Source organism: Oncorhynchus keta, unplaced genomic scaffold, assembly GCF_023373465.1.
Source record: "Oncorhynchus keta strain PuntledgeMale-10-30-2019 unplaced genomic scaffold, Oket_V2 Un_contig_15408_pilon_pilon, whole genome shotgun sequence".
NCBI classification, from domain to species: Eukaryota; Metazoa; Chordata; class Actinopteri; order Salmoniformes; family Salmonidae; genus Oncorhynchus; species Oncorhynchus keta.
In genome coordinates, this window is record NW_026279299.1 from 3967 (window position 1) to 76055 (window position 72089).

General features: G+C 45.6%; 2 protein-coding genes and 1 long non-coding RNA gene across 3 annotated transcripts; 2 read left to right on the plus strand and 1 right to left on the minus strand.

Moving 5' to 3' along the window:
- Positions 1 to 3516: 3516 nt before the first annotated feature.
- Positions 3517 to 30005, minus strand: LOC118380625 (SWI/SNF-related matrix-associated actin-dependent regulator of chromatin subfamily A-like protein 1). The gene is given in 19 exon segments (XM_052502277.1): positions 3517 to 3621; positions 7143 to 7186; positions 7189 to 7238; positions 7373 to 7473; positions 8573 to 8755; positions 9911 to 9975; positions 9978 to 10012; positions 10085 to 10149; positions 10317 to 10541; positions 12178 to 12318; positions 12800 to 13027; positions 20002 to 20152; positions 22818 to 23001; positions 25400 to 25450; positions 28066 to 28176; positions 28179 to 28319; positions 28507 to 28557; positions 28712 to 29288; positions 29399 to 30005. Coding segments are annotated over 19 exon segments (2847 nt in total). The 5' UTR covers positions 29738 to 30005.
- LOC127918969 (uncharacterized) lies at positions 10599 to 11515 on the plus strand. The gene is made up of 3 exons (XR_008101600.1): positions 10599 to 10746; positions 10869 to 10987; positions 11412 to 11515. It is a non-coding gene; the product is annotated as an uncharacterized LOC127918969 (long non-coding RNA).
- Positions 30006 to 32127: 2122 nt separating the features above from the next.
- On the plus strand, positions 32128 to 56234 carry LOC118383660 (E3 ubiquitin-protein ligase MARCHF4-like). The gene is made up of 4 exons (XM_052502279.1): positions 32128 to 32685; positions 41277 to 41432; positions 42932 to 43124; positions 55716 to 56234. The coding sequence occupies exons 1-4, from the start codon at positions 32257 to 32259 to the stop codon at positions 56150 to 56152; spliced, it is 1215 nt and encodes a 404-aa protein (XP_052358239.1). The 5' UTR covers positions 32128 to 32256; the 3' UTR covers positions 56153 to 56234.
- The last annotated feature ends 15855 nt before the right edge of the window (positions 56235 to 72089 follow it).

A 72089-nucleotide genomic window follows, 5' to 3' on the forward strand; every position in this document is an offset into this window, starting at 1 on the left:
ACATAGAGCCATGACTACATGGAACTCTATTCCACAGTACTACATAGAGCCATGACTACATGGAACTCTATTCCACAGTACTACATAGAGCCATGACTACATGGAACTCTATTCCACAGTACTACATAGAGCCATGACTACATGGAACTCTATTCCACAGTACTACATAGAGCCATGACTACATGGAACTCTATTCCACAGTACTACATAGAGCCATGACCACATGGAACTCTATTCCACAGTACTACATAGAGCCATGACTACATGGAACTCTATTCCACAGTACTACATAGAGCCATGACTACATGGAACTCTATTCCACAGTACATGACACATGGAACTCTATTCCACAGTAATACTACCATGACTACATGGAACTCTATTCCACAGTACTACATAGAGCCATGACTACATGGAACTCTATTCCACAGTACTACATAGAGCCATGACTACATGGAACTCTATTCCACAGTACTACATAGAGCCATGACTACATGGAACTCTATTCCACAGTACTACATAGAGCCATGACTACATGGAACTCTATTCACAGTACTACATAGAGCCATGACTACATGGAACTCTATTCCACAGTACTACATAGAGCCATGACTACATGGAACTCTATTCCACAGTACTACATAGAGCCATGACTACATGGAACTCTATTCCACAGTACTACATAGAGCCATGACTACATGGAACTCTATTCCACAGTACTACATAGAGCCATGACTACATGGAACTCTATTCCACAGTACTACATAGAGCCATGACTACATGGAACTCTATTCCACAGTACTACATAGAGCCATGACTACATGGAACTCTATTCCACATTACTACATAGAGCCATGACTACATGGAACTCTATTCACAGAGAGCCATGACTACATGGAACTCTATTTCCACAGTACTACATAGAGACAGCCATGACTACATGGAACTCTATTCCACAGAACTACATAGAGCCATGACTACATGGAACTCTCTTCCACAGAACTACATAGAGCCATGACTACATGGAACTCTATTAGAGACCACAGTACTACATAGAGCCATGACTACATGGAACTCTATTCCACAGTACTACATAGAGCCATGACTACATGGAACTCTATTCCACAGTACTACATAGAACCATGACTACATGGAACTCTATTCCACATCAGGTAACTGATGCAGCAGTAGAATCAGATTTAAAAAGCAGGTAAAAATACACCTCATGGAACAGTGGGGACTGTGAAGAGACAAACATGCACACTATACACACACATGGATTTAGTACTGTAAATATGTGGTAGTAGTGGCCTGAGGGCACACACTTAGTGTGTTGTGAATTCTGTAAAGAATGTATTGTAAATGTTTTTAAAATTGTACAAATCAAATGTATTTATATAGCCCTTCGTACATCAGCTGATGTCACAAAGTGCTGTACAGAAACCCAGCCTAAAACCCCAAACAGCAGCAATGCAGGTGTAGAAGCACGGTTGCTAGGAAAAACTCCCTAGAAAGGCCAAAACCTAGGAAGAAACCTAGAGAGGAACCAGGCTATGTGGGGTGGCCAGTCCTCTTCTGGCTGTGCCAGGTGGAGATTATAACAGAACATGGCCAAGATGACTGCCTTCATTTTGCCGGACCCCAGGAAGAGTATCTGCTGCCTTATAATAAATACAGAAATACAGGGACATTCCTGGGAATTATAAAACAGCAGGCGTACCCATCGTTTAGATGTAACAAGGCAATGAAACATCAATGTTCAGAGACATGACTTCTAATCATTTTTCCAACTTTTTAAATTTCACACGTTTGAGATATTTATTCATATTGAAACAAGTTTAATGAAAAAAAAACCCTACAAAACAAGGAAGTTCCCCATTTACATTTGTGAATATAATATTTGGCCAAGAGAATAATAATGTTAATAAAATAGTTATGATCGGAATAACAAGGATAAACATAGGTAAATGTTTAATATTTTACACACAACCATTCATTAATTTCAATCCTTCTGTAGCTCAGTTGGTAGAGCATGGCGCTTGTAACGCCAGGGTAGTGGGTTCGATTCCCGGGACCACCCATACGTAGAATGTATGCACACATGACTGTAAGTCGCTTTGGATAAAAGCGTCTGCTAAATGGCATATTATTATTATTATTTAATCCATAGTTTACTAGAATGGCAGCATAAAAAAGCAGAGGAACAAAAAACCGAAGGCATTTTGTCATGTTTCCTTTTTGTGCAAGAAATCATTAACAGGGTAAAATATAATTAGTCTCTTTAACTTTTGGGATAACTGGACAATTAAGGTAAAAGGTATTCGCTTTTGACCATATCATGGGTTGGTCACTTCCAGTATATTGTATTATAAATCACCAAAAAATGACTTCATTAACAGCCAATCGTATCTACTTATTGTCCAAAAGGTTCAAGTCATTAATTTGTCAACTTGGAAAAGAGAGAACAACCTCATAATATAACAAAGTGTTTTTAATAAGTCCAAGTAAAGGAGGTGGAAGAACCGAAGGAGAACTCCAAGGTGAAGGAACGTCAGTTTCTGATCGCACCATCCGTCGCTTTTGAGCGGCTCCACAGAAGAGAAGGTCTCCACTTTTGAAATAAAAAATAAATAGAAAAGCCAGACTGGAATTTGATAAAATGCATATTGACACAATCCTTCTGGGAGAAATGTCCTTTGGACAGAGGAGTCAAAACTGGAGCTTTTTAACAAGTCACATCAGATCTATGTTCACAGATGAAGAAATTAAGTTTTCAAAGGAAAGACCACCACTCCTACAGTGAAACATGGAGAGGGGGCTGGGGGCCGCTGTGCTGCGCCTGGCACAGGGTGCCTTGAATCTGTGCAAGGAAGAATGAAATGACAAGACTATCATGGCATTCTGGAGCGAAACATACTGCCCAGTGTCAGAAAGCTCTGTCTCAGGTCATGGGTCCTCCAACAGGATAATGACCCAAAACACACAGATAAAAGCACCCACAGTTAAGAAAACATTGGACTATTCTGAAGTGTCATTCTAAGAGTCCTGATCTGAATCCTACTGAACAACTATGGAAAGAGCATCTATGCTTAAGCAAAAAATAAATATATTTATATTCTACGGCGCCATTTACTTTGTGTGTGTATTCTTATCTTTGAATATTTCTTATCGCTGTTGCCTTGTTGAGAAGGAGCCTGCAAGCATTTCGTTAAGACGCTTCACATACTACTAATACCACTTGAAACAGTAATTTCCAAAAATTCCATTTATTTTACTTTGGTTGCAAAGAAAAAGTTTGTTGAGAGCAATATTTACAAAGATGAAAAATAATACCCAGAAACAGCTGATCCAACAAAGTACACTACTCATGATAATTAGTTTCATTATGATAGTAGACCATAGGTATACATGGGACTTCACTTGATTTTCTCCAGCAATTATCTGTCAAAGTAGTCCTCTATGCGTCTCTTTTTGCTGGGGCTCTCTTCTACATCACATCCTGTTTGGTTGCTAGGGTCATCCCAGGCCCCACAGCCTCCAATAGGAGAGCTTCATCCATATCATCCTCCCCTCGGTGAACGACCTCTGGAACATCTCTGTGATCCTCCTCTGCTGGGAGTCCTGAAATACATCATAAACACTCACACTTCATAACACACTCACACTTCATAAACACACACTTCATAACACACTCTTCATAACACACTCACACTTCATAACACACACTTCATAACACACACACACACACTTCATAACACACACTCACTCTTCATAACACACACACACTCTTCATAACACACACACACTCTTCATAACACACACTCACACTTCATAACACACTCACACTTCATAACACACTCACACTTCATAACACACTCACACTTCATAACACACTCACACTTCATAACACACACACACTCCATAACACACACACACTTCATAACACACACACACTTCATAACACACACACACTTCATAACACACACACACTTCATAACACACACACACTTCATAACACACACACACACACACACACACACACACACTTCATAACACACGCACACCATCAACACACACACACACTTCATAACACACACACTTCATAACACACACACACGCACACCATAACACACACTCACACTTCATAACACACGCACACACATCACACTTCATAACACACACACATAACACACACACACACACACACACACACACACACACACACACACACACACACACTTCATAACACACACACACACTTCATACACACACACACACACACATACACACTTCATACACACACTTCATACACACACTTCATAACACACACTTCATAACACACACTTCATAACACACACTTCATAACACACACTTCATAACACACACACACACACTTCATAACACACACACACACACACACACACTTCATAACACACACACACACTTCATAACACACACACACACACTCACTTCATAACACACTCACACTTCATAACGCACTCACACTTCATAACGCACTCACACTTCATAACGCACTCACACTTCATAACGCACTCACACTTCATAACGCACTCACACTTCATAACGCACTCACACTTCATAACGCACTCACACTTCATAACGCACTCACACTTCATAACGCACTCACACTTCATAACGCACTCACACTTCATAACGCACTCACACTTCATAACGCACTCACACTTCATAACGCACTCACACTTCATAACGCACTCACACTTCATAACGCACTCACACTTCACAACACACACACACACTTTGTCTGCCTCTCAAATGGCACCCTATTCTCTATAAAAGTGGTTCTCAACCGGGGCACCAGTACGTCTGGGGGTACTCAACCAGGGCACCAGTACGTCTGGGGGTCTCAACCAGGGCACCAGTACGTCTGGGGGTACTCAACCAGGGCACCAGTACGTCTGGGGTACTCAACCAGGGCACCAGTACGTCTGGGGTTCTCAACCAGGGCACCAGTACGTCTGGGGTACTCAACCAGGGCACCAGTACGTCTGGGGGTACTCAACCAGGGCACCAGTACGTCTGGGGGTACTCAACCACGGCACCAGTACGTCTGGGGGTACTCAACCTGGGCACCAGTACGTCTGGGGGTACTCAACCAGGGCACCAGGGGTTCTCAACCGGGGCACCAGTACGCCTGGGGGTTCTCAACCGGGGCACCAGTACGCCTGGGGGTTCTCAACCGGGGCACCAGTACGCCTGGGGGTTCTCAACCGGGGCACCAGTACGCCTGGGGGTTCTCAACCGGGGCACCAGTACACCTGGGGGTTCTCAACCGGGGCACCAGTACGTCTGGGGGTTCTCAACCGGGGCACCAGTACGCCTGTGGGTTCTCAACCGGGGCACCAGTACGTCGGGGGTACTCAACCAGGGCACCAGTACGTCGGGGGTACTCAACCAGGGCACCAGTACGGGGGGGTACTCAACCGGGGCACCAGTACGTCGGGGGTTCTCAACCGGGGCACCAGTACGCCTGGGGTTCTCAACCAGGGCACCAGTACGCCTGGGGGTACTCAACCAGGGCACCAGTACGCCTGGGGGTACTCAACCAGGGCACCAGTACGCCTGGGGGTACTCAACCAGGGCACCAGTACGTCTGGGGGTACTCAACCAGGGCACCAGTACGTCTGGGGGTTCTCAACCAGGGCACCAGTACGTCTGGGGGTACTCAACCGGGGCACCAGTACGTCTGGGGGTACTCAACCCGGGCACCAGTACGTCTGGGGGTACTCAACCGGGGCACCAGTACGTCTGGGGGTACTCAACCGGGGTACCAGTACGTCTGGGGTTCTCAACCGGGGCACCAGTACGTCTGGGGGGTACTCAACCAGGGCACCAGTACGTCTGGGGGTACTCAACCAGGGCACCAGTACGTCTGGGGGTACTCAACCAGGGCACCAGTACGTCTGGGGGTACTCAACCAGGGCACCAGTACGTCTGGGGGTTCTCAACCAGGGCACCAGTTCGTCTGGGGTACTCAACCGGGGCACCAGTACGTCTGGGGTACTCAACCAGGGCACCAGTACGTCTGGGGGTTCTCAACCGGGGCACCAGTACGTCTGGGGGTACTCAACCGGGGTACCAGTACGTCTGGGGGTTCTCAACCGGGGCACCAGTACGTCTGGGGGTACTCAACCAGGGCACCAGTACGTCTGGGGGTACTCAACCGGGGCACCAGTACGTCTGGGGGTACTCAACCGGGGCACCAGTACGTCTGGGGGTACTCAACCGGGGCACCAGTACGTCTGGGGGTACTCAACCGGGGCACCAGTACGTCTGGGGGTACTCAACCGGGGCACCAGTACGTCTGGGGGTTCTCAACCGGGGCACCAGTATGTCTGGGGGTACTTGGTATAGAATTAGGAGTGAGAATAATAGAATGCAAACACTTCCTGTAGTTGTTGACCAGTCTCTCACATCACTGTGGTTTGGTTCTTCCATGCAGAACTACTTCAGCAACATGTGAGGGTTTTCCAGCATGAACTGGTCATTTCAAGTCCTGCCACAACATCTCAGTTGGGATTAGATCTGGACTTTGACAAGGCCATTCCAAAACTTCAAATGTGTTGCTTTTTAACCATTTTCATGTAGACTTGATTGTGTGTTTTGGATCATTGTCTTACTGCATTACCCAGCTCTGCTTCAGCTCACAGACGGTTGGCCTGACATTCTCCTGTACAATTCTCTGATACAGAGCAGAATTCATGGTTCCTTCTATTAAGGCAAGTCGTCCAGGTCCTGAGGCAGCAAAGCCTCCCTAAACCATCACACTACCACTACCGTGCTGGACCGTTGGTTTGAGGTTCTTACTGTACAGGTTCATAATGCAGTGCTTGGTTTTCCTCAGACATAAATGGGACCCATCTCATCCAAAAGAATTGACTCAATTGACCCCTGTTGATGGGGGGCATTGTCATCTTGGAAGAGACCAATAGAAATGATTCACCATAGGTTGAAGGTTTATTGGTGTTTACTTTGTCCTCTAAGGGGTTGAGAGGACCTAAACCATGCCAGTGATGTAGTGTAGGAGCCTGACAGGTCAACAGCCAACCTGACTATTCCATGACTAGAGTAGCTGTGTACCAAACACCAACAGTGCCCCTCACCTTGGAGTGGAAGCTGGCAGACTCCGCCTTCTCTGACAGGTTGATTCTGATAGGCCCACCTGCTCCAGAACATGCATCTTCTCCTGGATCATGGGCCTACAGAGATACAAAAATCAATCAATATCTGTATTGTCCCATTTGGACAAATGGTTCCTTCAGAACTATCAACCGAATAGATATTAGAGTATAGAGGTTAGTTCAGACTGATTAAAGAGGAGGAGCCGGCGTACCACAGGTAGTCATCTGCGGTTCCCTTGGCGACCAGGTAGTGAATGTCCACATTGCTGGTCTGACCGATACGGTGCACTCTGTCCTCAGCCTGGATCATTATCTGATAAGATTCCAGAGGGCATCATTAGGAGGATGGTAGACAGTATAGGAGGATATATGAACACAGAGCAGCTGTAGCATGCTGGAGGTTTCACTAGTATTCACAACTTTTCTGTCAACCAAGACCCTGATACTCTGTTTGGTGACACCACTGGGTAAGGGGTTAGAGGTCAGGAACCTTCCCCCAGAGCCGGGGTTAGAGGTTAGACAGGTCATTACCCTAAGACTACTAAGAACAGCCGATCTGCCAACTTCTGTCTGTCGGGTCCCAACGGTTCAGGCTACACACTAATATGACCCCTCTGTGGAAAGGTGAGACTCTCACGTCCCAACAGTTCAGGCTACACACTAATATGACCCCTCTGTGGAAAGGTGAGACTCTCACGTCCCAACAGTTCAGGCTACACACTAATAGGACCCCTCTGTAGAAAGGTGAGACTCTCACGAACACGTTGGTTGTTTCACCACAGGAAGTGTTACATAGTGGATGCAGTCTGTTGTTTCACCACAGGAAGTGTTACATAGCGGATGCAGTCTGTTTCACCACAGGAAGTGTTACATAGCGGATGCAGTCTGTTGTTTCACCACAGGAAGTGTTACATAGCGGATGCAGTCTGTTGTTTCACCACAGGAAGTGTTACATAGCGGATGCAGTCTGTTTCACCACAGGAAGTGTTACATAGCGGATGCATTCTGTTGTTTCACCACAGGAAGTGTTACATAGCGGATGCAGTCTGTCGTTTCACCACAGGAAGTGTTACATAGCGGATGCAGTCTGTTGTTTCACCACAGGAAGTGTTACATAGCGGATGCAGTCTGTTGTTTCACCACAGGAAGTGTTACATAGCAGATGCAGTCTTTTGTTTCACCACAGGAAGTGTTACATAGCGGATGCAGTCTGTCGTTTCACCACAGGAAGTGTTACATAGCGGATGCAGTCTGTCGTTTCACCACAGGAAGTGTTACATAGCGGATGCAGTTGATTGAGACGCAGACGACCATCGTAAACTGACCGATTTTGAAGGGGATTTTCATATTATGCTAATTACATTTCGGCGAAGGCCGACTCTAGGGGGTTAAACGGTTGGTCAAGACCTTACCCCAGGGTTCCAGAATAGCTCAGCAAACACCACCAAAGCAGCGGAGTGCAGGGTGATGCCCATGTTAGCTGCAGTGATAGAGAGCACCGCTACACAGCTCTCGTCAGTGAGCTGGAACCGGTCACACAGTTGCTGCCGCTCTAACGACGGCGTGGAGCCGTCTATACGGATGTAGTCGATACCCTGAAATGACATGAGCAACAGAAACACACAAGACAGTCATGTTTCATCTTTTTATTGAATATTAAAATATACATTCTGCCTGCAGTGAAGCCGCTCAACATTCACATTCAGTCATCTAACAGATTTCCATACAGAGCGACCCACAGGACAGGCCAGGGTCAACCTCCCTGCTCAAGGGCACTTGGACAGATCCCCCACAAGATCCAAAACAGGGACCTGAATCAGCCACCAGCCCTCCAAGACCCCCCTTCACAGTTCTCCAAGAGCTACCTCTCAACCATCCTTGTCCTCACCCACCCCTCCCAAAAAAATAACCTCTCCCTCCATTCCCCACACCCAAGACACCCCCAAGTCCACATCCCACAATGCACCAACAAACAACAAAATAGAAAAAAGATAAAGACAAAAGAAAACAACGTAAATAACTTAATGATTTGTTTTCTTTTAACTTTGCTGTGATGTTTAACGTACAATTTCAATCTATCGAATCGAACAGAATCCGCAGATTGGGAGTTGAAGATAAATACTTTTACTAAGAGTATTAGTATATTAGTAATTGACTGACCCGGTCTCTCCAGATCTCCTAACAGTACTATTTCTAGGGTCAAATTTTAGATCAATGCTGTTCATTTTCAGCCATTCCTGAACATGAGACCAGAAACAGGCTGCCTGAGGGCAATACCAAAATAAATGGTCTATTGATTCTGTATCTTCACAACACAATATGCAGAGCTGCGATGACTGTATGCCCCAAATATTCAAAATTTTGTTGGTGGCAAGAATTCTGTACAATAATTTTAGCTTGAAGTTATGAATCTCACGTTGTTTTACATATCAACTCATACACCCTTTGCCATAGAATCGATGCATCAAAAATCTATTTTCAGCTATTTTTCAATCTGTATGGCACAGCTGTAAACATCCTGGTCCTCAACTGAAACGGGTACACTTTCCTATTTATGCTATTTTTGTTCATGTTTAAAATATTTAGAAGAAAAGCAAGTAATCTACCTAAAGATAAACTAAAACCTCTCGTGGCATAAGGCATAAATATGTACGGATTTCAATATTTACTAGAAAAGTGAGTCATCTAAACCAAAGTCTTTCTCTCGTGTGGATAAACTTTAAGTCTGTTTAGCATCCTGTTCTTCTCACCTTCTCTCCCAACTCCTTGGTGATAAAGTCCAGGACCAGCTTGTGATGAGCAAACACCAGGAACTCTCTCTTCCGCACTCTAGCATGTCCATGATGTACTCCCTGAGTAACAAAAACAGAACTGGTTTAAAACAGCTCTCAGCAGTCAATGTGGGGTAAACACTTTCAACTCACATGATGGCTTTAATCTTGGCCTCAGCAGTGTGGTTAAAGAACACCAGAAGAGCCTGCTTCATCTTCTGGAACAGAACAAAAAACCCAACAGGAGACGAATGAGTTTAACAAGACAAGGTGAAACTAGATGAACGTTAACTATGGAATGCTCTCTAGAAACACGCCTCATCTAGCGTCAAAATTAGCTGTAAGAGTATCGTTTTTAGTAATAATCCCCTTCCCCTGGACTCACGTTGTTGTTGTGTTGTCCCTTGGTCAGATCATTGGCTGCGGCAGACAGAGCTGCCTTGATGCGGGTGTTGATACCGTCTGTGGTCACGGTGACAACCTTGCGTTGCTTGGCAGGAAGCTGAGAGAGGACCTCTGACTTGAGACGGCGTAGCATTAGACTCTCCTCTAACATCAGCTTCAGTTCTCCTAGGTTACTGGAGCCAGAGTAGTCCCAACCCCACGGCAGCTAGCAGGAGAACAAGTCCTAGGTTACTGGAGCCAGAGTAGTCCCAACCCCACGGCAGCTAGCAGGAGAACAACAGGTCCTAGGTTACTGGAGCCAGAGTAGTCCCAACCCCACGCCAGCTAGCAGGAGAACAACAAGTCCTAGGTTACTGGAGCCAGAGTAGTCCCAACCCCACGGCAGCTAGCAGGAGAACAACAGGTCCTAGGTTACTGGAGCCAGAGTAGTCCCAAACCCACGCCAGCTAGCAGGAGAACAACAGGTCCTAGGTTACTGGAGCCAGAGTAGTCCCAACCCCACGGCAGCTAGCAGGAGAACAACAAGTCCTAGGTTACTGGAGCCAGAGTAGTCCCAACCCCACGGCAGCTAGCAGGAGAACAAGTCCTAGGTTACTGGAGCCAGAGTAGTCCCAACCCCACGCCAGCTAGCAGGAGAACAACAAGTCCTAGGTTACTGGAGCCAGAGTAGTCCCAACCCCACGGCAGCTAGCAGGAGGACAACAAGTCCTAGGTTACTGGAGCCAGAGTAGTCCCAACCCCACGGCAGCTAGCAGGAGAACAAGTCCTAGGTTACTGGAGCCAGAGTAGTCCCAACCCCACGCCAGCTAGCAGGAGAACAACAAGTCCTAGGTTACTGGAGCCAGAGTAGTCCCAACCCCACGCCAGCTAGCAGGAGAACAACAAGTCCTAGGTTACTGGAGCCAGAGTAGTCCCAACCCCACGCCAGCTAGCAGGAGAACAACAAGTCCTAGGTTACTGGAGCCAGAGTAGTCCCAACCCCACGGCAGCTAGCAGGAGAACAACAAGTCCTAGGTTACTGGAGCCAGAGTAGTCCCAACCCCACGGCAGCTAGCAGGAGAACAACAAGTCCTAGGTTACTGGAGCCAGAGTAGTCCCAACCCCACGGCAGCTAGCAGGAGAACAACAGGTCCTAGGTTACTGGAGCCAGAGTAGTCCCAACCCCACGGCAGCTAGCAGGAGGACAACAAGTCCTAGGTTACTGGAGCCAGAGTAGTCCCAACCCCACGCCAGCTAGCAGGAGAACAACAAGTCCTAGGTTACTGAGCCAGAGTAGTCCCAACCCCACGGCAGCTAGCAGGAGGACAACAAGTCCTAGGTTACTGGAGCCAGAGTAGTCCCAACCCCACGCCAGCTAGCAGGAGAACAAGTCCTAGGTTACTGGAGCCAGAGTAGTCCCAACCCCACGCCAGCTAGCAGGAGAACTAGTCCTAGGTTACTGGAGCCAGAGTAGTCCCAACCCCACGGCAGCTAGCAGGAGAACAACAAGTCCTAGGTTACTGAGCCAGAGTAGTCCCAACCCCACGCCAGCTAGCAGGAGAACAACAAGTCCTAGGTTACTGAGCCAGAGTAGTCCCAACCCCACGCCAGCTAGCAGGAGAACAGGCGGGTCTAGGATACTGTAGAGCAACAGGCGGGTCTAGGATACTGTAGAGCAACAGGCGGGTCTAGGATACTGTAGAGCAACAGGCGGGTCTAGGATACTGTAGAGCAACAGGCGGGTCTAGGATACTGTAGAGCAACAGCAACAGGTCTAGGATACTGTAGAGCAACAGGCGGGTCTAGGATACTGTAGAGCAACAGCAACAGGTCTAGGATACTGTACTGGAGGCTAAACTTACCTGTCGGGCATTGCAGTACCTGGTCCCAAAGTCACGGAAGTGGGGGAACAGGGAGGGCTTGACAGCCAGGATCTGACTGTAGAGCTCTGAGGGTCTGGACATGGCAGGAGTCCCCGACAGCAGGATCACACGCTTAGCTACCTGAGATTGAGAACATAGTAGAAACTGAAGACAACACTAACTAACTAATCACAGTCTGAGCTACCTGAGATTGAGAACATAGTAGAAACTGAAGACAACACTAACTAACTAATCACAGTCTGAGCTACCTGAGATTGAGAACATAGTAGAAACTGAAGACAACACTAACTAACTAATCACAGTCTGAGCTACCTGAGAATGAGAACATAGTAGAAACTGAAGACAACACTAACTAACTAATCACAGTCTGAGCTACCTGAGATTGAGAACATAGTAGAAACTGAAGACAACACTAACTAACTAATCACAGTCTGAGCTACCTGAAAACAGTGACAACACACTAATAATAACACAGTCCAACCCAACAGTCTTAAGAGATCAAATGAAAACTTCACTATTACCTTTGTTAAATCGTTACATAGAATATATAAATTGTTGCCTAAATACCAAGGATCCTGAGAGTAAAGAGAATCTTCCACACCTTGAGCAGTGGCAAGGCAGCCTTAAAGCGGGCAGTCTTCATGTTCTTCAGAAAGTGGGACTCGTCCATTATGAGAACATTGAAGGGGTTAGCGGCCTGCTGCTTGTCCATCCTGCTCAGTAGATCATAGCTGATGATGTTGACCAGACCACCCCTCAGGTTGTCTTTCCCCTTGACAATCACATTGATACGGTCAGGCTGCACAGAGGGCAGCCACTGCCTGAAGGCCTAGAGAGGAGGGGAGATAGTGCTGTGAACAATGGCATACTGTAGAGTTGACAACTGTGGTCACTGGATGCTGAGCAAACTGTCACTGACTACAGTTACTGCTCCAGTCCTACACATTCTAGAGCACGTCTGGGAGGAGCAGTAGAGTTAATAAGAGTCCTACACATTCTAGAGCACGTCTGGGAGGAACAGTCAAGTTAACAAGAGTCCTACACATTCTAGAGCACGTCTGGGGGGAACAGTCGAGTTAATAAGAGTCCTACACATTCTAGAGCACGTCTGGGAGGAACAGTCGAGTTAACAAGAGTCCTACACATTCTAGAGCACGTCTGGGAGGAACAGTCGAGTTAACAAGAGTCCTACACATTCTAGAGCACGTCTGGGAGGAACAGTCGAGTTAACAAGTCCTACACATTCTAGAGCACGTCTGGGAGGAACAGTCGAGTTAACAAGAGTCCTACACATTCTAGAGCACGTCTGGGAGGAACAGTCGAGTTAACAAGAGTCCTACACATTCTAGAGCACGTCTGGGAGGAACAGTCGAGTTAACAAGAGTCCTACACATTCTAGAGCACGTCTGAGAGGAACAGTCGAGTTAACAAGAGTCCTACACATTCTAGAGCACGTCTGAGAGGAACAGTCGAGTTAACAAGAGTCCTACACATTCTAGAGCACGTCTGAGAGGAACAGTCGAGTTAACAAGAGTCCTACACATTCTAGAGCACGTCTGGGAGGAACAGTCGAGTTAACAAGAGTCCTACACATTCTAGAGCACGTCTGAGAGGAACAGTCGAGTTAACAAGAGTCCTACACATTCTAGAGCACGTCTGGGAGGAACAGTCGAGTTAACAAGAGTCCTACACATTCTAGAGCACGTCTGAGAGGAACAGTCGAGTTAACAAGTCCTACACATTCTAGAGCACGTCTGGGAGGAACAGTCGAGTTAACAAGAGTCCTACACATTCTAGAGCACGTCTGGGAGGAACAGTCGAGTTAACAAGAGTCCTACACATTCTAGAGCACGTCTGGGAGGAACAGTCGAGTTAACAAGAGTCCTACACATTCTAGAGCACGTCTGGGAGGAACAGTCGAGTTAACAAGTCCTACACATTCTAGAGCACGTCTGGGAGGAACAGTCGAGTTAACAAGAGTCCTACACATTCTAGAGCACGTCTGAGAGGAACAGTCGAGTTAATAAGAGTCCTACACATTCTAGAGCACGTCTGGGAGGACCAGTCGAGTTAACAAGAGTCCTACACATTCTAGAGCACGTCTGAGAGGAACAATCGAGTTAACAAGTCCTACACATTCTAGAGCACGTCTGGGAGGACCAGTCGAGTTAACAAGAGTCCTACACATTCTAGAGCACGTCTGAGAGGAACAGTCAAGTTAACAAGAGTCCTGAACACATTCTAAGAGCACGTCTGGGAGGACCAGTCGAGTTAACAAGAGTCCTACACATTCTAGAGCACGTCTGAGAGGAACAGTCGAGTTAACAAGAGTCCTACACATTCTAGAGCACGTCTGGGAGGAACAGTCGAGTTAACAAGAGTCCTACACATTCTAGAGCACGTCTGAGAGGAACAGTCGAGTTAACAAGTCCTACACATTCTAGAGCACGCCTGGGAGGAACAGTCGAGTTAACAAGAGTCCTACACATTCTAGAACACGTCTGGGAGGAACAGTCAAGTTAACAAGAGTCCTACACATTCTAGAGCACGTCTGAGAGGAACAGTCGAGTTAACAAGAGTCCTACACATTCTAGAGCACGTCTGAGAGGAACAGTCGAGTTAACAAGAGTCCTACACATTCTAGAGCACGCCTGGGAGGAACAGTCGAGTTAACAAGTCCTACACATTCTAGAGCACGTCTGGGAGGAACAGTCGAGTTAACAAGTCCTACACATTCTAGAGCACGTCTGAGAGGAACAGTCGAGTTAACAAGAGTCCTACACATTCTAGAGCACGTCTGGGAGGAACAGTCGAGTTAACAAGTCCTACACATTCTAGAGCACGTCTGAGAGGAACAGTCGAGTTAACAAGAGTCCTACACATTCTAGAGCACGTCTGGGAGGAACAGTCGAGTTAACAAGTCCTACACATTCTAGAGCACGTCTGGGAGGAACAGTCGAGTTAACAAGTCCTACACATTCTAGAGCACGTCTGAGAGGAACAGTCGAGTTAACAAGAGTCCTACACATTCTAGAGCACGCCTGAGAGGAACAGTCGAGTTAACAAGAGTCCTACACATTCTAGAGCACGTCTGAGAGGAACAGTCGAGTTAACAAGTCCTACACATTCTAGAGCACGTCTGGGAGGAACAGTCGAGTTAACAAGAGTCCTACACATTCTAGAACACGTCTGGGAGGAACAGTCAAGTTAACAAGAGTCCTACACATTCTAGAGCACGTCTGAGAGGAACAGTCGAGTTAACAAGTCCTACACATTCTAGAGCACGTCTGGGAGGAACAGTCGAGTTAACAAGAGTCCTACACATTCTAGAGCACGTCTGGGTGGAACAGTCGAGTTAACAAGAGTCCTACACATTCTAGAGCACGTCTGGGAGGACCAGTCGAGTTAACAAGAGTCCTACACATTCTAGAGCACGTCTGAGAGGAACAATCGAGTTAACAAGTCCTACACATTCTAGAGCACGTCTGGGAGGACCAGTCGAGTTAACAAGAGTCCTACACATTCTAGAGCACGTCTGAGAGGAACAGTCAAGTTAACAAGAGTCCTGAACACATTCTAAGAGCACGTCTGGGAGGACCAGTCGAGTTAACAAGAGTCCTACACATTCTAGAGCACGTCTGAGAGGAACAGTCGAGTTAACAAGTCCTACACATTCTAGAGCACGTCTGGGAGGAACAGTCGAGTTAACAAGAGTCCTACACATTCTAGAGCACGTCTGGGAGGAACAGTCGAGTTAACAAGAGTCCTACACATTCTAGAGCACGTCTGGGAGGAACAGTCGAGTTAACAAGAGTCCTACACATTCTAGAGCACGTCTGAGAGGAACAGTCGAGTTAACAAGTCCTACACATTCTAGAGCACGTCTGGGAGGAACAGTCGAGTTAACAAGAGTCCTACACATTCTAGAGCACGTCTGAGAGGAACAGTCGAGTTAACAAGAGTCCTACACATTCTAGAGCACGTCTGAGAGGAACAGTCGAGTTAACAAGAGTCCTACACATTCTAGAGCACGTCTGAGAGGAACAGTCGAGTTAACAAGAGTCCTGAACACATTCTAGAGCACGTCTGGGAGGACCAGTCGAGTTAACAAGAGTCCTACACATTCTAGAACACGTCTGAGAGGAACAGTCGAGTTGACAAGTCCTACACATTCTAGAGCACGTCTGGGAGGAACAGTCGAGTTAACAAGAGTCCTACACATTCTAGAACACGTCTGGGAGGAACAGTCGAGTTAACAAGAGTCCTACACATTCTAGAGCACGTCTGAGAGGAACAGTCGAGTTAACAAGTCCTACACATTCTAGAGCACGTCTGGGAGGAACAGTCGAGTTAACAAGAGTCCTACACATTCTAGAGCACGCCTGGGTGGAACAGTCGAGTTAACAAGAGTCCTACACATTCTAGAGCACGCCTGGGAGGACCAGTCGAGTTAACAAGAGTCCTACACATTCTAGAGCACGTCTGAGAGGAACAATCGAGTTAACAAGTCCTACACATTCTAGAGCACGTCTGGGAGGACCAGTCGAGTTAACAAGAGTCCTACACATTCTAGAGCACGTCTGAGAGGAACAGTCAAGTTAACAAGAGTCCTGAACACATTCTAGAGCACGTCTGGGAGGACCAGTCGAGTTAACAAGAGTCCTACACATTCTAGAACACGTCTGAGAGGAACAGTCGAGTTGACAAGTCCTACACATTCTAGAGCACGTCTGGGAGGAACAGTCGAGTTAACAAGAGTCCTACACATTCTAGAGCACGTCTGGGAGGAACAGTCGAGTTAACAAGAGTCCTACACATTCTAGAGCACGTCTGGGAGGAACAGTCGAGTTAACAAGAGTCCTACACATTCTAGAGCACGTCTGGGAGGAACAGTTGAGTTAACAAGAGTCCTACACATTCTAGAGCACGTCTGGGAGGAACAGTCGAGTTAACAAGAGTCCTACACATTCTAGAGCACGCCTGGGAGGAACAGTCGAGTTAACAAGAGTCCTACACATTCTAGAGCACGCCTGGGAGGAACAGTCAAGTTAACAAGTCCTACACATTCTAGAGCACGCCTGGGAGGAACAGTCGAGTTAACAAGAGTCCTACACATTCTAGAGCACGTCTGAGAGGAACAGTCGAGTTAACAAGAGTCCTACACATTCTAGAGCACGTCTGGGAGGAACAGTCGAGTTAACAAGTCCTACACATTCTAGAGCACGTCTGGGAGGAACAGTCGAGTTAACAAGAGTCCTACACATTCTAGAGCACGTCTGAGAGGAACAGTCGAGTTAACAAGAGTCCTACACATTCTAGAGCACGTCTGAGAGGAACAGTCGAGTTAACAAGTCCTACACATTCTAGAGCACGTCTGGGAGGAACAGTCAAGTTAACAAGAGTCCTACACATTCTAGAGCACGTCTGGGTGGAACAGTCGAGTTAACAAGAGTCCTACACATTCTAGAGCACGTCTGAGAGGAACAGTCGAGTTAACAAGTCCTACACATTCTAGAGCACGTCTGGGAGGAACAGTCGAGTTAACAAGAGCCCTACACATTCTAGAGCACGTCTGAGAGGAACAGTCGAGTTAACAAGAGTCCTACACATTCTAGAGCACGTCTGGGAGGAACAGTCGAGTTAACAAGAGTCCTACACATTCTAGAGCACGTCTGGGAGGAACAGTCGAGTTAACAAGAGTCCTACACATTCTAGAGCACGTCTGGGAGGAACAGTCGAGTTAACAAGAGTCCTACACATTCTAGAGCACGTCTGGGAGGAACAGTCGAGTTAACAAGAGTCCTACACATTCTAGAGCACGTCTGGGAGGAACAGTCGAGTTAACAAGAGTCCTACACATTCTAGAGCACGTCTGGGAGGAACAGTCGAGTTAACAAGAGTCCTACACATTCTAGAGCACGTCTGAGAGGAACAGTCGAGTTAACAAGAGTCCTACACATTCTAGAGCACGTCTGAGAGGAACAGTCGAGTTAACAAGTCCTACACATTCTAGAGCACGTCTGGGAGGAACAGTCAAGTTAACAAGAGTCCTACACATTCTAGAGCACGTCTGGGTGGAACAGTCGAGTTAACAAGAGTCCTACACATTCTAGAGCACGCCTGGGAGGAACAGTCGAGTTAACAAGTCCTACACATTCTAGAGCACGTCTGGGAGGAACAGTCGAGTTAACAAGAGTCCTACACATTCTAGAGCACGTCTGAGAGGAACAGTCGAGTTAACAAGAGTCCTACACATTCTAGAACACGTCTGAGAGGAACAGTCGAGTTAACAAGTCCTACACATTCTAGAGCACGCCTGGGAGGAACAGTCGAGTTAACAAGAGTCCTACACATTCTAGAGCACGTCTGGGAGGAACAGTCGAGTTAACAAGTCCTACACATTCTAGAACACGCCTGGGAGGAACAGTCGAGTTAACAAGAGTCCTACACATTCTAGAACACGCCTGAGAGGAACAGTCGAGTTGACAAGTCCTACACATTCTAGAACACGTCTGGGAGGAACAGTCGAGTTAACAAGAGTCCTACACATTCTAGAGCACGTCTGAGAGGAACAGTCGAGTTAATAAGAGTCCTACACATTCTAGAGCACGCCTGGGAGGAACAGTCGAGTTAACAAGAGTCCTACACATTCTAGAGCACGTCTGGGAGGAACAGTCGAGTTAACAAGAGTCCTACACATTCTAGAGCACGTCTGGGAGGAACAGTCGAGTTAACAAGAGTCCTACACATTCTAGAGCACGTCTGGGGAGGAACAGTCAAGTTAACAAGAGTCCTACACATTCTAGAGCACGTCTGGGAGGAACAGTCGAGTTAACAAGAGTCCTACACATTCTAGAGCACGTCTGGGAGGAACAGTCGAGTTAACAAGAGTCCTACACATTCTAGAGCACGTCTGGGAGGAACAGTCGAGTTAACAAGAGTCCTACACATTCTAGAGCACGCCTGGGAGGTACAGTCGAGTTAACAAGAGCAAAATCTGGACATTTCTGGCATGCCCAAGACTAGACCTTCCTCTTGACTGCAAACCTGATGGGCCAATTAAAATGAGAACTAGCCCCCTGCTCCAGTTTGACAGCATCCTCTACACTTCAAGGATATATTTTAAAACCACTAACAGACACCCTGACGAAGCAGAACACACCAGAACCACGAGGAATAACAAGAAACCAGAGAGACCCATAGGACACGGTGACACATAGGACATGCAGTCAGAGTGGATGAATAGGACAAAGGACTGATGGAGACCAACTTTCATTGCATTGCAAACAAAATAATTCACAGACAAAACTCTATTCAATACAGTGATAAACAGAGCACAGTCCTTCACAGCGTCTGGGTGTGCCATGTCCACATAATGTACTGTTTAATTTACTGGGTGCTCGCGAGACAAAGAAAATGGTTCCTGGTTTCTTCTTTAAAATAAATGACCTAATGGAGCTACAGGACTAGTAGGGATTACAGTGCTTAGAAACAAAACACTTTGCTAATACCAATCCACGTAGTCCTCTTTACTCGAAACACCTCCAGATTCCACTAACACTAATGTGTAAAGAACAGCCTGACACGGTGTCTATCTAAACAGAAAGAACAGAACCGATTAATGAAGAACCATCAGGGCAAAAACAACACTAACTTTGCATTCCTCGATAACGTACCACTCCATGACTATTATTGAACACTGAGAAAAAAAACGCAATTTATAATTTTAATAAATGTCATAGTCTAGGCCTATAGCTAATAAGAAATGCCAAGGTCTATAGCTAATAATAGATGTGATTGTACCTCAGCCCAGGTGAATCTGACAGAAGAAGGGGCCACCACTAATAAAGGCCACTCTTTCCTGTAGTAGGCAGCTATGCAAATGGCCTGAACTGTCTTCCCCAGTCCCATGTCATCAGCCAGGAGGAGGCGGCCATCTTTGGACACCGCAAAGCTGGAGGAGACAACCAGGGTTTAATACAACTACAGTCAAAGTCGGGAAGTTTACATACACCTTAGCCTAATACATTTAAACTCAGTTTTTCACAATTCCTGACATTTAATCTTAGTTAAAAATTCCCTGTTTTAGGTCAGTTAGGATCACCACTTTATTTTAAGAATGTGAAATGTCAGAATAATAGTAGAGAGAATGATTTATTTCAGCTTTAATTTCTTTCATCACATTCCCAATGGATCAGAAGTTTACATAATCTCAATTAGTATTTGGTAGCATTGCCTTTAAATTGTTTAACTTGGGTCAAACGTTTCAGGTAGCCTTCCACAAGCTTCCCACAATAAGTTGGGTGAATTTTGGCCCATTCCTCCTGACAGTGCTGGTGTAACTGAGTCAGGTTTGTCGGCCTCCTTTCTCGCACATGCTTTTTCAGTTCTGCCCACAAATTTTCCAAAGGATTGAGGTCAGGGCTTTGTGATGGCCACTCCAATACCTCGACTTTGTTGTCGTTAAGCCATAACTTTGGAAGTATTCTTGGGGTCATTGTCCATTTGGAAGACCCATTTGGGACCAAGCTTTAACTTCCTGACTGATGTCTTGAGATATTGCTTCAATATATCCTCATCATTTTCCTTTCCTCATGAGGCCATTTATTTAGTGAAGTTCACCAGTCCCTCCTGCAGCAAAGCACCTCCACAACATGATGCTGCAATCCCAATTACACCTCCAATTGACTCAGATGATGTGAATTAGCCAATCAGAAGCTCCTAAAGCCATTACATAATTTTCTCGATTTGTCCAAGCTGTTTAAAGGAACAGTCAACTTAGTGTATGTAAACTTCAGACCCACTGGAATTGTGATGTAGTGTATTATAAGTGAAATAATCTGTCTGTAAACAATTGTTGGAAAAATTACTTGTGTCATGCAAAGTAGATGTCCTAACCGACTTGCCAAAACTATAGTTTGTTAACAAGACATTTGTGGAGTGGTTGAAAAACTAGTTTTAATGACTCCAACCTAAGTGTACATACTTCAACTGTACATACAAACAGACCATTAATCAAGAACCATCAGGCGAACAAAACAAACATTGTCTGGAGAAGAAGACAATCAAGGTGTCATACAAACAGACTGATTATCACAATATGAAACTATATAAGAACCAGATACATAATATTTGTATACATTAGGCACAAAACGAAGGGGGAAATATTGGAAATGTCCAATATGAAACACTAATTTCCGCTTTCCGTTGCTAAACATTTTTGCTATGGTGTGCCCTAACGAATACAACCCAGTACGCTGCTGCTACTGTTATTATCTATGCATTTTAACAACTCTACCTGCATGTACATATTACCTCAATTACTTCGACACCGGTACCCCCTGTATATAGCCTCCACATTGACTGTACTGGTACCCCCTGTATATAGCCTCCACATTGACTCTGTACTGGTACCCCCTGTATATAGCCTCCACATTGACTCTGTACTGGTACCCCCTGTATATAGCCTCCACATTGACTCTGTACCGGTACCCCCTGTATATAGCCTCCACATTGACTCTGTACTGGTACCCCTGTATATAGCCTCCACATTGACTCTGTACCGGTACCCCTGTATATAGCCTCCACATTGACTCTGTACCGGTACCCCTGTATATAGCCTCCACATTGTCTCTGTACCGGTACCCCTGTATATAGCCTCCACATTGACTCTGTACCGGTACCCCTGTACATAGCCTCCACATTGACTCTGTACCGGTACCCCTGTATATAGTCTCCACATTGACTCTGTACCGGTACCCCTGTATATAGTCTCCACATTGACTCTGTACCGGTACCCCCTGTATATAGCCTCCACATTGACTCTGTACCGGTACCCCCTGTATATAGCCTCCACATTGACTCTGTACCGGTACACCCTGTATATAGCCTCCACATTGACTCTGTACTGGTACCCCCTGTATATAGCCTCCACATTGACTCTGTACCGGTACCCCCTTTATATAGCCTCCACATTGTACCGGTACCCCCTGTATATAGCCTCCACATTGACTCTGTACCGTAATACCCTGTATATAGACTCCACATTGACTCTGTACCGGTACCCCTGTATATAGCCTCCACATTGACTCTGTACCGTAATACCCTGTATATAGCCTCCACATTGACTCTGTACCGGTACCCCCTGTATATAGCCTCCACATTGACTCTGTACCGTAATACCCTGTATATAGCCTCCACATTGACTCTGTACCGGTACCCCCTATATATAGCCTCCACATTGACTCTGTACCGTAATACCCTGTATATAGCCTCCACATTGACTCTGTACCGAAATACCCTGTATATAGCCTCCACATTGACTCTGTACCGAAATACCCTGTATATAGCCTCCACATTGACTCTGTACCGGTACCCCCTGTATATAGCCTCCACATTGACTCTGTACCGTAATACCCTGTATATAGCCTCCACATTGACTCTGTACCGTAATACCCTGTATATAGCCTCCACATTGACTCTGTACCGGTACCCCCTGTATATAGTCTCCACATTGACTCTGTACCGTAATACCCTGTATATAGCCCCACTGTTGTTATTTACTGTTGCTCTCTATTTATGAGTTGTATGGTCATGATAACAGTGAGACTAACACCTACTTGACACCGTCTCTCTGGAAGGGCATGAGACGACCTGTCAATGAGGGGTCAATGGAGGACAGGTCAGCTTCAGGAACCTCTGATGGCCATGTCTGGCTGCCTTGAAACAGGGCAGAGAACACCTGGATCACACCTCTAGGGAGAGGCTCAATCTCTACCGATGGAATGGCACCGAGAGCATCCACTGGGAAGTAGAACAGAGAACAGAGTCACACTGAATACAGAACACACACCATTCACTGAATACAGAACACACACACACACCATTCACTGAATACAGAACACACACACACCATTCACTGAATACAGAACACACACACACCATTCGCTGATTACAGAACACACACACACACCATTCGCTGATTACAGAACACACACACACCATTCACTGAATACAGAACACACACACACCATTCACTGAATACAGAACACACACACACCATTCACTGAATACAGAACACACACACACCATTCACTGAATACAGAACACACACACACCATTCACTGAATACAGAACACACACACACCATTCACTGAATACAGAACACACACACACCATTCACTGAATACAGAGCCCACACACACCATTCACTGAATACAGAACACAGACACGCCATTCACTGAATACAGAACACACACACACACATGCCATTCGCTGATTACAGAACACACACACCATTCGCTGATTACAGAATACACACACACCATTCACTGAATACAGAACACACACACACACCATTCACTGAATACAGAACACACACACACACCATTCACTGAATACAGAACACACACACACCATTCACTGAATACAGAACACACACACACACCATTCACTGAATACAGAACACACACACACACCATTCACTGAATACAGAACACACACACACACATCATTCACTGAATACAGAACACACACACACACATCATTCACTGAATACAGAACACACACACACACATCATTCACTGAATATAGAACACACACACACCATTCACTGAATATAGAACACACACACACCATTCACTGAATACAGAACACACACACACCATTCACTGAATATAGAACACACACCATTCACTGAATACAGAACACACACACACACACGCCATTCGCTGAATATAGAACACACGCCATTCACTGAATACACAGGGCCTTCGGAAAGTACTCAGTCTCCTTCGCTTCTTCCACATTTTGTTACGTTACAGCCTTATTCTAAAATGGATTAAACAAATCCTCATCAATCTACACACAACACCCCACAATGACAACGCAAAACAGATTTGTTGAAATTTGCAAATGTATTAATAATAAAAAACAGAAAAACCTAAATCATATCCAATCAATTGAATTTACAACAGGTGGACACCAATCAAGTTGTATAAATATTCAGGATGATCAATGGAAACAGGATGCACCTGAGCTCAATTTCAAGTCTCATAGCAAAGGATCTGGTGACTTATGTAAATAAGGTATCTGTTTTTTTATACAGTTGCAAACATTTCTAAAAAAAAAAAAAATGTTTTTCACGTCGTCATTCTGGGGTAGTGGGTGGAGATTGATGAGGAAAACATTTTAGAACAAGACATTTTCGGGAAAAGTCAAGGGGTCTGAATACTTTACTTAATGTATTTACCGAATGTAGAACACAGAACATTCATGAATATAGAACACAGAACGCTCACTGACTATAGAACACAGAACACTCACTGACTATAGAACACAGAACACTCACTGACTATAGAACACAGAACGCTCACTGACTATAGAACACAGAACGCTCACTGACTATAGAACACAGAACACTCACTGACTATAGAACACAGAACACTCACTGACTATAGAACACAGAACGCTCACTGACTATAGAACTATAGAACACAGAACGCTCACTGACTATAGAACACAGAACACTCACTGACTATAGAACACAGAACACTCACTGACTATAGAACACAGAACACTCACTGACTATAGAACACAGAACACTCACTGACTATAGAACACAGAACACTCACTGACTATAGAACACAGAACACTCACTGACTATAGAACACAGAACACTCACTGACTATAGAACACAGAACACTCACTGACTATAGAACACAGAACACTCACTGACTATAGAACACAGAACACTCACTGACTATAGAACACAGAACACTCACTGACTATAGAACACAGAACACTCACTGACTATAGAACACAGAACGCTCACTGACTATAGAACACAGAACGCTCACTGACTATAGAACACAGAACACTCACTGACTATAGAACACAGAACACTCACTGACTATAGAACACAGAACACTCACTGACTATAGAACACAGAACACTCACTGACTATAGAACACAGAACACTCACTGACTATAGAACACAGAACACTCACTGACTATAGAACACAGAACACTCACTGACTATAGAACACAGAACACTCACTGACTATAGAACACAGAACACTCACTGACTATAGAACACAGACTATAGAACACAGAACACTCACTGACTATAGAATGAGTCGCAGACAATTCAGCAGAGAAGAGAAGGCTAGCGGAAACATGGTCACAACAGGATAATACTTACTAAGTCTTTTATAATCCTCAAGCAAGAAACTCCACCTTCTTGTCTTCATATCTTAACAAAAGAGAGAACATATAATATCACACAGTACTATCTAAAACATGATACTGATGAATATATGAAAACGAAATAACACGCTTGAAAATAGTAGGAAAATGAACGAACTGTTGCTGTCATGAAATTGTCAGCCGGTTATTGTCATGCAAATGCCAGTCTCACGGTCATCGATCATTAATAACATATGTTTAACAGCTCTTATGTGCAATAGACTAGTTCATTTAGCAGACCAGATATGCTTATAAGTCTCGTACCATTATTTTATATTATTGTAAGAATAATATAATTGAACTTAGCTGAATAAAATAAAGGATATTTTTCCCATTCCAGAGCGAGTGTACATATGAAGTGTTGAGCGTAAAAGTAGATAGATTTAGATGTGAATGATACAAACCTTAGAAATCAAAACATACAGGCTGCATGATGCGACTACAGGCTACCATTTGAAAACCTCTGTTCCTTTCCTCAGGCTGCTGTTCTCTCATCAAGTGATCATATTCTCCATTTATAATCTCGTATTTGCTAATATGTAAAAAATGTGTTTGGATTTAGAATGGCCCGTTATCAGATGAGAAGGAACACAGGCAGGGGGAAAGGCATGTCATCCGTATGCTGCTTTCCTGCAGTTCACATCATGCTACTCCGGTTTTATAGAGGAACAGCTGGCAAAGAGCAGCAGCTCTGCTTTGGCATAAAGAAATGTCTGGGCTTATAAGAATACTTATTTCACGCCACACATCAACCACTAGTTGAGGAGCATACAGCCTCTCTCTGCATGACAGGTGATAGTCCACCCAAACTCTGTATGCCAACAGGATTGTGTCGAGGCACAGATCTGGGGAAGGGTACCAAAAACATTTCTGCAGCATTGAAGTTCCCTAAGAACACAGTGGCCTCTATCATTCTCCAATGGAAGAAGTTTGGAACCACCAAGACTCTCCCTAGAGCTGGCTGCCCGGCCAAACTGAACAATCAGGGGAGAAGGGCTTTGGTCAGCGAGGTGACCAAGAACCCGATGTTCACTCTGACAGAGCTCTAGAGTTCCTCTGTGGAGATGGGAGAACCTTCCAGAAGGACAACCATCTCTGCAGCACTCCATCAATCAGGCCTTTATGGAAGAGTGGCCAGACGGAAGCCAATCCTCAGTAAAAAGCATGACAGCCTGTTTCTCCGCGGCAGGTCCTGGGAGACTAGTCAGGATCGAGGCAAAGATGAACGGAGAAAGGTACAGAGAAATCCTTGATGAAAACAAGCTCGAGCGCTCAAGACCTCAGAATGGGGCGAAGGCTCACATTCCAACAGGACGTTTTCGTAATGTCCTTGAGTGGCCCAGCCAGAGACCGGACTTAAACCCGATTGAACATCTCTGGAGAGACCTGAAAATAGCTGTGCAGCAACGCTCCCCATCCAACCTGACAGAGCTTGAGAGGATCTGCAGAGAAGAATGGGAAAAACTCCCCAAATTTATTTTTTTTATTTTTTATTTCACCTTCATTTAACCAGGTAGGCAAGTTGAGAACAAGTTATTATTATTATTACAATTTACAAATACAGGTTTGCCAAGCTTGTAGCATCATACCCAAGAAGACTCGAGGCTGGAATCGCTGCCAAAGGTGCTTCAACAAGGTACTGAGGTCTGAATACTTATGTAAATGTTAATTTCTATTAGCAAAAATGGCTTTAAAAAATGTTTTCTTTGTCATTACGGGATATTGTGTGTAGATTAATGAGGGAAACAATTTAATCCATTTTAGAATAAGGCTGTAACTAGAGGACCTATCAACCCCCTATGACCTCAGAAGGCTGTAACTAGAGGACCTATCAACCCCCCTATGACCTCAGAAGGCTGTGACTAGAGGACCTATCAACCCCCTATGACCTCAGAAGGCTGTGACTAGAGGACCTATCAACCCCCCTATGACCTCAGAAGGCTGCTAGAGGACCTATCAACCCCCCACCTCAGAAATGCTTTGAATGAATCATCACCTCACACCGTCCCTTTCCTTGTGTTTGGATTTGAAACAACATCCACAACGACCAGGTTTTCCAGTATCAAACTATTGTTGAACTTCTTTCTTCAAACTGATCATCACAGGGCGGCAGCGTATAGCGGTTAGAGCGTTGGACTAGTAACCGGAAGGTTGTGAGTTCAAACCCCGAGCTGACAAGGTACAAATCTGTCGTTCTGCCCCTGAACAGGCAGTTAACCACTGTTCCCAGGCTGTCATTGAAAATAAGAATATGTTCTTAACTGACTTGCCTGGTTAAATAAAGGTTTAAAAAAAAAAAAAAAAAAAAAACTGTGAGGTTAATGCAGCCTAAAGCTGAGTTTTAAAAGCATTAACTGTTTTGATGATAAGTGTTTGATGTGATTTATGATTGCATTTGCATTGATGTCAGAGTGGTTAGAGGGACAATAGAGTCCTGAGTACCAGGCCATTAGTGACCTCATGGTCATTAGCGACTTGGGTAAGTCTACTACCAACACATGTCCAGAGTGCATAAGAGAATATTACCATGACTGAATGGTCACGTGGAATTTGACTGCGGCCATGACTGCCGGTGTGGTGGTAATACTGTCACCGCAACAGCCCAAAACAGGCTTCACTTACCATAGTTCTTGGAAGGCATCTGTTTGAAAGCAGCGATGACGTCAACATGGTACCCAACGTCGACCTCGAAGCGTGATCGTGACACCAGGGTGGCGTGGCCCTGTACGGTGGCCCTGGTCTCTGCCAGCCACTACACAGCTTCAGCAGGGCCCCAAGCGCAGCAGTGTCACGGGACCGGCTAGACGCCGGCGCCACGTCAATACCCCCCACCAGAGGTTTCAGACATATACAGGAGATGGAGCCAGACTCCTCCACTACAACAGGAAATACATGGGCCTTCTTAGAAGGTCCCAAATGGCACTCTATTCCATATACAGTGCACTACTTTGGAGCCCTATTGGGAAGAGAGTGTCTATTTGGACAAAGACAATACATCTTCACTTGACCAATACATGTGATTATCTTCTTAAAGTATATGATGTGTGTAGGCCTATCTCATACTCAGCTGACGATAGTCCTCAAGGCTGAAGTTCCACATCTTGGTAGCAGGGTCTGTTGGGATAAACAAGATAAACAACAAAACATAGTAAACAAGGGTATAGAATAGAAAATTAATATTAGTTATTGCTCTATATAGGGCTGTAATTCAACCTTTCAACCGGACAAATCACCAGGATGAATTTAAATACATCCATTTAAAACTCACCATAGTTCCGAGAAGGGATGTTTTTGAACACAGCAATCAGCTCAGCGTGGTAACCGACTTCCACTCTGAACCGCTCCTCTGAGTGAGAGACACATTTCCCTCTGACTGTGACGGCAGGGGTCTTCCCAGGTAGAGAGTTACTAACATCAGTACCGCTGGAGGGAGCAGCACTCTGGACGGATGGTGATGTGGCTCCATGTTTGGTTCCTCGTTTATAGAAACTACCAACGGCAGAATGGGAAGACAGCCCCGAGGAAGAGGTCTTTGGATGAGGTTTAGAAACAGAGAAACTGCCAGTTGCACTTGTAGAAGTAGGATACGGACCAGGTAATACTGCTTTATTCAGCTGTGGAGGTTTGAACACAGAGGAGACGTTCTGGCCTGATGATGATGATGATGACTTGGCTCCATATGAACTACCAGTACCAGTGGAACTTCCAGAAACAGAAGATGATGGGCAACCTGTTGTCTTTGGCTGAAGTGGTTTGAACACTGAGGGGCTTCCTCCTGTAGACACATCTAACCCTTTCAATGAATGTTGTCCCTTTGGGAGAGGTAGTGGGTCTATTACTTTAATCTGAGGAGACAAAGACAACAAAATACAGTACATTAGAAACAAAGGTCATTGACAACAGACAAACCAAACCCAAATATAACTGTACAAAACGTCAAAGTATCACTCCTCACCTGTTTAGTGGCAGTATTGGAGAATAGTGAATTCTGTCCAGACTTGTCCCTTGGGCTAGAAAACAACTGGTTAGGTCTCCTGTCTTGACCCCGTGGAACATCATTCTGAAGCACAGTATTAGGTGGATGATGAGTTAGTCCTGGTCGGGGAGTTGAGTTAGAAGGTGGACCAGGGTGAGTGTTAATGCCTTGCTGAGGAGCACTGGCAGGGTTGTTGAGCCCTGATACGGGCGTCTGGTTGTTAGACTGAGCAGCCTGTCTCTGTGCTCTAATCGCTAAAGCTCTCCGTCTGTTCTCCTCTATCTTCTGCTGCTGCTCTGCCGTCAAAGAGCTCGACATGGTTAATTATTAGCTCGCTATATTGCCTGCTTATTTGCTGGCATGTTAGGTTGTAGCTAGCTAGCTATCGTTAGCTTGCTAACATGTCGGAAAAGATCACAGCCCATATCCGTAAGCGAAATATGAATAAACAAGTAGCAGAGTTATCTAGCTATATCTAAATACGACATATTTTCGCTAAGGACCTACGCTAAAACAACAAAAGCAGAAGTTATTCGTAAGTATATTGAGCAGTTTCTTGTTTGGAACTCCTGCGGAGGAAGTGACGTGGGGCAAATGTTCGGCGCTTTTCTTTTAAGTTAAAAGTTTTTAATCCTTTCAATACTTTTTAAAAATGTTATTTTATTGTTTCAATACTTTTTTAAAATGTTTTTTTATTATTTAAATACCATTAGTTTTACAATAAGAAACAGGAATATGTGCAGTGATACTATATATAAATATAGTGACTGGTATAGTAGTGGTAGTGACTGGTTATAGTAGTGGTAGTGGTAGTGACTGGTTATAGTAGTGGTAGTGGTAGTGACTGGTTATAGTAGTGACTGGTTATAGTAGTGGTAGTGGTAGTGACTGGTTATAGTAGTGACTGGTTATAGTTATAGTAGTGGTAGTGACTGGTTATTGTAATAGTAGTGGTAGTGTCTGGTTATAGTAATAGTAGTGGTAGTGACTGGTTATAGTAGTGACTGGTTATAGTAGTAGTAGTGGTAGTGACTGGTTATAGTAGTGACTGGTTATAGTAGTGGTAGTGGTAGTGACTGGTTATAGTAGTGACTGGTTATAGTAGTGACTGGTTATAGTTATAGTAGTGGTAGTGACTGGTTATAGTAGTGACTGGTTATAGTAGTGACTGGTTATAGTAGTGACTGGTTATAGTTATAGTAGTGGTAGTGACTGGTTATAGTAGTGACTGGTTATAGTAGTGACTGGTTATTGTAGTGACTGGTTATAGTAGTGGTAGTGACTGGTTATAGTAGTGACTGGTTATAGTAGTGGTAGTGACTGGTTATAGTTATGGTAGTGACTGGTTATAGTAGTGACTGGTTATAGTAGTGACTGGTTATAGTAGTGGCTGGTTATAGTTATAGTAGTGGTAGTGACTGGTTATAGTAGTGACTGGTTATAGTAGTGACTGGTTATAGTAGTGACTGGTTATAGTAGTGACTGGTTATAGTTATAGTAGTGGTAGTGACTGGTTATAGTAGTGACTGGTTATTGTAGTGACTGGTTATAGTAGTGGTAGTGACTGGTTATAGTAGTGACTGGTTATAGTAGTGGTAGTGACTGGTTATAGTTATAGTAGTGGTAGTGACTGGTTATAGTAGTGACTGGTTATAGTAGTGACTGGTTATAGTAGTGGCTGGTTATAGTTATAGTAGTGGTAGTGACTGGTTATAGTAGTGACTGGTTATAGTAGTGACTGGTTATAGTAGTGACTGGTTATAGTTATAGTAGTGGTAGTGACTGGTTATAGTAGTGACTGGTTATAGTATACCTAACTTGAATGGTTGAAGAGTTACTGTTGGTGTGTTATTTTATGCTAATAATGCAATGTTATATTTTTATAGTTGATTAAAGAAATCTAGTTGTGCTTTGCCTTCAGCACGTTTAATTTGAATATTGTAGCGTCAGTTGTGTTATTAGTCGGCTCTGCTGGACATACGGACCCTACATTTACAGGCTATAAATAATATAAAGGCTTATTACGATGTCTAGCTTCCTCCTTTTGTTATTCTGAGCAGATTGTTCTCTGGCTCTACTCCTTGCTGTGGTGACGTGCTGTGCTTGGGAGCTGTCCCAGGAATCATGGCACTGAAACTGCAGCGTGAGCACAAAATCAACAGCCAATGATCACACAGACAGACACCTAGAAGGAATGCGTGCGACCAAACATTAGCACAGTCCGAAAGCTGGGATGAAATATAGTTTATGGGATACGCACGAACCATTGTGTTCTTTGAGTATTGAAATTCGGTGGTTACGAAAGCGACGGTGATGCATTGAAAACTAACGACAGCTCCCTGGAAGCTTTGAACAGCACGCCAACGACAGACAGAGTTTCGCTTTGATAGTTATCTATGAACAGATTCTTTGATTCACCATTTGTGATGAATGGCACATCTATGAGAAACCCATACAGATATTCTCAACCAGACTTCAACAATGAACCAATGGGATGATGCCTGTCTCTTGGACCACTCTGGAAGATACTGTGGGAGTAGATTCATCTTTGGGGATGAAAAAGCCTGTTTGAACTATTTATTGATGCTTTAGCCGAAACTACCCGAATATCCAATGTGTTCAGATACTTGTTTTCGCCAATGGAATATGTTATTAATGGGAAAAGGTGCCAAGGCAGTTTGGACTTTTTTTTAAGGGGTAACACTTCCTGTAAGTAGACATCACATTTTATTCAATGATTTGTAGAGGAGCTTTTTAGCCTTAGTGTCATCGCATGGTGCTGCTAATTCCTCAGTGATGCTGCGTGGTCCAGACATGGTGCTGCTAATTCCTCAGTGATGCTGCGTGGTCCAGACATGCTGAAGAGCCGCTGCTTCGTCCTATTTGGTGACCTGAAGGGGCTGTTACTCCGGCCCCCGTCTCCGGTATCGGTATTGATCCCCATGACCGGACACGGACCGGACAGCCATGGGGTCCCTTCAGACGTCAGTGGACCGGACAACAGCACGTTAACGGCCCATCGGGGTCCGGGGGACATACGGACTGCCCCGCCACCGGGGGGTGCCAGCGGGCCGGAGAGAGACAGACTGGCGGGGGGCTCAGGCTGGGTTGATGCGGCAGAGCCATCGGGGGTATTACACCGCAGCAGCTCCTCTGATAGCTGGGCTAAGGACAAGCTGGATCAGAGGTTCTCCTTGTGCAGTTATAGTGAGAGTGGCAGCCTCAGGACACCTGTCTGCAGGATCTGCTTCCAGGGACCTGAAACGGTGATATTGGATAGACCCTTAACACAACACTGGCTTTGTTTTGCTGTTATGATCTGAGTCCTCAGGTGGCATCACCCAAGAGCCACGGTAGGGTTGGTGTCAGAATCGTCAGCTGTCATGTGGCTGAGGAGCTTTTCATCTCAGTAAAGGCTACTTATTCTAGAAGGAGTGACATTTTGTCTGAATTAATGGCCCTTAGACGTTCCTTTGACACCACCGTTCCGGTACCCTCAGAGTGGCTCCGCTGCAACCCGCCTCCATCTGTAAGGCATGCCTGGAGAGAGCCCAAATAAGTGGGTGGTCTGTGGTCTCTGGGTAAACAGGGGTCACCATATCAGTGATCTCTGGGCAGATAAACCCTCTGTCTCTCTGGTTGATTAATTAGAGACAAACAGAACTACCAAAAACAGATTATAGACTGACATTGAGTGTGAACATAAAACATAGAAACAATTACCTGCAGGAGAAATCGAATAATGTTTCCCACTCATTCACACACCTCCCGAAACAGTACAGTAATATATGCCATTTAGCTGACGCTTTTATCCAAAGCGACTTACAAGCGCTACAAGCGCCATGCTCTACCAACTGAGCTACAGTACAGGACACTGGGAAGTCGGGAACTGTACCTAGGACTATATTCTCCCATCTTTAGTCATTGTGGTCCTTCTGTAGCTCAGTTGGTAGAGCATGGCGCTTGTAACGCCAGGGTAGTGGGTTCGATTCCCGGGACCACCCATACGTATAATGTATGCACACATGACTGTAAGTCGCTTTGGATAAAAGCGTCTGCTAAATGGCATATATTATGCTATTGTTTGTCTTGGAGACGATATTGATTCATATGTCTCACTACACTATTCAGGAGGAACATGAGGGACAATAATTTAAGGTTGAGAGAAATCGTCCAACTCATCATGTAATGCAAACTGGAACCCTTGTTTTTCACATCTTCCAACAAGTTCCAACTTCCATTCTTCACTTTAGTTATCAGGTTGTCCTCTCACCCAGTTGTTCTGTTCTTAGCTGGAGTGCTGATTAGTTATCAGGTTGTCCTCTTAACTCACCCAGTTGTTCTGTTCTTAGCTGGAGTGCTGATTAGTTATCAGGTTGTCCTCTTTAACTCACCCAGTTGTTCTGTTCTTAGCTGGAGTGCTGATTAGTTATCAGGTTGTCCTCTTTAACTCACCCAGTTGTTCTGTTCTTAGCTGGAGTGCTGATTAGTTATCAGGTTGTCCTCTTTAACTCACCCAGTTGTTCTGTTCTTAGCTGGAGTGCTGATTAGTTATCAGGTTGTCCTCTTTAACTCACCCAGTTGTTCTGTTCTTAGCTGGAGTGCTGACTAGTTATCAGGTTGTCCTCTTTAACTCACCCAGTTGTTCTGTTCTTAGCTGGAGTGCTGATTAGTTATCAGGTTGTCCTCTTTAACTCACCCAGTTGTTCTGTTCTTAGCTGGAGTGCTGACTAGTTATCAGGTTGTCCTCTTAACTCACCCAGTTGTTCTGTTCTTAGCTGGAGTGCTGACTAGTTATCAGGTTGTCCTCTTTAACTCACCCAGTTGTTCTGTTCTTAGCTGGAGTGCTGATTAGTTATCAGGTTGTCCTCTTTAACTCACCCAGTTGTTCTGTTCTTAGCTGGAGTGCTGACTAGTTATCAGGTTGTCCTCTCACCCAGTTGTTCTGTTCTTAGCTGGAGTGCTGATTAGTTATCAGGTTGTCCTCTTTAACTCACCCAGTTGTTCTGTTCTTAGCTGGAGTGCTGACTAGTTATCAGGTTGTCCTCTTAACTCACCCAGTTGTTCTGTTCTTAGCTGGAGTGCTGACTAGTTATCAGGTTGTCCTCTTTAACTCACCCAGTTGTTCTGTTCTTAGCTGGAGTGCTGACTAGTTATCAGGTTGTCCTCTTTAACTCACCCAGTTGTTCTGTTCTTAGCTGGAGTGCTGACTAGTTATCAGGTTGTCCTCTTTAACTCACCCAGTTGTTCTGTTCTTAGCTGGAGTGCTGACTAGTTATCAGGTTGTCCTCTTTAACTCACCCAGTTGTTCTGTTCTTAGCTGGAGTGCTGATTAGTTATCAGGTTGTCCTCTTTAACTCACCCAGTTGTTCTGTTCTTAGCTGGAGTGCTGACTAGTTATCAGGTTGTCCTCTTAACTCACCCAGTTGTTCTGTTCTTAGCTGGAGTGCTGATTAGTTATCAGGTTGTCCTCTTAACTCACCCAGTTGTTCTGTTCTTAGCTGGAGTGCTGCTCATTATTGGCATTTTTACAGCACTTGACACAGCTGGGTTTGCATCCCAATGGCACCCTAATACCTTTATAGTGGACTACTTTTGACCAGGGCCGATAGGGAATAGGGTGCTGTTTGGGACCCTTAGTGTAAAGAATGAGAGTACCCAGTAGTTGAGAGGCGATGTGACATGAAGTGAGCCTCTGAAATCCCTGGAGTTTAATAATAAATAACATGTTAAATTCACCCCCGACACTAGAAACCTTTTACACTGTTAAAGCTTTGAAGTTATTTTTCTCAGACAGGAAATTGATATTCAACACAAGCCAGAGAGGAAGCACGCATAGAGAGGAGGGATTCTTTCAAGGCCAAACTTCACTTAGAGTGATTCACACGGAGCTTGTTTTATTCAGTAGTGTTCTCTCAGGTTGTGTCCTAAATGGCAGCCTATTCCCTGTATAGTGCACAATTTTTGTCCAGTGTCAAAAGTACAGTGTCTCTGTATTTCTCTGTATTTCCTCTCTACTCTGTATTTCCTCTACTCTGTATTTCCTCTGTATTTCCTCTACTCTGTATTTCCTCTCTACTCTGTATTTCCTCTCTACTCTGTATTTCCTCTGTATTTCCTCTCTACTCTGTATTTCCTCTGTATTTCCTCTCTACTCTGTATTTCCTCTCTACTCTGTATTTCCTCTCTACTCTGTATTTCCTCTCTACTCTGTATTTCCTCTCTACTCTGTATTTCCTCTCTACTCTGTATTTCCTCTGTATTTCCTCTACTCTGTATTTCCTCTCTACTCTGTATTTCCTCTCTACTCTGTATTTCCTCTGTATTTCCTCTCTACTCTGTATTTCCTCTGTATTTCCTCTCTACTCTGTATTTCCTCTCTACTCTGTATTTTCTGTATTTCCTCTCTACTCTGTATTTCCCTGTATTTCCTCTCTACTCTGTATTTCCCTCTACTCTGTATTTCCTCTCTACTCTGTATTTCCTTTCTGTATTTCCTCTCTCCTCTGTATTTCCTCTCTACTCTGTATTTCCTTCCTCTGTATTTCCTCTGTATTTCCTCTCTACTCTGTATTTCCTCTCTACTCTGTATTTCCTCTCTACTCTGTATTTCCTCTCTGCTCTGTATTTCCTCTGTATTTCCTCTCTACTCTGTATTTCCTCTCTACTCTGTATTTCCTCTCTACTCTGTATTTCCTCTCTACTCTGTATTTCCTCTCTACTCTGTATTTCCTCTACTCTGTATTTCCTCTCTACTCTGTATTTCCTCTCTACTCTGTATTTCCTCTCTACTCTGTATTTCCTCTCTACTCTGTATTTCCTCTCTGCTCTGTATTTCCTCTGTATTTCCTCTCTACTCTGTATTTCCTCTCTACTCTGTATTTCCTCTCTACTCTGTATTTCCTCTCTACTCTGTATTTCCTCTCTACTCTGTATTTCCTCTCTACTCTGTATTTCCTCTCTGCTCTGTATTTCCTCTGTATTTCCTCTCTACTCTGTATTTCCTCTCTACTCTGTATTTCCTCTCTGCTCTGTATTTCCTCTGTATTTCCTCTCTACTCTGTATTTCCTCTCTACTCTGTATTTCCTCTGTATTTCCTCTACTCTGTATTTCCTCTCTACTCTGTATTTCCTCTCTACTCTGTATTTCCTCTACTCTGTATTTCCTCTGTATTTCCTCTACTCTGTATTTCCTCTCTACTCTGTATTTCCTCTCTACTCTGTATGTCCTCTCTACTCTGTATTTCCTCTCTACTCTGTATTTCCTCTGTATTTCCTCTACTCTGTATTTCCTCTCTACTCTGTATTTCCTCTACTCTGTATTTCCTCTCTACTCTGTATTTCCTCTCTACTCTGTATTTCCTCTCTACTCTGTAATTCCTCTCTGCTCTGTATTTCCTCTGTATTTCCTCTCTACTCTGTATTTCCTCTCTACTCTGTATTTCCTCTCTACTCTGTATTTCCTCTCTGCTCTGTATTTCCTCTGTATTTCCTCTCTACTCTGTATTTCCTCTCTACTCTGTATATCCTCTGTATTTCCTCTACTCTGTATTTCCTCTCTACTCTGTATTTCCTCTCTACTCTGTATGTCCTCTCTACTCTGTATTTCCTCTCTACTCTGTATTTCCTCTGTATTTCCTCTACTCTGTATTTCCTCTCTACTCTGTATTTCCTCTACTCTGTATTTCCTCTCTACTCTGTATTTCCTCTCTACTCTGTATTTCCTCTCTACTCTGTAATTCCTCTCTGCTCTGTATTTCCTCTGTATTTCCTCTCTACTCTGTATTTCCTCTCTACTCTGTATTTCCTCTCTACTCTGTATTTCCTCTCTACTCTGTATTTCCTCTACTCTGTATTTCCTCTGTATTTCCTCTACTCTGTATTTCCTCTCTACTCTGTATTTCCTCTGTATTTCCTCTACTCTGTATTTCCTCTCTACTCTGTATTTCCTCTACTCTGTATTTCCTCTCTACTCTGTATTTCCTCTCTGCTCTGTATTTCCTCTCTACTCTGTATTTCCTCTCTACTCTGTATTTCCTCTGTATTTCCTCTACTCTGTATTTCCTCTGTATTTCCTCTCTACTCTGTATTTCCTCTGTATTTCCTCTACTCTGTATTTCCTCTCTACTCTGTATTTCCTCTGTATTTCCTCTACTCTGTATTTCCTCTCTACTCTGTATTTCCTCTCTGCTCTGTATTTCCTCTGTATTTCCTCTCTAATCTGTATTTCCTCTCTACTCTGTATTTCCTCTCTGCTCTGTATTTCCTCTCTACTCTGTATTTCCTCTGTATTTCCTGTCTACTCTGTATTTCCTCTCTACTCTGTATTTCCTCTCTACTCTGTATTTCCTCTCTACTCTGTATTTCATCTCTGCTCTATATTTCCTCTCTACTCTGTATTTCCTCTGTATTTCCTCTCTGCTCTGTATTTCCTCTCTGCTCTGTATTTCCTCTCTACTCTGTATTTCCTCTCTACTCTGTATTTCATCTCTGCTCTGTATTTCCTCTCTACTCTGTACTTCCTCTGTATTTCCTCTCTACTCTGTATTTCATCTCTGCTCTGTATTTCCTCTCTACTCTGTATTTCCTCTGTATTTCCTCTCTACACTGTATTTTCTCTCTACTCTGTATTTCCTCTCTGCTCTGTATTTCCTCTGTATTTCCTCTCTACTCTGTATTTCCTCTCTACTCTGTATTTCCTCTGTATTTCCTCTCTACTCTGTATTTCCTCTCTGCTCTGTATTTCCTCTCTACTCTGTATTTCCCCTCTACTCTGCATTTCCTCTGTATTTCCTCTCTTCTCTGTATTTCCTCTCTACTCTGTATTTCCTCTGTATTTCCTCTCTGCTCTGTATTTCCTCTCTACTCTGTATTTCCTCTGTATTTCCTCTCTGCTCTGTATTTTCTCTCTACTCTGTATTTCTTGTCTACTCTGTATTTCCTCTCTGCTCTGTATTTCCTCTCTGCTCTGTATTTCCTCTGTATTTCCGCTCTACTCTGTATTTCCTCTCTGCTCTGTATTTCCTCTCTACTCTGTATTTCCTCTCTACTCTGTATTTCCTCTGTATTTCCTCTCTGCATTTCCTCTCTGCTCTGTATTTCCTCTCTGCTCTGTATTTCCTCTCTACTCTGTATTTCCTCTCTACTCTGTATTTCCTCTGTATTTCCTCTCTGCTCTGTATTTCCTCTTTGCTCTGTATTTCCTCTGTATTTCATCTCTACTCTGTATTTCCTCTCTGCTCTGTATTTCCTCTCTGCTCTGTATTTCCTCTGTATTTCCGCTCTACTCTGTATTTCCTCTCTGCTCTGTATTTCCTCTCTACTCTGTATTTCCTCTCTACTCTGTATTTCCTCTGTATTTCCTCTCTGCATTTCCTCTCTGCTCTGTATTTCCTCTCTGCTCTGTATTTCCTCTCTACTCTGTATTTCCTCTCTACTCTGTATTTCCTCTGTATTTCCTCTCTGCTCTGTATTTCCTCTTTGCTCTGTATTTCCTCTGTATTTCCTCTCTGCTCTGTATTTCCTCTCTACTCTGTATTTCCTCTCTACTCTGTATTTCCTCTGTATTTCCTCTCTGCTCTGTATTTCCTCTGTATTTCCTCTCTGCTCTGTATTTCCTCTCTGCTCTGTATTTCCTCTGTATTTCCTCTCTACTCTGTATTTCCTCTCTACTCTGTATTTCCTCTTTATTTCCTCTCTACTCTGTATTTCCTCTCTGCTCTATATTTCCTCTGTATTTCCTCTCTACTCTGTATTTCCTCTCTACTCTGTATTTCCTCTGTATTTCCTCTCTGCTCTGTATTTCCTCTCTGCTCTATATTTCCTCTTTGCTCTGTGACTGAGATGCTGCTCCTGCTGTCATAGACACCGGCATCCTGTTTCTATTCATCCAGTCCCTCTAAACAAAAAGGCTATGAAATCCTGTTCAACATACAACAACAGTCAAAAGTTTGGGCACACCTACTCATTCAAGTTTTTTTTCTTTTTTTCCCTACATTGTAGAATAATAGTGAACACGTCAAACATATGCAATAACACACATGGAATCATGTAGTAACCAAAAAGTGTTAAACAAATCAACATATATTTTATATTTAGCCACCCTTTGCCTTGATGGCAGCTTTGCACACTCTTGGCATTCTCTCAACCAGCTTCATGAAGTAGTCACCTGGAATGCATTTCAATTAACAGGTGTGCCTTGTTAATTTGTGGAATTTCTTTTCTTATTTTATTTTGCTTGAGTGAATCAGTTGTATTGTGACAAGGTCGGGGTGGTATACAGGAGAAAGACCTATGTGGTTAAAGACAAAGTCCATAATGTGGCAAGAACAGCTCAAATAGGCAAAGAGACTATTTGGTAAAAGACCACGTTGACAGTCCATCATTACTTTAAGACATGAAGGTAGTCAATCCGGAAAAATTCAAGAACATTGAAAGTTTCTTCAAGTGCAGTCACAAAAACTATCAAGCACAATGATGAAACTGGTTTTCACGAGGACTGCCACAGGAAAGGAAGAACCAGAGTTTCCTCTGCTGCAGAGGATAATTTCATTAGAGTTATCAGTCTCGGAATTTGCAGCCCAAATCAATCAAATGTATTTATAAAGCCCTTTTTATATCAGCCAATGTCACAAAGTGTTGTACACAAACCCAGCCTAAGACTCCAAACAGCAAGCAATGCAGGTGTATAAGCACAGTGGCTAGAAAGGCCAGCACCTAGGAAGAATCCTGATGTAAGAAGGGCTTTATAAATAAATGTGATTGAGAGAGAGAAAGAGAGTATCAGAGGGAGCATACATAAATTCACACAGGACACTGGATAAGACAGGAGAAATACTCCAGATATAACAGACTGACCCTAGCCACCTGACACATAAACTACTGCAGCATAAATACTGGAGGCTGAGAGAGGAGGGGTCAGGAGACACTGTGGCCCCATCCGATGATACCCCCGGACAGGGCCAACCAGGCAGGATATAACCCCACCCACTTTGCCAAAGCACAGCCCCCACACCACTAGAGGGATATCTTCAAACCACCAACTTACTACCCTGAGACAACGCTGAGTATAGCCCACAAAGATCTCCCCCATGGCACGAACCTGAAGGGGGCACCAACCCAGACAGGAAGATCACGTCAGAGACTCAACCCATTCAAGTGACGCACCCATCTCCGCATGTGTGGTTCCCACCGTGAAGCATGGAGGAGGAGGTGTGGGGGTGCTTTGCTGGTGACACTGTCTGTGATTTATTTAGAACTCAAGGCCCATTTAACCAGCATGGCTACCACAGCATTTTGCAGCGATACACCATCCCATCTGGTTTGCGCTTAGTGGGACTATCATTTGTTTTTCAACAGGACAATGACCCAACACACCTCCAGGCTGTGTAAGGGCTATTTGACCAAGAAGGAGAGTGATGGAGTGCTGCATCAGATGACCTGGCCTCCACAATCACCCGACCTCAACCCAATTGAGATGGTTTGGGATGAGTCGGACCGTAGAGTGATAGAAAAGCATCCAAGTGCTCAGCATATGTGGGAACTCCTTCCAAACTGTTGCAAATGCAGGTGAAATTGGTTAAGAGAATGCCAAGAGTGTACAAAGCTGTCATCAAGGCAAAGGGTGGCTACTTTGAAGAATCTGAAATATAAAATCTATTTTGATTTGTTTAACAGTTTTTTTGGTAACTACATGATTCCATATGTGTTATTTCATAGTTTTGATGTCTTCACTATTATTCTACAATGTAGAAAATAGTAAAAAATAAAGTTTTACTTTTGACTGGTACTGTATTATGCCAGTGAGGAATTATGGGCCTTTGGTTTCAACTGCTGTGTAATGTAATGTGTCCCACAGGGGGAGCTGCTGAGCCCATGCCGCTGCAGTGGGTCGGTCCGCTGTATCCACCAGCCCTGCCTCATCAAGTGGATCAGTCAGAGAGGATCCTGGGCCTGTGAACTCTGCTACTACAAGTACCAGGTCATCAGCATCAGCACCAGGAACCCGCTACAGGTGAGCTACCACGCCAGCAGTAAAACAAAATACACCCTATTGAACAGCGGGAATGTGACGAGACAGACACACAGGCACAGACACGCGCATACACACACACAGGTACAGACACACGCATACACACACACAGGTACAGTACAGACACACGCATGTATACACACACACACACACACACACACACACAGGTACAGACACACGCATACACACACACAGGTACAGTGCAGACACACGCATGTATACACACACACACACACACAGGTACAGACACACGCATACACACACACAGGTACAGTGCAGACACACGCATGTATACACACACACACACACACAGGTACAGACACGCGCATACACACACACATTGATCCTGTAGATAAGGGGTAGTAGAGTGGTGGCCTGAAGGCAGACACTGAATCAAATCACCTCAAATGTAAAGGCCTTCTTACATCAGCTGATGTCACAAAGTGCTGTACAGAAACCCAGGCTAAAACCCCAAACAGCAAGCAATGCAGATGTAGAAGCACGGTGGCTAGGAAAAACACCCTAGATGTGTTGTGAAATCTGTTGTGAATGTATTGTAATGTTTTTAAAATTGTATAAACTGCCTTAATTTTTTGGGACCCCAGGAAGAGTAGCTGCTGCCTTGGCAGGAACTAATGGGGATCCATAATAAACCCCAGGAAGAGTAGCTGCTGCCTTGGCAGAAACTAATGGGGATCCATAATAAACCCCAGGAAGAGTAGCTGCTGCCTTGGCAGGAACTAATGGGGATCCATAATAAACCCCAGGAAGAGTAGCTGCTGCCTTGACAGGAACTAATGGGGATCCATAATAAACCCCAGGAAGAGTAGCTGCTGCCTTGGCAGGAACTAATGGGGATCCATAATAAACCCCAGGAAGAGTAGCTGCTGCCTTGGCAGGAACTAATGGGGATCCATAATAAACCCCAGGAAGAGTAGCTGCTACCTTGGCAGGAACTAATGGGGATCCATAATAAACCCCAGGAAGAGTAGCTGCTGCCTTGGCAGAAACTAATGGGGATCCATAATAAACCCCAGGAAGAGTAGCTGCTGCCTTGGCAGGAACTAATGGGGATCCATAATAAACCCCAGGAAGAGTAGCTGCTGCCTTGACAGGAACTAATGGGGATCCATAATAAACCCCAGGAAGAGTAGCTTCTACCTTGACAGGAACTAACGGGGATCCATAATAAACCCCAGGAAGAGTAGCTTCTGCCTTGGCAGGAACTAATGGGGATCCATAATAAACCCCATGAAGAGTAGCTGCTGCTTTGGCAGGAACTAATGGGGGTCCATAATAAACCCCAGGAAGAGTAGCTGCTGCCTTGGCAGGAGCTAATGGGGATCCATAATAAACCCCAGGAAAAGTAGCTGCTGCCTTGGCAGGAACTAATGGGGATCCATAATAAACCCATTACAGCAGTAGATCTCATTTTCAAACAGCATTTGTGTTTACAGTATCTCTGTCCCTCCCTCCCGCAGTGGCAGTCCATCTCCCTGGCGGTGATAGAGAAGGTTCAGATAGCTGCAGCGGTTCTGGGGTCTATGTTCCTGGTGGCCAGTCTGTCCTGGCTGGTCTGGTCCTCCTTCAGCCCCTCGGCACGCTGGCAGAGACATGACCTGCTTTTCCAGATCTGCTACGGCATGTACGGATTCATGGACATCGTCTGCTTCGGTGAGGCTGAGCCCTATTCTAGTTTACAACCGTGGCTCACTGACAGTCAATGTAATGGATGGCAGTTGCTTGTTCTTCAGATTATCTCACTCTGAAATCCCCGTACTGTATGTGAGTGGAATGCTATAGACACTGAGAGAATGAATGGCAGAAATTATGAATGATCAATTTGATAGATCTGTATAGTTTTGCCTATAGGTCTAACATGAGAATACTTTGTCATTATATATTGATTTAGCTCATCTGGGCTTCAATCCTTTACTCCAGAGGTAGGCAACTCAGTTCCTTTCTTCATCTGTTTTAGAGAGTTTCTAGCCTTTAATCCTTTACTCCAGAGGTAGGCAACTCAGTTCCTGGAAGTGCCTCAGGAACTGTAGGATTTTGTCCCCACTAGGCATCACACCAGAACAGCTAATTGATCAGATCAGTGAATTACTAAATTCAACACACCTGGTCTTCCAGGTCAGTTCAATCAAAAACATGAAGTGGCTCCAGTGCCTGTGATCCTCCAGGACCAGGGTTGTCTACCCCTGATGTAGGACCAGGGTTGTCTATGCCTGATGTAGGACCAGGGTTGTCTACCCCTGATGTAGGACCAGGGTTGTCTATGCCTGATGTAGGACCAGGGTTGTCTACCCCTGATGTGGGACCAGGGTTGTCTATGCCTGATGTAGGACCAGGGTTGTCTACCCCTGATGTAGGACCAGGGTTGTCTACCCCTGATGTGGGACCAGGGTTGTCTATGCCTGATGTAGGACCAGGGTTGTCTACCCCTGATGAAGACAGTGCCTGTGATCCTCCAGGACCAGGGTTGTCTATGCCTGATGTAGGACCAGGGTTGTCTATGCCTGATGTAGGACCAGGGTTGTCTATACCTGATGTAGGACCAGGGTTGTCTATGCCTGATGTTGGACCAGGGTTGTCTACCCCTGATGTAGGACCAGGGTTGTCTACCCCTGATGTAGGACCAGGGTGGTCTACCCCTGATGTAGGACCAGGGTTGTCTATGCCTGATGTAGGACCAGGGTTGGCTAACCCTAATGTAAGACCAGAGTTGTCTACCCCTGATGTAGGACCAGGGTTGTCTAACCCTGATGTAGGACCAGGGTTGTCTACCCCTGATGTAGGACCAGGGTTGTCTAACCCTGATGTACTCTGTTGAGTCTTTAGTTTTAAACATACTGTAACTTATTCCTTTCTGCAGATAAACTCATCCTCTGCAGTGTTTTATATACACTGACTAGAGTCCTTGTTAGGGTTAATTGTAATACAATATTTTAGGTTCTACCACAGCAGCTTAAATCAAGAACAATATCAAATAAAAACCAGAAAGTCTCACTCAACGAAGATTAAACAGATTTAATCCTCTCACTGGAGAATGAGTCTGTCTGATAGATGACTGACTAGAGTCCTTGTTAGGGCTGGAGACTGAGTCTGTCTGATAGATGACTGACTAGAGTTCTTGTTAGGGCTGGAGAATGAGTCTGTCTGATAGATGACTGACTAGAGTCCTTGTTAGGGCTAGAGAGTGAGTTTGTCTGATAGATGACTGACTAGAGTCCTTGTTAGGGCTAGAGAGTGAGTTTGTCTGATAGATGACTGACTAGAGTCCTTGTTAGAGCTGGAGAGTGAGTCTGTCTGATAGATGACTGACTACAGTCCTTGTTAGGGCTAGAGAGTGAGTCTGTCTGATAGATGACTGACTAGAGTCCTTGTTAGGGCTGGAGAGTGAGTCTGTCTGATAGATGACTGACTAGAGTCCTTGTTAGGGCTGGAGAGTGAATCTGTCTGATAGATGACTGACTAGAGTCCTTGTTAGAGCTGGAGAGTGAGAGTCTGTCTGATAGATGACTGACGAGAGTCCTTGTTAGGGCTGGAGAGTAAGTCTGTCTGATAGATGACTGACTAGAGTCCTTGTTAGGGCTGGAGAGTGAGTCTGTCTGATAGATGACTGACTAGAGTCCTTGTTAGGGCTGGAGAGTGAGTCTGTCTGATAGATGACTGACTAGAGTCCTTGTTAGGGCTGGAGAGTGAGTCTGTCTGATAGATGACTGACTAGATTCCTTGTTAGGGCTGGAGAGTGAGATTCTGTCTGGTAGATGACTGACTAGAGTCCTTGTTAGGGCTGGAGAGTGAGTCTGACCTCCCAGCCCCCTCACCCAGCCACCCCTCCCAGTCCCCCCTCCCAGCCCCCTCACCCAGCTAGCCCGCCCTCCCAGCCCACTCTCCCAGCCCGCCCTCCCGGCCCCCTCCCAGCCCCTCACCCAGCCATCCCTCCCAGCCCCTCACCCAGCGATCCCTCCCAGTCCCCTCACCCAGCCACCCTCCCAGCCCAATCACCCAGCCCCTCACCCAGCCACCCCTCCCAGTCCCCCTCCCAGCCCCCTCACCCAGCTAGCCCGCCCTCCCAGCCACCCCTCCCAGCCCGCCCTCCCAGCCCCCCTCCCAGCCCCCTCACCCAGCCATCCCTCCCAGCCCCCTCACCCAGCGATCCCTCCCAGCCCCCTCACCCAGCCACCCTCCCAGCCCAATCACCCAGCCCCCTCACCCAGCTGCTCCAGTTGTCTTGATAGATGTGGAGGGTCAACACCTTTAGTTGTCTTGATAGATGTGGAGGGTCAACTCCTTTAGTTGTCTTGATAGATGTGGAGGGTCAACTCCTTTAGTTGTCTTGATAGATGTGGAGGGTGAACACCTTTAGTTGTCTTGATAGATGTGGAGGGTCAACACCTTTAGTTGATTTCTAGACAAACAATCCTTTATCTGATTTTCCTGGTTTCGTTTTACTCCACCTTTTATGTTTGCTTCCTGTCTAAGTTTGGTGTGGTTTTTCTTTTTTTTGCCTCTTCTTGAGCAAATTTCATGGGTGCTCATGGTGGGTGTCTTTCAGTTCCTGTTGTTGTTGCTAGTCAACCTCCAGTGGACCCCCCATGAGTATTTTTCAGAACCCCTCCTAAAACCACCCTGTTTGGTTTTGGTTGTTGCATCAACAACCAATCAGACAGAGCTACTCATTCCCCACGCATCAACAACCAATAAGACAGAGCGACTCCCTCCCCCTGCATCAACAACCAATCAGACAGAGCTACTCCCTCCCCATGCGTAAACAACCAATCAGACAGAGCTACTCCCTCCCCATGCATCAACAACCAATCAGACAGAGCTACTCACTCCACATGCGTGAACAACCAATCAGACAGAGGTACTCACTCCCCATGCGTAAACAACCAATCAGACAGAGCTACTCACTCCCCCTGCATCAACAACCAATCAGACAGAGCTACTCCCTCCCCATGCGTAAACAACCAATCAGACAGAGCTACTCCCTCCCCATGCATCAACAACCAATCAGACAGAGCTACTCACTCCACATGCGTGAACAACCAATCAGACAGAGGTACTCACTCCCCATGCGTAAACAACCAATCAGACAGAGCTACTCACTCCCCCTGCATCAACAACCAATCAGACAGAGCTACTCCCTCCCCATGCGTAAACAACCAATCAGACAGAGCTACTCCCTCCCCATGCATCAACAACCAATCAGACAGAGCTACTCACTCACCATGCATCAACAACCAATCAGACAGAGCTACTCACTCCCCATGCATCAACAACCAATCAGACAGAGCTACTCACTCCACATGCGTGAACAACCAATCAGACAGAGGTACTCACTCCCCATGCGTAAACAACCAATCAGACAGAGCTACTCACTCCCCATGCATCAACAACCAATCAGATAGAGCTACTCCCTCCCCATGCATCAACAACCAATCAGACAGAGCTACTCACTCCCCATGCATCAACAACCAATCAGATAGAGCTACTCCCTCCCCATGCATCAACAACCAATCAGACAGAGGTACTCACTCCCCACGCATCAACAACCAATAAGACAGAGCGACTCCCTCCCCCTGCATCAACAACCAATCAGACAGAGCTACTCCCTCCCCATGCGTAAACAACCAATCAGACAGAGCTACTCCCTCCCCATGCATCAACAACCAATCAGACAGAGCTACTCACTCCACATGCGTGAACAACCAATCAGACAGAGGTACTCACTCCCCATGCGTAAACAACCAATCAGACAGAGCTACTCACTCCCCCTGCATCAACAACCAATCAGACAGAGCTACTCCCTCCCCATGCGTAAACAACCAATCAGACAGAGCTACTCCCTCCCCATGCATCAACAACCAATCAGACAGAGCTACTCACTCCACATGCGTGAACAACCAATCAGACAGAGGTACTCACTCCCCATGCGTAAACAACCAATCAGACAGAGCTACTCACTCCCCCTGCATCAACAACCAATCAGACAGAGCTACTCCCTCCCCATGCGTAAACAACCAATCAGACAGAGCTACTCCCTCCCCATGCATCAACAACCAATCAGACAGAGCTACTCACTCACCATGCATCAACAACCAATCAGACAGAGCTACTCACTCCCCATGCATCAACAACCAATCAGACAGAGCTACTCACTCCACATGCGTGAACAACCAATCAGACAGAGGTACTCACTCCCCATGCGTAAACAACCAATCAGACAGAGCTACTCACTCCCCATGCATCAACAACCAATCAGATAGAGCTACTCCTCCCCATGCATCAACAACCAATCAGACAGAGCTACTCACTCCCCATGCATCAACAACCAATCAGATAGAGCTACTCCCTCCCCATGCATCAACAACCAATCAGACAGAGGTACTCACTCCCCATGCATCAACAACCAATCAGACAGAGCTACTCCTCCCCATGCATCAACAACCAATCAGACAGAGCTACTCCTCCCCATGCATCAACAACCAATCAGACAGAGCTACTCACTCCCCATGCATCAACAACCAATCAGACAGAGCTACTCACATCCCCAATGCATCAACAACCAATCAGACAGAGCTACTCCCTCCCCATGCATCAACAACCAATCAGACAGAGCTACTCCCTCCCCATGCATCAACAACCAATCAGACAGAGCTACTCACTCCCCATTCATCAACAACCAATCAGACAGAGCTACTCCTCCCCATGCATCAACAACCAATCAGACAGAGCTACTCCTCCCCATGCATCAACAACCAATCAGACAGAGCTACTCCCTCCCCATGCATCAACAACCAATCAGACAGAGCTACTCACTCCCCATGCATCAACAACCAATCAGACAGAGCTACATCAACAACCAATCCTCCCCATGCATCAACAACCAATCAGACAGAGCTACTCCCTCCCCATGCATCAACAACCAATCAGACAGAGCTACTCCCCTCCCCATGCATCAACAACCAATCAGACAGAGCTACTCCCTCCCATGCATCAACAACCAATCAGACAGAGCTACTCCCTCCCCATGCATCAACAACCAATCAGACAGAGCTACTCCTCCCCATGCATCAACAACCAATCAGACAGAGCTACTCCCCTCCCCATGCATCAACAACCAATCAGACAGAGCTACTCCTCCCCATGCATCAACAACCAATCAGACAGAGCTACCCCCTGCCCCATGCATCAACAACCAATCAGACAGAGCTACTCCTCCCCATGCATCAACAACCAATCAGACAGAGCTACTCCCTCCCCATGCATCAACAACCAATCAGACAGAGCTACTCCCTCCCCATGCATCAACAACCAATCAGACAGAGCTACTCACTCCCCATGCATCAACAACCAATCAGACAGAGCTACTCCCTCCCCATGCATCAACAACCAATCAGACAGAGCTACTCCCTCCCCATGCATCAACAACCAATCAGACAGAGCTACTCCCTCCCCATGCATCAACAACCAATCAGACAGAGCTACTCCTCCCCATGCATCAACAACCAATCAGACAGAGCTACTCCTCCCCATGCATCAACAACCAATCAGACAGAGCTACTCACTCCCCATGCATCAACAACCAATCAGACAGAGCTACTCAGACCCTCCCCATGCATCAACAACCAATCAGACAGAGCTACTCACTCCCTGCATCAACAACCAATCAGACAGAGCTACTCCCTCCCCATGCATCAACAACCAATCAGACAGAGCTACTCCCTCCCCATGCATCAACAACCAATCAGACAGAGCTACTCACTCACCATGCATCAACAACCAATCAGACAGAGCTACTCACTCCCCATGCATCAACAACCAATCAGACAGAGCTACTCACTCCACATGCATCAACAACCAATCAGACAGAGGTACTCACTCCCCATGCATAAACAACCAATCAGACAGAGCTACTCCCTCCCATGCATCAACAACCAATCAGACAGAGCTACTCACTCCCCATGCATCAACAACCAATCAGATAGAGCTACTCCCTCCCCATGCATCAACAACCAATCAGACAGAGGTACTCACTCCCCATGCATCAACAACCAATCAGACAGAGCTACTCCCTCCCCATGCATCAACAACCAATCAGACAGAGCTACTCCCTCCCATGCATCAACAACCAATCAGACAGAGCTACTCACTCCCCATGCATCAACAACCAATCAGACAGAGCTACTCACTCCCCATGCATCAACAACCAATCAGACAGAGCTACTCCCTCCCCATGCATCAACAACCAATCAGACAGAGCTACTCCCTCCCCATGCATCAACAACCAATCAGACAGAGCTACTCACTCCCCATGCATCAACAACCAATCAGACAGAGCTACTCCTCCCCATGCATCAACAACCAATCAGACAGAGCTACTCCCTCCCCATGCATCAACAACCAATCAGACAGAGCTACTCCCTCCCCATGCATCAACAACCAATCAGACAGAGCTACTCACTCCCCATGCATCAACAACCAATCAGACAGAGCTACTCCCTCCCCATGCATCAACAACCAATCAGACAGAGCTACTCACTCCCCATGCATCAACAACCAATCAGACAGAGCTACTCCCTCCCCATGCATCAACAACCAATCAGACAGAGCTACTCCCTCCCCATGCATCAACAACCAATCAGACAGAGCTACTCCTCCCCATGCATCAACAACCAATCAGACAGAGCTACTCCTCCCCATGCATCAACAACCAATCAGACAGAGCTACTCCCTCCCCATGCATCAACAACCAATCAGACAGAGCTACTCACTCCCCATGCATCAACAACCAATCAGACAGAGCTACTCCCTCCCATGCATCAACAACCAATCAGACAGAGCTACTCCTCCCCATGCATAAACAACCAATCAGACAGAGCTACTCCCCTCCCCATGCATCAACAACCAATCAGACAGAGCTACTCCTCCCCATGCATCAACAACCAATCAGACAGAGCTACTCACTCCCCATGCATCAACAACCAATCAGACAGAGCTACTCCTCCCCATGCATCAACAACCAATCAGACAGAGCTACTCCCTCCCCATGCATCAACAACCAATCAGACAGAGCTACTCCTCCCCATGCATCAACAACCAATCAGACAGAGCTACTCACTCCCCATGCATCAACAACCAATCAGACAGAGCTACTCCCTCCCCATGCATCAACAACCAATCAGACAGAGCTACTCCCTCCCCATGCGTAAACAACCAATCAGACAGAGCTACTCCCTCCCCATGCATCAACAACCAATCAGACAGAGCTACTCCTCCCCATGCATCAACAACCAATCAGACAGAGCTACTCACTCCCCATGCATCAACAACCAATCAGACAGAGCTACTCCCCTGCCCCATCAGACAGAGCTACTCCCTCCCATCAACAACCAATCAGACAGAGCTACTCACTCCCCATGCATCAACAACCAATCAGACAGAGCTACTCCCTCCCCATGCATCAACAACCAATCAGACAGAGCTACTCCTCCCCATGCATCAACAACCAATCAGACAGAGCTACTCCCTCCCCCCATGCATCAACAACCAATCAGACAGAGCTACTCACTCCCCATGCATCAACAACCAATCAGACAGAGCTACTCCCTCCCCATGCATCAACAACCAATCAGACAGAGCTACTCACTCCCCATGCATCAAACAACCAATCAGACAGAGCTACTCCTCCCCATGCATCAACAACCAATCAGACAGAGCTACTCCTCCCCATGCGTAAACAACCAATCAGACAGAGCTACTCCCTCCCCATGCATCAACAACCAATCAGACAGAGCTACTCCTCCCCATGCGTAAACAACCAATCAGACAGAGCTACTCCCTCCCCATGCGTAAACAACCAATCAGACAGAGCTACTCCTCCCCATGCATCAACAACCAATCAGACAGAGCTACTCCCTCCCCATGCGTAAACAACCAATCAGACAGAGCTACTCCTCCCATGCATCAACAACCAATCAGACAGAGCTACTCCTCCCCATGCATCAACAACCAATCAGACAGAGCTACTCACTCCCCATGCATCAACAACCAATCAGACAGAGCTACTCCCTCCCCATGCATCAACAACCAATCAGACAGAGCTACTCACTCCCCTGCATCAACAACCAATCAGACAGAGCTACTCCTCCCCATGCGTAAACAACCAATCAGACAGAGCTACTCCTCCCCATGCATCAACAACCAATCAGACAGAGCTACTCACTCCCCATGCATCAACAACCAATCAGACAGAGCTACTCACTCCCCATGCATCAACAACCAATCAGACAGAGCTACTCACTCCACATGCGTGAACAACCAATCAGACAGAGGTACTCACTCCCCATGCGTAAACAACCAATCAGACAGAGCTACTCACTCCCCATGCATCAACAACCAATCAGATAGAGCTACTCCCTCCCCATGCATCAACAACCAATCAGACAGAGCTACTCACTCCCCATGCATCAACAACCAATCAGATAGAGCTACTCCCTCCCCATGCATCAACAACCAATCAGACAGAGGTACTCACTCCCCATGCATCAACAACCAATCAGACAGAGCTACTCCCTCCCCATGCATCAACAACCAATCAGACAGAGCTACTCCCTCCCCATGCATCAACAACCAATCAGACAGAGCTACTCACTCCCCATGCATCAACAACCAATCAGACAGAGCTACTCACTCCATCAACAATGCATCAACAACCAATCAGATCAGAGCTACTCCCTCCCCATGCATCAACAACCAATCAGACAGAGCTACTCCTCCCCATGCATCAACAACCAATCAGACAGAGCTACTCACTCCCCATGCATCAACAACCAATCAGACAGAGCTACTCACTCCCCATGCATCAACAACCAATCAGACAGAGCTACTCCCTCCCCATGCATCAACAACCAATCAGACAGAGCTACTCCCTCCCCATGCATCAACAACCAATCAGACAGAGCTACTCACTCCCCATGCATCAACAACCAATCAGACAGAGCTACTCCTCCCCATGCATCAACAACCAATCAGACAGAGCTACTCCTCCCCATGCATCAACAACCAATCAGACAGAGCTACTCCCCTCCCCATGCATCAACAACCAATCAGACAGAGCTACTCCCTCCCCATGCATCAACAACCAATCAGACAGAGCTACTCCCTCCCCATGCATCAACAACCAATCAGACAGAGCTACTCCCTCCCCATGCATCAACAACCAATCAGACAGAGCTACTCCCTCCCCATGCATCAACAACCAATCAGACAGAGCTACTCCTCCCCATGCATCAACAACCAATCAGACAGAGCTACTCCCTCCCCATGCATCAACAACCAATCAGACAGAGCTACTCCCTCCCCATGCATCAACAACCAATCAGACAGAGCTACTCCCTCCCCATGCATCAACAACCAATCAGACAGAGCTACTCCCTCCCCATGCATCAACAACCAATCAGACAGAGCTACTCACTCCCCATGCATCAACAACCAATCAGACAGAGCTACTCCCCTCCCCATGCATCAACAACCAATCAGACAGAGCTACTCCCTCCCCATGCATCAACAACCAATCAGACAGAGCTACTCCTCCCCATGCATCAACAACCAATCAGACAGAGCTACTCCCTCCCCATGCATCAACAACCAATCAGACAGAGCTACTCCCTCCAACCAATGCATCAACAACCAATCAGACAGAGCTACTCCCTCCCCATGCATAAACAACCAATCAGACAGAGCTACTCCCTCCCCATGCATCAACAACCAATCAGACAGAGCTACTCCCTCCCCATGCATCAACAACCAATCAGACAGAGCTACTCACTCCCCATGCATCAACAACCAATCAGACAGAGCTACTCCCTCCCCATGCATCAACAACCAATCAGACAGAGCTACTCACTCCCCATGCATCAACAACCAATCAGACAGAGCTACTCCCTCCCCATGCATCAACAACCAATCAGACAGAGCTACTCCCTCCCCATGCATCAACAACCAATCAGACAGAGCTACTCCCTCCCCATGCATCAACAACCAATCAGACAGAGCTACTCACTCCCCATGCATCAACAACCAATCAGACAGAGCTACTCCCTCCCCATGCATCAACAACCAATCAGACAGAGCTACTCACTCCCCATGCATCAAACAACCAATCAGACAGAGCTACTCCCTCCCCATGCATCAACAACCAATCAGACAGAGCTACTCCCTCCCCATGCGTAAACAACCAATCAGACAGAGCTACTCCCTCCCCATGCATCAACAACCAATCAGACAGAGCTACTCCCTCCCCATGCGTAAACAACCAATCAGACAGAGCTACTCCCTCCCCATGCATCAACAACCAATCAGACAGAGCTACTCCCTCCCCATGCATCAACAACCAATCAGACAGAGCTACTCCCTCCCCATGCATCAACAACCAATCAGACAGAGCTACTCCTCCCCATGCATCAACAACCAATCAGACAGAGCTACTCCTCCCCATGCATCAACAACCAATCAGACAGAGCTACTCCCTCCCCATGCATCAACAACCAATCAGACAGAGCTACTCCCTCCCCATGCATCAACAACCAATCAGACAGCAGCAACCAATCAGACTCCTCCCCATGCATCAACAACCAATCAGACAGAGCTACTCCCTCCCCATGCATCAACAACCAATCAGACAGAGCTACTCCTCCCCATGCATCAACAACCAATCAGACAGAGCTACTCCCTCCCCATGCATGAACAACCAATCAGACAGAGCTACTCCCTCCCCATGCATGAACAACCAATCAGACAGAGCTACTCCCTCCCCATGCATCAACAACCAATCAGACAGAGCTACTCCCTCCCCATGCATCAACAACCAATCAGACAGAGCTACTCCCTCCCCATGCATCAACAACCAATCAGACAGAGCTACTCCCTCCCCATGCATCAACAACCAATCAGACAGAGCTACTCCCTCCCCATGCATCAACAACCAATCAGACAGAGCTACTCCCTCCCCAATGCATCAACAACCAATCAGACAGAGCTACTCCTCCCCATGCATCAACAACCAATCAGACAGATCACCCCCATGCATCAACAACCAATCAGACAGAGCTACTCCCTCCCCATGCATCAACAACCAATCAGACAGAGCTACTCCCTCCCCATGCGTAAACAACCAATCAGACAGAGCTACTCCCTCCCCAATGCGCCAACATTCTGAAGACGCATCAATAATCACTTCTGACACCTGAGATGCAGTAGGACTCTATGCAGTAAGACTCTATGCAGTAAGACTCTATGCAGTAGGACTCTATGCAGTAGGACTCTATGCAGTAAGACTCTATGCAGTAGGACTCTATGCAGTAGGACTCTATGCAGTAGGACTCTATGCAGTAGGACTCTATGCAGTAGGACTCTACGAATGCAGTAAGACTCTATGCAGTAAGACTTGAGCAGATAGAACCCTCTGTACGAATGACCTGTGGAGATCCCAGACTCTCTCACTGTCACAAACAGTTTTTATAGTATCATATTTATAATGTCTTATGGGAAGGTGACTAGATGTATCTATGCAGTAGGACTCTATGCAGTAGGACTCTATGCAGTAGGACTCTATGCACAGGGACTCTATGCAGTAAGACTCTATGCAGTAAGACTCTATGCAGTAGGACTCTATGCAGTAAGAGTCTATGCAGTAAGACTCTATGCAGTAGGACTCTATGCAGTAAGACTCTATGCAGTAGGAATCTATGCAGTAAGACTCTATGCAGTAAGACTCTATGCAGTAAGACTCTATGCAGTAGGACTCTATGCAGTAGGACTCTATGCAGTAAGACTCTATGCAGTAGGACTCTATGCAGTAAGACTCTATGCAGTAGGACTCTATGCAGTAGGACTCTATGCAGTAAGACTCTATGCAGTAGGACTCTATGCAGTAGGAATCTATGCAGTAAGACTCTATGCAGTAAGACTCTATGCAGTAGGACTCTATGCAGTAGGACTCTATGCAGTAAGACTCTATGCAGTAGGACTCTATGCAGTAGGACTCTATGCAGTAAGACTCTATGCAGTAAGACTCTATGCAGTAGGACTCTATGCAGTAAGACTCTATGCAGTAGGACTCTATGCAGTAGGACTCTATGCAGTAAGACTCTATGCAGTAAGACTCTATGCAGTCAGATCCTGGCTGTGCTGCTGATTGTATATTGCAGGATCATCTGACTAATATTCATATCTCTTATCTTCCCACTGCAGCTCTAATCATCCACGAAGGACCTTCAGTGTTCCGTATCTTTAACCGGTGGCAGGCTGTCAACCAGCAGTGGAAGGTTCTCAACTACGACAAGACCACTGACAGTGAGAACCTGAAGACAGTAGCCACAGTGCGGACTCTCTCTCAGCCTCAGTCTAGCCAGAGAAACCAGCCTGGGACGGGATTAGGACCCTCCTCTGCCACCTCCCCTCTGGCTGCTGCCACCACAGCACCGGATTTAGCTACAGCATCACCAGCCACAGGGATTGGGCTGGTCACACAGGGTTCCAGTGAGCAGGCCATGGGGACAGCTGGACCAGACCAACACTGTGCTGCCTACAATATCCTCCACCTTCTCAGCCACCTGAGGCAGCCAGAGGCCCACGGCTACCCCAGCCACAGCACCCGGGAGCTGGTCATGAGAGTCACTACAGTCTGAGGCTCTGACTGAGGCCTTGTCAAGGAGAGATTTGACATTGAAATAGAAGGACTTGGTCTAAAATGAACCAACAATGTTTAAAATGCACCGCTGATGACCTTAAAGACAGTGTGTGTGATTTCCCCTGTGTGGTAAAAACTCATTCTGATTGGCTGAGCTCCCCGGTAGGACTCTATGCCTCCTGACCCACCCATTGCCGAGCCCCTGCCCAGTCATGTGAAATCCATAGATTAGGGACTAAAACATTTATTTCAATTGACTGATTTCCTGATATGAAGTGTAACTCAGTAAACTCTTTGAAATTGTTGCATGTTAGCTTTCCTATTTTTGTTCAGTTTATTAGACTGGAGTGGATGATGTTACGTTCCCCAGTTTATGTGTTGTAGTTTGTGTATTTGCATGTGTTTATTTCAGGAAATGGCTTCCTGAAATCCCTCAAGCAGCTGATTGGTCGACTCCAGGGCTAATTGGAGAGCTGACCCCGCCCCCTCGTCAAGACGCAGCTGTCTCCAATTACACATTCAATCTGAAGCTATATAAAAGCGAGTGTTCTGTTCAGGAGGTTCATTGCTGGGAGGTCATTGCAGGGAGGTCATTGCAGAGAGGTCATTGCAGAGAGGTCATTGCAGAGAGGTCATTGCAGAGAGGTCATTGCAGAGAGGTCATTGCAGAGAGATTGAATGTGATAGAGAATCATTGCTGAGAGAGGAGGCTGATGGCTGTGGATAATTTACTATGTTAGTTGTTGGTAGCGTTGTAGAGTAGACTTGGTATGTTCTGTGAGTTTGTTGCTCAGATAGAGCTTATTTGATGTCCTTTGTTTGAGAAATGATTTGTTCTCCTGTTTAATTTGTTCCCAGGGGGGAAGGCACCTAGGGAGTGCTTAGGCAAGAGGCCCGCGGGCATACATATACCCGTAGCATATTCGCTGTCTAGGCACACTAGGTAAGACCTGGGCGGACACGCCCTGTATTTTGGTTAGGGCACCAGGTGGTGCTAAATTAGGTAAGTAGTGAGTAGGCAGGTAAGATAGGAGAGGGGGGCTTTGAGATTTACTTTCTTGCTTTGGTTCCTCCAGCCCTTTTCCCCATATTACCGTGTAAAGGAATAAACCTTGTAAACGGTACCACATTCTGCCTGTTGTCATTCTTACTTGCAAAAACAGTCCATACCTGCTTTTCACTTCACGGAGAGTTTAGTTGTAGCAGGGTGTTGCGTTTCCCTCTTCATAGAGGCGTAACAGATGAACACGTGTAGGTAGTCACCAGACTACAGGAGACTCTACAGGAGACTAATTGTACTCACTAGAAAACAATAATGCAATGTGCATTGTATTGTGGTGCTGTAGGTGTTTCGAATCAGTGCGACCTGCACATTCATTAATTCAAAACCTATTTTTTAAGAAGCTAAAATCATGATTTGGTCAACCAGTAAAGTACATTATCCTCATATAGTGAAAACGTCTGCCTGCCTGCCCCTGTACCTGTTTTGCTTCTGTGTCAAGTGAGTCACCACTTTCTCCTTTCCTGGGGGAATGCTGGAGATAGTGATCTGAGTTTACACTCAGTTGGTGAATCAGCCTATGACATTAGAGCACATAAAGATGAAGCCAAATTCATCTCTGTTGAACAAAATATCTGAACATTCGGGAGCCTAAAATGTAACAGTAAATATAAATAAATCATAACAACCATCATGACAATCACTGGATTAGAATGCACATTTTCTACATTCAAAATATGTTTCATCACAACGTGAGAAGATGAAGCAACGTATTTCCAGGAACATCTCAGTAGTCGATTACACTTTTCTAAAGCACTTAACGACTTCATGAAATGATGTTTAAATTGCGTGATACCTCAAAAAACAAATAACTTGGGCCAAATCATAGGCTGGTGCCCCTAACAAAAACTTAATGGGGAAAATGTTAGTCTGGAGCCAAGGGGAATGTCCTCAGTCTGAGCTACAAGGGGAATGTCCTCCATGTTAGTTCGGGGACTAAAACCTGATTTACAAGGGGAATGTCCTCATGTTAGTCTGGAGTTACAAGGGGAATGTCCTAGTCTGGAGTTACAAGGGGAATGTCCTCTTAGTCTTACAAGGGGAAAATGTCTGTTAGTTACAAGGGGAATGTCCCCTGTCTGGAGCTACAAGGGAATGTCCTCCAAGGAATGTTAGTCTGGAGTTACAAGGGGAATGTCCTCTTAGTCTTACAAGGGGAATGGGTTAGTCTGGAGTTACAAGGGGAATTTATGTTAGTCTGTAGTTACAAGGGGAATGTCCTCTTAGTCTGGAGCTACAAGGGATGTTTGTCTTGAGCTACAAGGGGAATGTCCTCAGTGTTTTGAAAGTCCTACATGTTAGTCTGGAGTTACAAGGGGAATGTCCTATTTAGTCTGAGTTACAAGGGGAATGTCCTCTTAGTCTGGAGTTACAAGGGGGAATGTCCTGATGTTAGTCTGGAGTTACAAGGGGAATGTCCTGGTGTTAGTCTGGGAGTTACAAGGGGAATGTCCTCATGTTAGTTTGGAGTTACAAGGGGAATGTCCTCATGTTAGTCTGGAGTTACAAGGGAAATGTTAGTCTCCAAGGGGAATGTCCTCCATGTTAGTCTGGAGTTACAAGTTCAATGTCCTCTTAGTCTGGAGTTACAAGGGGAATGTCCTCCATGTTAGTCTGTTACAAGGGAGTCCATGTTAGTCTGAGCTACAAGGGGAATGTGTCCTGGAGTTACAAGGGGAATGTCCTCCATGTTAGTCTGGAGTTACAAGGGGAATGTCCTCTGTTAGTCTGGAGTTACAAGGGGAATGTCCCTCCATGTTAGTCTGGAGTTACAAGTTCAATAAGGGGAATCCTCTTAGTCTGGAGTTACAAGGGAATGTCCTTCATGTTAGTCTGGAGTTACAAGGGGAATGTCCTCCATGTTAGTCTGGAGTTACAAGGGGAATGTCCTCATGTTAGTCTGGAGTTACAAGGGGAATGTCATGTTAGTCTGGAGTTACAAGGGGAATGTCCTCTTAGTCTGGAGTTACAAGGGGAATGTCCTCTTAGTCTGGAGTTACAAGGGGAATGTCCTCCATGTTAGTCTGGAGTTACAAGGGGAATGTCCTCTTAGTCTGGAGTTACAAGGGGAAATGTGTTAGTCTGAGTTACAAGGGGAATGTCCTCATGTTAGTCTGGAGCTACAAGGAGAAATGTCCTCTAGTTACAAGGGGAATGTCCTCCATGTTAGTCTGGAGTTACAAGGGGGAATGTCCTCCATGTTAGTCTGGAGTTACAAGGGGAATGTCCTCATGTTAGTCTGGAGTTACAAGGGGAATGTCCCTTCCAGAATGTCCTCTTAGTCTGGAGTTACAAGGGGAATGTCCTCATGTTAGTCTGGAGTTACAAGGGGAATGTCCTCATGTTAGTCTGGAGTTACAAGGGGAATGTCCTTCATGTTAGTCTGGAGTTACAAGGGGAATGTCCTCCTAGTCTGGAGTTACAAGGGGTGTCCTCCATGTTAGTCTGGAGTTACAAGGGGAATGTCCTCTAGTCTGGAGCTACAAGGAGAATGTCCCCTTAGTATATTACAAGGTGAATGTCCTCCATGTTAGTCTGGAGTTACAAGGGGAATGTCCTCCATGTTAGTCTGGAGTTACAAGGGGAATGTCCTCTTAGTCTGGAGTTACAAGGGGAATGTCCTCTTAGTCTGGAGTTACAAGGGGAATGTCCTCCTGAGCCAATGTTAGTCTGAGTTACAAGGGGAATGTCCTCCATGTTAGTCTGGAGTTACAATGGGGGAATGTCCTTAGTCTGGAGTTACAAGGGGAATGTCCTCCATGTTAGTCTGGAGTTACAAGGGAATGTCCTCCATGTTAGTCTGGAGTTACAAGGGGAATGTCCTTTGTTTGTCTGGAGTTACAAGGGGAATGTCCTCTTAGTCTGGAGTTACCTGAATGTCCTCCATGTTAGTCTGGAGTTACAAGGTGAATGTCCTCCATGTTAGTCTGGAGTTAATCTTAGTCTGGAGTCTACAAGGGGAATGTCCTCTCCATAAGTCTGGAGTTACAAGGGGAATGTCCTCTTCTCTCTCTTCAAGGGGAATGTCCTTTAGTCTTAAGAAGTCTGGAGCTAAGGTGAATGTCCTCCTTTTGTCCTAGTTCAAGGGGAATGTCCTCATGTTAGTCTGGAGTTACAAGGGGAATGTCCTCTTAGTCTTGTAGCAAGGGAATGTCCTCTTAGTCTGGAGTTCCCTGTCCTCCATTTAGTCTGGAGTTAAAGGATGAATGTCACGTGGACATGTTAGTCTGGAGTTACAAGGGGAATGTCCTAGCCCTCTAGTCTGAGTTACAAGGGGAATGTCCTCTTAGCTGGAGTTACAAGGGGAATGTCCATTAAAGTCTGGACTATAAAGTTTTGGAATGGCCTCTAGTATGGAGCTACAAGGTGAATGTCCTCCAATTAGTATGGAAAACAAAAATGTCCAATGTGCATTAGTATTGTGGGAATGTCCGGCGCCACATTTTTAGGTTGTCTGGAGTTACAAGGGTAATCAGTATTAGACCTGGAGTTACAAGGAATGTCCATTAATTCAAGGGGAATGTCCTATCATTTAGTCTGGAGTTACTATAATCTAATGATGTTGCAATGTTAGACAAGGTGAATGTACATTATCCTACAAGGGGAATGTCCTTTAGTCTGGAGTTACAAGGGGAATGTCCTCACTGTTCCTGGAGTTACAAGGGGAATGTCCTCTGTAGTCTAGCTACAAGGTGAATGTCCTCCTGTTCCTGGAGACAAGGGGAACCCACTGTTAGTCTGGAGTTACAAGGGGGAATGTCCACTGTAGTCTGGAGTTACTTTCTCCTCTGTTCTGGAGTTACAAGGGAATGTCCCCTGTTAGTCTGGGAGTTACAAGGGGAATGTCCTAGACCTTAGTCTGGAGTTACAAGGGGAAGATAGTTCCTGAATGTCCTCCTAAGGAGAATGTTAGTCTGGAGTTACAAGGGAATGTCCTCCATGTTAGTCTGGAGTTACAAGGGGAATGTCCTCATGTTAGTCTGGAGTTGGGGAATGTCTCTTAGTCTGGAGTTATAAGGGGAATGTCCTCATAGTCTGGGTTATCCAGGAATGTCCTCCATGTTAGTCTGGAGTTACATGTTAAAGAGTCTGGAGTTACACTGGGGAAATTCCTCTTAGTCTGGAGTTACAAGGGGAATGTCTAGAAACATGTTAGTCTCTACAAGGGGAATGTCCTCCACAGAATGTCTGGAGCTACAAGGGAATGTCCCCATGTTAGTCTGGAGTTAAGGGAATGTCCTCCATGTTAGTCTGGAGTTACAAGGGGAATGTCCTCACTGGTTTAGAAGGGGAATGTCCTAGTCTACAGTTACAAGGGGAATGTCCTCTAGTTCAAGGGAATGTCCTTCATGTTAGTCTGGAGTTACAAGGGGAATGTCCTCATGTTAGTCCAGTTAAGGGGACTGTCCTCCATGTTAGTCTGGAGTTACAAGGGGAATGTCCTCCATGTTAGTCTGGAGTTACAAGGGGAATAGTCTGGAGCCAGGTGAATGTCCTCCATGTTAGTCTGTCAGCTCCATGTTAGTCTGGAGTTACAAGGGGAATGTCCTCTTAGTCATGTTCCTAGTCTGGAGTTAAGGGGAATGTCCTCTGAGTCTCAGTTAACCTCCGTTCTTAGTCTGGAGTTACAAGGGGAATGTCCCTTAAGCTACAAGGGAATGTCCTCCATGTTAGTCTGGAGTTACAAGGGGAATGTCCTCCATGTTAGTCTGGAGTTACAAGGGGAATGTCCTCTTAGTCTGGAGTTACAAGGGGAATGTCCTCTTAGTCTGGATTTCCAAGGGAATGTCAGAGCATGTTAGTCTGGAGTTACAAGGGGAATGTCCTCCATGTTAGTCTGGAGTTACAAGGGGAATGTCTGGAGTTACAAGGGGGAATGTTAGTCTGGAGTTACAAGGGGAATGTCCTCCATGTTAGTCTGGAGTTACAAGGGGAATGTCCTCCATGTTAGTCTGGAGTTACAAGGGGAATGTCCTCAAGGGGAATGTTAGTCTGGAGTTACAAGGGGAATGTCCTCCATGTCTGGAGTCAGGGGAATGTCCTCTTAGTCTGGACAAGGGAATGTCCTCTTAGTCTGGAGCTACAAGGTGAATGTCGAGTCTCCATGTTAGTCTGGAGTTACAAGGGGAATGTCCTCCATGTTAGTCTGGCCAGTTACAAGGGAATGTCCTCCATGTTAGTCTGGAGTTACAAGGGGAATGTCAGTCTCCATGTTAGTCTGGAGTTACAAGGGAATGTCCTCCATGTTAGTCTGGAGTTACAAGGGGAATGTAGTCTCATGTTAGTCTGGAGTTACAAGGGAATGTCCTCCATGTTAGTCTGGAGTTACAAGGGGTCCTCCAGTTAGTCTGGAGTTACAAGGGGAATGTCCTCCATGTTAGTCTGGAGTTACAAGGGAATGTCCTCTTAGTCTGGAGTTACAAGGGGAATGTCCTCCATGTTAGTCTGGAGTTACAAGGGGAATGTCCTCCATGTTAGTCTGGCCTACAAGGGGAATGTCCTCCATGTTAGTCTGGAGTTACAAGGGGAATGTCCTCCATGTTAGTCTGGAGTTACAAGGGGAATGTCCTCTTAGTCTGGAGTTACAAAGGGGAATGTCCTCCAGTTGTTAGTCTGGAGTTACAAGGGGAATGTCCTCTTGTGGAGTCTACAAGGGGAATGTCCTCCATGTTAGTCTGGAGTTACAAGGGAATGTCCTCCTTAGTCTGGAGTTACAAGGGAATGTCCTCCATGTTAGTCTGGAGTTACAAGGGAATGTCCTCCATGTTAGTCTGGAGTTACAAGGGAATGTCCTCCATGTTAGTCTGGAGTTACAAGGGGAATGTCCTCCATGTTAGTCTGGAGTTACAAGGGAATGTCCTCTTAGTCTGGAGTTACAAGGGAATGTCCTCCATGTTAGTCTGGAGTTACAAGGGGAATGTCCTCATGTTAGTCTGGAGTTACAAGGTGAATGTCCTCCATGTTAGTCTGGAGTTACAAGGGAATGTCCTCCATGTTAGTCTGGAGTTTAAAGGGAATGTCCTCCATGTTAGTCTGGAGTTACAAGGGGAATGTCCTCTTAGTCTGGAGTTACAAGGGGAATGTCCTCCATGTTAGTCTGGAGTTACAAGGGGAATGTCCTCCATGTTAGTCTGGAGTTACAAGGGAATGTCCTCCATGTTAGTCTGGAGTTACAAGGGGAATGTCCTCCATGTTAGTCTGGAGTTACAAGGGAATGTCCTCCATGTTAGTCTGGAGTTACAAGGGGAATGTCCTCCATGTTAGTTTGAGTTACAAGGGAATGTCCTCATGTTAGTCTGGAGTTACAAGGGGAATGTCCTCTTAGTCCAAGGGGAATGTCCCAGTCTGGAGTTACAAGGGAAGTCTAGTCTGGAGCTACAAGGGAATGTCCTCTTAGTCTGGAGTTACAAGGGGAATGTCCTCCATGTTAGTCTGGAGTTACAAGGGAATGTCCTCCTTAGTCTGGAGTTACAAAGGGAATGTCCTCTTAGTCTGGAGCTCTTAGTCTGGAGTTACAAGGGGAATGTCCTCTTAGTCTGGAGTTACAAGGGGAATGTCCTCCATGTTAGTCTGGAGTTACAAGGGGAATGTCCCTTAGTCCATGTTAGTCTGGAGTTACAAAGGGAATGTCCTCTTAGTCTGGAGTTACAAGGGGAATGTCCTTCATGTTAGTCTGGATACAAAGGGAATGTCCTGCATGTTAGTCTGGAGTTACAAGGGAATGTCCTTCTTAGTCTGGAGCTACAAGGGGAATGTCCTGCATGTTAGTCTGGAGTTACAAGGGGAATGTCCTCTTAGTCTGGAGCTACAAGGGGAATGTCCTCCATGTTAGTCTGGAGTTACAAGGGGAATGTCCTCCATGCATTTAGTCTGGAGTTACAAGGGGAATGTCCTCTTAGTCTGGAGTTACAAGGGGAATGTCCTCTTAGTCTTCTCACTCCTCTCTCCCTCTCTCTCTCTCTCCCTCTCCTCTCTCTCTCTCTCTCTGTCTGTCTCTGTCTCTCTCTCTCTCTCTGTCTGTCTGTCTCTCTCTCTCTCTCTCTCTCTCTCTCTCTCTCTGTCTCTCTCTCTCTCTCTCTCTCTCTCTCTCTCTCTCTGTCTCTCTCTCTGTCTCTCTCTCTGTCTCTCTCTCTGTCTCTCTCTCACTCCTTTCTCTCTCTCTCTCTCTCTCTTTCAGTTTGCTGAAAATAAACACAGTTGACAGTGAGAGGACTCTCTCTCTCTCTCTCTCTCTCTCTCTCTCTCTCTCTCTCTCTCTCTCTCTCTCTCTGTGTCTCTGTCTCTGTCTCTGTCTCTGTCTCTGTCTCTCTCTCTCTCTCCTCTCTCTCTCTCTCTCTCTCTCTCTCTCTCTCTCTCTGTCTCTCTCTCTCTCTCTCTCTCTGGGTCTAAGCTTCTCTTCCTTTCTATTTATTTATTTAAATATGAATATCACACAGTGGACATCTAAGTCTACAGGCCTATACATACAATGCCCTTATGCCCTCTGACAGCTGAACCGTGAGCTGGACAATTATTGTTTAATGGAAGTAGAAACCAATAAAGCAATATGCTATAAAGTTTTGAATATGTTCTGATGGCCTAATGGGTTATGCACCCAATGCATATAGATGACCGGTAAATTCATCAAAAGTCCAATGAATTCAAATCTTCCCGGGGCACTTGTCCGGCGCCACATTTTTAACAGAAACCCTGCTATTTAGGATATTTGTATTGTCAATAAATAAAAGTTATACTTTTATATAATAATATTAAAGTTAGGTTTTTCCTTCGAATCCCTGAGCTGACCCACTGTTCCTAGACCAGTTAACCCACTGTTCCTACTGTTCCTAGACCAGTTAACCCACTGTTCCCAGTTAACCCACTGTTCCTAGACCAGTTAACCCACTGTTCCTAGACCAGTTAACCCACTGTTCCTAGACCAGTTAACCCACTGTTCCTAGACCAGTTAACCCACTGTTCCTACTGTTCCTAGACCAGTTAACCCACTGTTCCTAGACCAGTTAACCCACTGTTCCTAGACCAGTTAACACACTGTTCCTAGACCAGTTAACCCACTGTTCCTAGACCAGTTAACCCACTGTTCCTAGACCAGTTAACCCACTGTTCCTAGACCAGTTAACCCACTGTTCCTAGACCAGTTAACCCACTGTTCCTAGACCAGTTAACCCAATGTTCCTAGACCAGTTAACTCACTGTTCCTAGACCAGTTAACCCACTGTTCCTAGACCAGTTAACCCACTGTTCCTAGACCAGTTAACCCACTGTTCCTAGACCAGTTAACCCCATGTTCCTAGACCAGTTAACCCACTGTTCCTAGACCAGTTAACCCACTGTTCCTAGACCAGTTAACCCACTGTTCCTAGACCAGTTAACCCACTGTTCCTAGACCAGTTAACCCACTGTTCCTACTGTTCCTAGACCAGTTAACCCACTGGTCCTAGACCAGTTAACCCACTGTTCCTAGACCAGTTAACCCACTGTTCCTAGACCAGTTAACCCACTGTTCCTAGACCAGTTAACCCACTGTTCCTAGACCAGTTAACCCACTGTTCCTAGACCAGTTAACCCACTCTTCCTAGACCAGTTAACCCACTGTTCCTAGACCAGTTAACCCACTGTTCCTAGACCAGTTAACCCACTGTTCCTAGACCAGTTAACCCACTGTTCCTAGACCAGTTAACCCACTGTTCCTAGACCAGTTAACCCACTGTTCCTAGACCAGTTAACCCACTGTTCCTAGACCAGTTAACCCACTGTTCCTAGACCAGTTAACCCACTGTTCCTAGACCAGTTAACCCAATGTTCCTAGACCAGTTAACTCACTGTTCCTAGACCAGTTAACCCAATGTTCCTAGACCAGTTAACCCACTGTTCCAGACCAGTTAACCCACTGTTCCTAGACCAGTTAACCCACTGTTCCTAGACCAGTTAACCCACTGTTCCTAGACCAGTTAATCCAATGTTCCTAGACCAGTTAACTCACTGTTCCTAGACCAGTTAACCCACTGTTCCTAGACCAGTTAACCCACTGTTCCTAGGCCGTCATTGTAAATATTCTTGTTCCTAGTTAAATAAAGGTAAAATAAAAAAATGTTTCACCTGTCTTGGAGTACCTGATGGTCAAGTGCCAACCTTTCTACCTCCTGAGGGAATTTCAGCTGCACCTTCGTCACTGGTGGTGCCTGTGTCTGGAGCCTGATCTTCCTGCATCTTCATCACTGTGTCTGTGGCCATAGTGACTATTACTATGAATTCAAAGTTGACGTCTGCAACCTTCTGTCCCTGCTCAAGTTATCCCGCCTCTCGCACATCCATAAAGGCTTCTCCGAATCCTGTGAAGCATGGGAGTGGGTTGATATCCTCGTCCTTCTCGCCAGCAGTGGTTTGTGCAGCTCCATGGTCAGAAATGTCACCGTTCTTGGTGCAAAAACAATGTCCTATCCCGGAGCTCGAGTAAATTACATTACTAAACTGTTTCCTAATGTACTAGGTCAGAACATGGAAATCGTTCTATCGTAGTTCATATGGGTTTTAATGACATTATGAAGGGCAGCTCTGAACAGTTGAAACTGGATTGAGGAACACGATCTCCGACCGCGGTCCTCAGTTCTCTTCCCGGTGCTGGAAGGCATTCTGCACACTCATTGGGTCGTTGGCCAGCCTGTCTTCCGGGTTTCACCCCCAGTCTATCGGCCAGTCGGAACGAGCCACTCAGGACCTGGAGACGACTCTTCGCTGCCTCGTCTCCACCAGCAACCCGGATCCAGCAACTCCTGTGGGTGGAATATGCCCGCAACACCCTCCCCTACTCAGCCACTCTCGCCTTTCGAGCATTCGATGGGTTATCAGCCACCGCTCTTCACTGACGAAGAGGTCAGCATAACCTCGGCCCAGATGTTTGTCCGCCGCTGTCGCCGTACCAGGTAGAGAGCCCGGTCTGCTCTTCTCAACACCACCTCCAATGACAGGTGCTTCTGTAGCTCAGTTGGTAGAGCATGGCAATGAGTGGGTTCGATCCCTGGGACCACCCATACGTAGAATGTATGCACACATGACTAAGTCGCTTTGGATAAAAGCGTCTGCTAAATGGCATATATTATTATATTTTATTATATTAGGTGGACCACCACCGGACCCCGGCTCCCCTTACCGTCTTGCGCAGAGGGTATGGCTGTCCACTCGGGATCTGCCCCTCCTGGTGGAGTCCTGCAAATTTTCCCCCTGTTTTATCGGCGCTTTCCCCATCTCTGAGGTCCTTAGGCCTTCCTTCTCCCGTCTTCTGTTGCTCCCTCCGTATACATCCCACTTTTCGTGTAGTATTAAGGATTAACCTCTGTCTACTCTTTCCAATGCCGTTACCCCGGTCAACCAGGTATGTGCCCAGGTAGGGGGTACTGTCACACCCTGATCTCTTTCACCTGTCCTGTGCTTGTCTTCACCCCCTCCAGGTGTCGCCCATTTTCCCCCATTATCTCCTGTGTATTTATACCTGTGTTTTCTGTCTGTCTGTTGCCAGTTCGACTTGTCTCGTCAAACCTACCAGTGTGTTTTTCCGAACTCCTGTTATCTTTAGTCCCTTTTTTCATGTTCTCCCGGTTTTGACTATTCTGCCAGCCCTGACCCGGAGGCTGCCTGCCGTTCTGTACCTTATGGACTCTGCCCTGGATTACCGACCTCTGCCTGCCCTGACCCTGAGCCTGCCTGCCGTTCTGTACCTTACGAACTCTGCCCTAGATTACCGACCTCTGCCTGCCCTGACCCTGAGCCTGCCTGCCGTTCTGTACTTTACGGACTCTGCCCTGGATTACCGACCTCTGCCTTGACCTGTCGTTTGCCTGCCCCCTGTTTTGTAAATACACTTCTGTGATTTGAACTGTGTGCATCTTGGTCTTATCCTGAGTTGTGATAGATTTAGACCTGGGACAACAGGTGAGTTAATGATCAGGTAGAACAGAAAACCAGCAGACCTCGTAGGGTTTGAATACTCCTGATGTAGAGGACAGGTGTTGACTATACAGTACAGTCTACAGTACAGTACAGTCTACAGTACAGTCTACAGAGCCAACATTGACACAATCAATTTACTAAACAGTCTCCATATATATTATTAGTATTTTTGAGGTCATCTGAGGTCATCTGATGCCCACTACATCGCTCTCCTTCTTGGTCAAATAGCCCTTTCACAGCCTGGAGGTGGGTTTTGGGTCATTGTCCTGTTGAAAAACAAATGATAGTCCCACTAAGTGCAAACCAGATAGGATGGCGTATCGCTGCAGAACACTGAGGTAGCCGTGCTGGTTAAGTGTGCCTTGAATTCTAAATAAATCACTGACAGTTTCACCAGCAAAAGCTCCCCCACACCATCACACCTCCTCCGCCATGCTTCATGGTGGGAACCACACATTCGGAGATCATCGGCTCACCTGTTCTGTGTCTCACGAAGACACGGCGGTTGGAACCAAAATCTCACATTTGGACTCATCAGACCAAAGGGCAGATTTCCACCTGTCTAACGTCCATTGCTCAGGTTTCTTGGCCCAAGCAAGACTCTTCTTCTTATTGGTGTCCTTTAGTACTGGTTTGGCTACTTTCTTTGCAGCAATTCGACCATGAAGGCCTGATTCACGCAGTCTCCTCAACAGTTGATGTTGACATGTCTGTTACTTGAACTCTGTAAAGCTATTTATTTGGGCTGTAATCTTATTCTCTGCGGCAGAGGTAACTCTGGGTCTTCCTTTCCTGTGGCGGACCTCATGAGAGCCAGTTTCATCATAGCGCTTGATGGTTTTTACGACTGCACTTCAAGAACCTTCAAAGTTCTTGAAATTTTCCAGATTGACTGACCTTCAGGTCTTAAAGTAATGATGGACTGTCATTTCTCTTTGCTTATTTAAGCTGTTCGTGCCATAATATGGACTTGGTATTTTACCAAATAGAGCTATATTTTGTATACCACCCTGTCACAACACAATTGGTTCAAATGTATTAAGAAGGAAAGAAATTCCACAAATTAACTTTTAACAAGGCACACCTGTAAATTTAAATACATTCCAGGTGATTAACTCATCTAGCTGGTTGAGAGAATGCCAAGAGTGAGCAAAGATGTCATCAAGGCAAAGGGTGGCTACTTTGAAGAATCTCAAGCGTAAAATATATTTAGGTTTGTTTTCCATTTTTCGGTTACAACATGATTCCATGTGTGTTATTTCATAGTTTTGACAACTTCACTATTATTCTACAACATAAAAAATGTAGAAATAAAGAAAACCCTTGAATGAGTAGGTGTGTCCAAACTTTGGACTGGTACTGTACATCAAAACATTTTTTTCTAAAAGTAGTTCACTGGGCCTTTACTAGTCCTGTATTAACAGAACTTTACTAGTCCTGTATTAGTGGACAGATATAGGCGTCTATAGCAGTCCGTTTTTAAGCACCTACCCCAGATTACTTCATGTGGCTATGGTAGTAGGAACAGTAAGGACAGATACTCTTCAAGACACTCTGACCTCCTAAATGGCACCCTATGGGCCCTGGTCAAAAGTAATGCACTACAAAGGGGTGCCATTTGGGACAGGAGTGGAGTCTCTCTCACTGCTACCATGTAAGGTTAAAACCAGACATTTGGGACAGGAGTGGAGTCTCTCTCGCTGCTACCATGTAAGGTTAAAACCAGACATTTGGGACAGGAGTGGAGTCTCTCTCACTGCTACCATGTAAGGTTAAAACCAGACATTTGGGACAGGAATGGAGTCTCTCTCACTGCTACCATGAAAGGTTAAAACCAGACATTTGGGACAGGAGTGGAGTCTCTCTCACTGCCTCCACCTAAGGGTAAAACCAGACATTTGGGACAGGAGTGGAGTCTCTCTCACTGCTACCATGTAAGGTTAAAACCAGACATTTGGGACAGGAGTGGAGTCTCTCTCACTGCTACCATGAAAGGTTAACACCAGACATTTGGGACAGGAGTGGAGTCTCTCTCACTGCCTCCACCTAAGGGTAAAACCAGACATTTGGGACAGGAGTGGGGTCTCTCTCACTGCCTCCACCTAAGGGTAAAACCAGACATTTGGGACAGGAGTGGAGTCTCTCTCACTGCCTCCACCTAAGGGTAAAACCAGACATTTGGGACAGGTGTGGAGTCTCTCTCACTGCCTCCACCTAAGGGTAAAACCAGACATTTGGGACAGGAGTGGAGTCTCTCACTGCCTCCCTAAGGGTAAAACCAGAGAGCTGTGAGGCTGAACTTCCACAGAATCTTCAGAAGTTTATACCAACCAACCCGGTTCACCAACTACTTATCAGACAGAGTTCAGTGTGTCAAATCGGAGAGCCTGTTGTCCGGACCTCTGTCAGTCTCTATGGGGGTGCCACAGGGTTAAATTCTCAGGCCGACTCTTTTCTCTGTATATGTCAATGATGTGGCTCTTGCTGCTGGTGAGTCTCTGATCCACCTCTACGCAGACGACACCATTCTGTATACTTCTGGCCATTCTGTGGACACTGTGCTAACAAACCTCCAGACGAGCTTCAATGCCATACAACACTCCTTCCGTGGCCTCCAACTGCTCTTAAATGCTAGTAAAACTAAGTGCTCTTTAACCGATTGCTGCCCGCACCCTCCCACCCACAACTGCAAACACCTAGGTATCTGGTTAGACCTATTTCGCAACAAAGCCTTCTTCACTCATGCTGTCAAACATACCCTCGTCAAACTGACTATCCTACCGATCCTTGATTCTGCGATGTCATTTACAAAATAGCCCCCAACACTCTACTCAGCAAACTGGATGCAGTCTATCACAGTGCCATCCGTTTTTGTCACCAAAGCCCCATATTCGGCTGGCCCTCGCTACAGATTCGTTGCCAAACCCACTGGCTCCAGGTCATCTATAAGTCTTTGCTAGGTAAAGCTCCGCCTTATCTCAGCTCACTGGTCACCATAACACCCACCCATAGCAGACGCTCCAGCAGGTATATTTCACTGGTCATCCCCAAAGCCAACACCTCCTGGGAATCATACTTAGGTAGCCTTTTTCCCTGTTGTGATTGTGGGTAGTTGTCTTTGTTAGGGGCCTTGTTTGTTGCTTCACAGTCGTTTTCTTTATTTCTTGTTTTGTTGGTGACATCTAACTAAAAAGGGGAAAATGTACCACAATGCACCTTGGTCTCATTCCGACGACGGCCGTAACAACTACCTACCTCATCCCCATATTGTTTTTATTTACTTTGTTGCTCATTTGCACCCCAGTATCTCTACTTACACGTCATCTCCTGCACATCTATCACTCCAGTGTTAATGCAATATTGTAATTATTTTGCCTCTATGGCCTATTTATTGCCTTACCACACTCTTCTACATTTGCACACATTGGACATAGATCTTTCTATTTTTCTATTCTATTGTATTACTGATTGTATGTTTGTTTATCCCATGTGTAACTCTGTTTTGTTGTTTAGGTCGCACTGCTTTGCTTTATCTTGGCCAGGTCGCAGTTGTAAATGAGAGCTTGTTCTCAACTGGCCTACCTGGTTAAATAAAGGGTTAGGGTTATATATATAATATATAAATACCTGGTTAAATAAAGGGTTAGGGTTATATATATAATATATAAATACCTGGTTAAATAAAGGGTTAGGGTTATATATATAATATATTAATACCTGGTTAAATAAAGGGTTAGGGTTATATATATAATATATTAATACCTGATTAAATAAAGGGTTAGGGTTATATATATAAATACCTGGTTAAATAAAGAGTTAGGGTTATATATATATAAATACCTGGTTAAATAAAGGGTTAGGGTTATATATATAATATATAAATACCTGGTTAAATAAAGGGTTAGGGTTATATATATAAATACCTGGT

What these genes read in the sequence shown, in the direction of transcription:
- LOC118383660 (XM_052502279.1), top strand. Translation starts at nt 32,257, where the DNA reads ATGCTGCGTGGTCCAGACATGCTGAAGAGCCGCTGCTTCGTCCTATTT. An exon ending in GCTTCCAGGGACCTGAAACG is followed by an intron (nt 32,686 to 41,276) that starts GTGATATTGGAT and finishes TGTGTCCCACAG; the next exon opens with GGGGAGCTGCTGAGCCCATG. An exon ending in GCACCAGGAACCCGCTACAG is followed by an intron (nt 41,433 to 42,931) that starts GTGAGCTACCAC and finishes TCCCTCCCGCAG; the next exon opens with TGGCAGTCCATCTCCCTGGC.